At 36.1% G+C, this 72,089-nt stretch overlaps 4 protein-coding genes and 1 long non-coding RNA gene across 6 annotated transcripts; 4 read left to right on the top strand and 1 right to left on the bottom strand.

Moving 5' to 3' along the window:
- The first annotated feature begins 15,377 nt into the window (after positions 1-15,377).
- On the top strand, positions 15,378-17,346 carry jun (Jun proto-oncogene, AP-1 transcription factor subunit). Its single transcript, XM_058756868.1, has 2 exons — positions 15,378-15,583; positions 15,743-17,346. Exon 2 carries the CDS (start codon positions 15,743-15,745, stop codon positions 16,646-16,648), a length of 906 nt encoding a protein of 301 aa, XP_058612851.1. The 5' UTR covers positions 15,378-15,583; the 3' UTR covers positions 16,649-17,346.
- Positions 17,347-20,824: 3,478 nt separating this feature from the next.
- On the top strand, positions 20,825-24,198 carry caiap (CARD- and ANK-containing Inflammasome Adaptor Protein). The gene is made up of 2 exons (XM_058756586.1): positions 20,825-22,225; positions 23,285-24,198. The coding sequence occupies exons 1-2, from the start codon at positions 20,825-20,827 to the stop codon at positions 24,134-24,136; spliced, it is 2,253 nt and encodes a 750-aa protein (XP_058612569.1). The 3' UTR covers positions 24,137-24,198.
- A 678-nt stretch (positions 24,199-24,876) lies between these two features.
- On the top strand, positions 24,877-47,365 carry si:dkey-86e18.1 (uncharacterized protein LOC557342 homolog). 2 transcript variants are annotated; one of them, XM_058756520.1, is made up of 5 exons: positions 24,877-24,994; positions 25,159-25,199; positions 27,880-27,954; positions 42,742-42,928; positions 45,110-47,365. In XM_058756520.1, exons 1-5 carry the CDS (start codon positions 24,928-24,930, stop codon positions 45,541-45,543), a joined length of 804 nt encoding a protein of 267 aa, XP_058612503.1. In that variant the 5' UTR covers positions 24,877-24,927; the 3' UTR covers positions 45,544-47,365. The 2 variants fall into 2 exon arrangements, with proteins under 2 accessions (XP_058612503.1, XP_058612502.1); XM_058756519.1 differs by having other exon boundaries at positions 42,739-42,928; positions 45,110-47,364.
- Positions 32,483-38,598, bottom strand: LOC131527431 (uncharacterized). Its single transcript, XR_009267653.1, has 5 exons — positions 37,213-38,598; positions 36,663-36,712; positions 36,119-36,222; positions 35,685-35,811; positions 32,483-33,466 (listed from the first exon to the last, which is right to left on the bottom strand). It is a non-coding gene; the product is annotated as an uncharacterized LOC131527431 (long non-coding RNA).
- Positions 47,366-51,856: 4,491 nt separating the features above from the next.
- On the top strand, positions 51,857-54,079 carry faslg (Fas ligand (TNF superfamily, member 6)). The gene is made up of 4 exons (XM_058756413.1): positions 51,857-52,218; positions 53,038-53,086; positions 53,186-53,242; positions 53,329-54,079. Exons 1-4 carry the CDS (start codon positions 51,922-51,924, stop codon positions 53,733-53,735), a joined length of 810 nt encoding a protein of 269 aa, XP_058612396.1. The 5' UTR covers positions 51,857-51,921; the 3' UTR covers positions 53,736-54,079.
- The last annotated feature ends 18,010 nt before the right edge of the window (positions 54,080-72,089 follow it).

The raw sequence follows: 72,089 nt of genomic DNA, 5'->3' as shown, positions 1-72,089 counted from the left end.
TAAAAGTTGTGCTGCTTAATATTTGAGCAATCTGTTATACATCCCCCCCCCCAGAATGTTTTGATGAATTTAAAGTTCAGAAGAACAGCTTTTATTTGAATTGTGAAAGTCTTTACTGTCACTTTTGATATTTGCTGAATCTGTGGTTTTTCTTTTTCTTTTTCTTTTAAAGGTACCATGTTTATTTTAAACCTGTATGACTTTGTTTCACAAAAGATATTTTGAAAAATGTTTCAAAAGTCTTTGTCCATATAATGAAAGTAAGTGTGGTCTAAAACAATTGACAAAATATAATTTTTTACAACATTTTTGTGTTCCACAGAAGAAAGTCAGAATGTCATACAGGTTTGAAACATTAATTAAGTTGGTTTTAAATGTTCTCATCTTTCAGTAGTTTTGCTTCTTAAGTGAATACATTTTAGGGTATTTATTTAATTATTTTTTACATGAAAACTGAACAAAAACACTGATTAAGAAAACAATTTGTTGCAGAGTTTGACAGTGACGGCTCCATTACCCTGAAGTCTAATTGCCTCTCTACATTTCCTTGAGATCCTGATGTCATAAAACATTTCCCAGTATAAGTTACAGCTCAATGAATGCATCACTGAACCGAAACAATCAAAGAGAAACTGAATTCCACAGCGTAAACCTGAGCCTCGATTAATCAGGATGTTTTAATGACAATTAATTGACAGCACTAATAAACTCACTCTCGCTTACCTCCTCCACGCCTCCGGGGAGACTTCAGAGAATCACAGCCTGCTTTATAGCTTTATTAATTAAAAAAGCCTGCTGAGATAACTCTCAACATGTCATCAAACAGAGATGAACGGCAGCTCGCAGACGTTTTTTCTCGACCTGATGGAGAAGGGCGCATGCTGATGGATGAAAAGTCCCGCTGTCAGACAATACTGATAATGTCCGTGGCTATAAAGAGACATGAAGGTGACAAGCTGTAGCGCATCCATCCTGGCAATCCACACACACGCCAATGGCCAAATGATTTGACATAATATTTCAACCTTTTATGTTGCACAATGAATCAGAGATAAAAGGCTGAGCTGACGTTTAAATCTGCTTTTTACAATATCTCACTGACATTGAGAATTATAAGTAGAAGTCCCAAGAATCCATTTCGAGATCTAAAATATGATCGGGAACACATGTCCATGTTTAAAACACTTCATATGTCAGATCATATTTTAACTGGTGAAGAGAAGTCTGCGGGGTCTATAAACCATGAAAAGAAATGTACTCTCAGCTCACTTGATTTTCATTTTAGTGCTTCAGAAAAAAAGTCACAGTAAAATAACTCACAGAGCAATAAGGCGCAATCCACTGAGGTAATGCTGACCTTTAGATGTGGCGATTCTGTTCCAGATCTTTCTAAAATGGCACCACCATTAACGCGCTATAATTGGTCTGTTTTAAAAGGGTCGGGCGACTCGGAGCAGGACCGCTTGTAAGTTATGCTTCAAGGGTATCATCAAACACTGAAATAAAACAAACAACACATAGAGGGAAATAAAAAGTCATTTATTGCTAATTTGGTACTTTAGCAGAACGGTTGACAACTTGAGCGCAATCAGTGGCCAAATAAGAGTCCTATTGGTTCAAATGGGAATACTATTATACTAGTCGTTATGTTGTTTATGTTAATGAGACAGGTTTGGCATAACCGAGGTTTTTCCAGCATCGTGGGTCATTATAATCAGTTCAGGGTCATGGCTGTGGTCAACACAAAGGGTCGTTTCAACTGGGTGGAGGTGGCACACGTCACTTTGTGCGATGGGGAACATTTATCGCATGTAGCGTAAACAATGGAAGTGCTTTGACAAATCGAATGAGGGTGAGTTGAGGTGCTAATTTCAGCCACAGGGTATGCTTAATTCAGCTGTTTATTTGAGCCCCCTTTGCTCAAATGAGTCAATCAGTTTGTCACTCTCTGCTACTCAATTAACACGTATAGAGCTGTCTAGGTTTATGTTACTTGAGGTTGGTGGCACAGCTCTGACTGAAACACTGACACAGTAGATATCACAGAATATCTACTGCTGCTGAGACAGCAAAACTGATCATTTCATTGTACTAGAAACGTCTTGTGTTACTGTGCCAAAACTAAAGAAGGTGATGGACTTAGCTTCAAATGCCTGTGCTTTTATGGTACTATAAAAGAGACCATGCAGACAGATTAACTAATTTTTTCTCCAAACTGTCCACCTTGTTAAAAAGTGACACTTCAGTGTCATTTCTATTGAATCTTGTATGTCCTGGATTTAAAAAAATCTTTGTAATTATACATTTGTATTGATGAAGTAGCAATTTATTATATTTAAAATATCTAAACTTTAAATATAATATCAAATAACATAATAAAATTACAATTACTACAAAAATAAAATGAAGAACTGTACATGTGCTTTAGTATGTTAGTACTGTCTTTAAAGCATGACAAAGATTAGTATATCTATATGTAAAAAATACTTTAAAGTGAAACTTTTAATATGACATTTTTTTTACAATGTTAACTTTTTAAAAGTCCACTTAATAAGAAACATAGTCATGAACGTCTACACGTGGCCTAATACTTAAGTAATGTTATATTATCTAAAAATGCAGTAAAAAAAAAACAAACAAAAAAAAGTGTATCTATATGTATTTTTGATAGTCGAGTTGCATCTTCTGCAGATCATCTGTTTCACACATTCTACCCACCCTCGTGTCAACAAATATATATGCTGTGAAACGCGCCAGTGCTTGAATTGCACTTACGTAACTAACAGCATTTATATGTCGGGCCTAGCATTTACACAGGAAACATTCAGAATATTCAGTAAAATAATTTAGTATGTAGGCAAATGCAAGCTCGCACACTGGCAGGCCGGTGAACTTGACCACAGTTTGAGCATTAAGGAAGTTTAAACTTAAGCGTAGTGATGTTGGCCGCTCATGCCCTGTCACTTGTTGATAGAGACGTGCTGAGGAGAGCCGAGCACCGGATTGGCACGTCCTCTCACACTCAAAGGAGTGCTGTGTGACATGCTGAGAAACAGCTGTCCCGTCTCCTTCATAACAGTGTCTTTAATTATGTCTGACCTACAGAGAAAAGTAGAAACCCGCCAAGACCTCAACAGAGCACAGCGCAGTCACTTTCCCCAAAAACACCAACTGACAATTTTATAATTCAAAGGAACAAGCTGGAACAGCAAAATATGAATATTAAGATTGAAACTTGGTACGATGTTTTCACAACTGCTTTCCTGTTATTATTTTTTGAGTTGTTGATAAAAGCTATGAAAAAAAAACATACCGTCCACAAGGACGCAGCTGGTTGAGAAAACAACCCATAAAGGAACCTGCTTTTTTTTTTTCCTCCGTCAACAGCTGTAACAACAGCAGTTCTTGGAGGGAAAGCCTTTGTGTTATTGGTAATCATTTTGACACCCAGCCAAGCAAAAGAAACTGAGCCATGCGTCATATAGTCCCAACCTCCAACCTCTCAACCTACACACCAGCGGCCCTCTCCCTCGGCACAAGACCATGAGCCCACAAAGACTCGAGAGAATTCACTCGCTTTGACTAAAAAGAATCATTGTGCAGTCAAAGATGATGTTTCTTTATAAAACCAGACATTTCTCAAAGCAAAAATGCAAGGTAGCAAATGTACCCGATAGATATAACCATACTTCTGCAGTTGATTGATTATATTAAGAATTGGGAACATTTTTTTTTTTTTTATATATATTAAAAGTTTTCTGAATTGTTATGTTTAAATATGCAAATGACTCATTATCTATATGCACACATTTGCATATCATTCCAGAGCAGAAATCTCAACTAAAGTCAGGTTCAAACTTCTTTTATTTTGTTGAAAGTTTTTACAGAGGGGTCTTTGGATATTTCTTTTTGTCACTCCATAAATCAAAAAATACCGCAAACAGGCAGAAAATGAGTAAGCAAATAAATAAATAAATATCACAGTGCGTATACGAATACAATTTTGTATAAAATCAGCTAAATGACGTATGAACAAACTTCTCTGTAGAAACCTTCAGATATAATTAGGAATAAAACTGTAAATTGCGCTGTATGTTAATGCTACTGAAGTGGAGATTTCTGGCTCTTTTTTTTTTGTTGTTGTTGTTGAGAAAATCGCCTTTAAAGATATGCATTGTAATTGAAATTCACAGATGTAAATAGACAAATGCAACACAACAAATACTTAACAGTGTATTTTGGATGTTTCCTTTCCATCAGGCCTGAAAAACGTTATTAAAATCCAAAATTACCATGGGTCCATTTCTCAAGTGCAAATATGGTGTTTGGAAGGTTACTTTAGAAATGTAACAGGTTACAGATTACAAGTTACCTTATTCAAAATGTAATAAGTAGTGGATCTAGCAGTAAATACAGCTTTGTGGATCTATATGACAGATCACTGTATTGCCTCAAGTTCAAGCGACATGTGAACCGATTGTCTTTTCATATTTACTTAAAGCACGAAATGAACATGAATGAACATCACAACATAATTTTTCAAGTTTAAGTCCACCGAAGTTAATCTACTTTCCTGTCTGATTTGTTTTTCAGGCAAGATGATGGCTTCAGGGTTATGATTGGTCAGATCACCTGTCAATCAAGCTCTTTGCTCTTTTTTTCCCAGAATTGTGAGTTTTTTTCTCACAACTTTTTCTCTCTCTTTTTTTTCTTTCTTGGAATTCTCAGCAAGAAAAAAAGACAGAATTGTGAGATAAAAAGTCAAAATTTATGTTCCAAGCTTCCATAGCTCAAGTGATTACAACCACAGTGTTCACATATGAGTGGTCCTGGAGAACTAGGGCTTCCAAACAATGAGTTATAGACAAGTGTGTGTGTTATTGAGCAAAACAAAACAAAAAAAAGAGTTGGGGGTTGGTGGCGTGTCCTCGCTGTGTAACAGAAAATGCTCAGGAAGTTCACTCCTCTCACGTGGGCACTGGGTTTTTCTGGAAAGAACAAACCAACACAATGGAGTTCCACTGACTGTTTTCAAGGCAACGGATTTCCTGCCCTGTAGTTGTAGTAAGGATAGCCATACAGAGATTGTATATGAGCGTGAGTGTGTGCGCAAACAGATAATGAAATTGATACAAGGCTAGTGCCGAATGACTAAAAAGACAAACACAACATTCTGTCTTATCAGAGTTAGCCTGAGCATAAACAGGCTCTGTTGATAGGAACAAGAACACAGGATGGCGTAGGTGGCAAAAAGAAGAGGAGAGAGAGGAAGAGAGTCCATATTCTGCACAAACACAATGGCATGGGTCACACCCCCACTTGTGCCGGTTTAATTCAGCTGGGCTGCACAGAAGAATATGAACAAGAAGTGAAATACATTAGAATAACAGCACAGAATGTGTTTCTACAGTATGAAGGTCAATGACAAATAAGAGTGCCCATGATAAAGAAAAGGACAAATCTAGCATAAAATACATGATGTTCCAAGTTACTCTTTGTATTCATGTACATAAATTGAATACATAAATTGAAGAAAAATAAAATAAAAGTGTACATTTAATAAAAAATAAATACATTTAATGACTCAAACAGTTAAGTGGCAAAACCATAAAGTAAAAAGTATTAACATATTTTCCTTACACCTTATATTTAAGTGACCAAAAAAAGTATGAATACGTATTTAAAGCAATCAGTTATTTAATATAAATATTATGAATTCTTAATTTATAAATATTGCATTTTGAGGGTTTGCACATGACATTCTACAATCGGAAGGTGAAAAAAAAATACATAAATAAACAAATAAATAAATAAATTCAACTTATTTGATATCTGTAATTTTATTAGCCTTTATTTTATCATAATTTAACTTTTTTTTTAAAAATTATTTTATTGTTATGTTTTCTTTGTTTAGTTTAGTGTTTTTGTTTTGTTTTGTTTTGTTTTTTGCATGTTGGTAGCACATGACTTACTAAAATATTATTAATATGCTGTATGCTACACACATATCTGACCCTGGACCACAAAACCAGTCACAAGGGTCTTTTTTTTTTTGGAATAAATAAGCTTTCCAATGATGTATGGTTTGTTAGGATAGGACAAAATTTGGCTGAGATACAACTATTTGAACATCTGGAATCTGAGGGTGCAAAAAAAAAAAAAAAAAATTCTAAATATTGAGAAAATCGCCTTTAAAATTGTCCAAATGAAGTTCTTAGCAATGCATATTACTAATGAAAAAATAAGTTTTGATATATTCATGGTAGGAAATTTACTAAATGATCTTTACTTAATATCCTAATGATTTTTGGCATAAAAGAAAAATCTATCATTTTGACCAATACAATATTGTTGGCTATTGCTACAAGCATACCAGTGCTACTTATGACTGGTTTTGTGCTCCAGGGTCACATATATACATACACACACATTAATATATACGTATATTATTATTATTATTAAGATTATTCCTGACTATTTAGGTTTTTCTTCTACAGAATATATGAGGATAGACCATTTTTTACTTGAAGGAACTTTAGCAATATAAAAAGTCACTGTATATTTGAATTGCATTTTAATTTATCTATTGTGTACATTAACACATATATGTGAACCAACCAATTTTTCCGGTAAATTTTTGTAATTTTTTTTTTGAATGAAAGTTGGACTTGGCACAGTGTAAATACAGAGTTTAGGACTCAGACAACCTCAGTGAAACCACAAAAACCTGGACATCACAAAATAACAACCAAACCGCATCCCCCCTTCCTGCACATGGCAGAAGGAGATGTTATCATACACCACATTAGCTCAGCTAGTGTCTCATACCGCTGCCAACTATGTGGTGGGCACAACGACTGCTAGAGTTAAGCTGTGGGTCTGAGCGAGTGTTTTGTCAGTCCTTGGTGAAGAAGTACAATAAATAACCCAAACACATCAATCCCAAGATTTCCAACCACTGTCCACCATATGCCCGCCTGCAGAACAATAAATTTTATTTTTTGTAAAGACTGTGCTGCACTCCAACTCAAAATAAGCACTAAAAAATGTGAGAAATAATTAGAGGAGACATTATACATCATCAACTGGTAGTCAAGATGAAATACTTTTAGGAAGTGTTATATTTATTTTATTTGAACTTTTATAAATGTAGTTAAAAATCATTTCATTCGACTGCAGGAAAATTTAAACCAGTTAATAAAGGATAAAAGGTGATTAAAAGTTGTAAAAAAGAATTGTTTCACATTCACAGCAGCTAAAATAATAAAAAAATACATTGATCATTTATATTTAAATGTTGAATTTAACTTAAAATATTTGTATTGAAACATAAAGCTTATGGACATGTTATGGATAAATGACATTTTTATTTTCTATTTTACCACTGAGTGCTCCATCTTTCGTGCAAGGCTTTATTGTAATGCTTTAAGCATTAAGTAAAAACACTGAACATGGAGGCAGTGTTCGGCTTTATCTCCCTCTTCACCTGCTCCAGTTTGTTGTATTTTTTTTCCCCAAGGAAATGGTTATGAATGAAAAGCCACATGCCTTCACAATCAGCTTGCTTTATCAATCTTTCATTCACTGTAATTCAAAATTAGAGGAGTTTATGAATAGATGAATGAGAAGTTGTATGAATATTTCAGTTGGTTTAAAGTCACAGTCATGAACAAACATGCATCTCGAAACATCTCCGCCTTTGTCCCGATGGAATGTGTTATGAAACATGAAAAAAAAAAAAAACTGAATGAGATTGAGGTAAGATTTAGTCCAAAATTATCAAGGAGAGGCTCGACAAAGCAACCCAAGGTGAAAAATGGCTTTCTAAAACTGGTTTAGATGATCAGTCTCTTATCAGCAACTAACTTGGAAATATATAGTGCCCTACAAAAACAAAACTCACTATGCATTTTATGAAAATTGAGTTTTCAGGTCTCTTGTGATTTGTTCTGTGACAGACGGGTTTAGCTCAAATTTGCTCAGATTCAGAGAAATGGAGTGTGAAAATTGGTATCAAATCAATAACAAATTCAATTAAAAAACTTTTAAGCCATTTTCTCAGTTCCAGTGTTGACGTACTAACTGTGTTTTGCCTTTGTAGGCTAGTATATGTGCAATATTTGTAATAGAGATTAGGAAAATCATCAAGTCAAGAATTTTTCATTTTCTGAAAAAAAAAATAAATAAATAAATATTTTGAGTGGTTCCTAAGGTGTTGCAAGGCTATTTTAGCATTATTACTTTTATAGTTGTCATCAATATTTTGAATTAGATTTTGAGATTTATATATTTCTGTTATTTTAATTTTAATTTATTTCTGTATTTTTGTCATTTTCATTTTAGTTAAAATTTTAGTAATTTTGTTATGTTTTTGTCATTTTATTACATTTTATTCGATTTTTTTCATGTCTATATGGTTATTATTAAATTTTAGTTGATTTATTTTCAGTACTTCGATTTAAACTAAAGCAATATGAGAAATAGTTAATATAGTTAATGTTTATTTTATTACATTAGTATATATATATATATATATATATATATATATATATATATATATATAATACAGCTAAATAACACAATAAATATTTATAAATATATATTTAAAGTTCATGTTTATTGTTTATTTTATTACAAGTCATTTAAAGTAATATATATATATATATATATATATATATATATGTGTGTGTGTGTGTATGTATATATATATATATATATATATATATATATATATATATATATATATATATATATAATAATTTTAGCTGAAAATAATAGGGTTGAGGTTGGAAAACGTCAAAGAAGACCAAAATCACAGGTCCTTCCTAAAATGTCCCTTTTATCATCAAAAGTGAAAATCATAAGTCTTAAAAGTTATAGCAAATTTCTACTCAACAAGCTGCAAACTTTAATGCATCATTCATGTCTGTAGCTCAATCGATTTAGAACAAACCCCTGACCCTAATAATGAGGCAAGCATCCCTAAAAATTAGGTTATTACTGAGCCGTGATCCATAAAACAGCCTATTCTCTTCCACAAATAAACCCTACGACCCCCACAGGCTTACCTGTCCAGTGTGCTCTTTGAGTCTGTCCAGCTAGCGCCAGTACTCTGATTTAGTTTGACTCTGAGGCAGGAGACGCCGTTAAGATGGCTGTGGACTCCTGACAATGGCTTGGATATGACAGGATTACTCTGTGACCTTTGCCCAGCCCTCCATTAGGACCCTAGTGATTTCTGACCATGGGCTCGAGGGCAATGAACTACAGAACACTAATTACAGGCACATAGTGACAGGCCTGGGACCACAATGGGCTTTTATGAGGGATCGGACAGACTGGCATTAAAACAGAGCAGGGTGCAGCGGGGCAGAGGACATGACCAGGCAGCTGTTCCTCAAGCTCCGCTCGGCTCATATATAACATGATTCACAAACTTAAATGCACAGCAGTTCTGGTGCTAAAGAAAACGGTTCATTTATATATAATAACTATTATATTATTATATAATTTTACCTGAATATTCTCTGAAATCAACTGCTAAGAAGAAAATAGTCAGTTTTAATGTCATACAACAAGACAAACACTGCAACAAAAGTACAGGTCTAATGTTAATCATCTATAAAACATCAAAAACTGGGACACAAGATGGCAGTTTGTTTGTGTGAAATGAGACTCAGCAAGTCCGTCAAGAGATAAAAGCCACATAAAAATATAACCAGTGTCCTGAAAATATATGTTATCATGATGTCTGATATTCCTATACACAATCTCAATGCAATCAGTAACTATTTTTCATCTTGGCAAGTTGGTTAATTCATATAATAATAATAATAATAATAATAATAATAAGTTTAATTTGTGTAGCACCTTTCCCAAGCTCAAGGACACTTCACAATGACAAAAGCAATATAAACAATCAATACATATATAGATAGACAGTAGACATTTGTCAAGTCCAGGACATGCGGTTTCAGTTGCAAACCATAGTAATAATACATATAGTCAAATACAGCAAACAATCAGATAGAGCTTTAAACTAGTGCTGTCAATCGATTAAAAAATTTAATCGCGTTAATCAGTCATGGACTGTGATTAATCATGATTAATCACAAATTTAATATACTAGGATTTAATGTGTTGAAATAAAGAAATGCATGACAAACTAGTTTAAGGAAACAGAATATTTCACACTTCCGCCAGCTATGAGACATAATCCTTATAATTCTTTTATCGTTATTCTTTTGTTTTTATTCAGCCATTATCAGCCTTTAAACTGACAATAAAACGTTTATCAAGCCACATCGCTTCGATCCCAGTATACATTTACCCAACTTTTATCAAAAGTATTTCTAAATAAATACAACAAAACATTTCTTGCGACCTTACGTGAAGTATTATGACAAAATGCATTATGAAGAAGAATTGGACCTTTCCTGCAGGTGCATTAGAGCTAACATTAGCATCATGCTAAATAAGACAATTTATGAGATTAATAGTACACTTTTATTCAGAACTCACTTCAAACCACCATCAAGTGTTTGTAATAACTTCCTTTTGCGATCACATGTGGAATTTGGTCGTTTATTGTTGTTAAAATATGCTATTTATAGCCTTTAATCGCATGCGTTAACGCGTTTACGTTGACACCCCTACTTTAAACCATAACAGTTTAGGAAGAAACAGATAATGACCGATAATATTGGTTGAACAGATACGTTTTGAGTTTAGACTTAAATTCGTGCAGTTTGGTTATAGATCGGACACAGGGGCAATGAGTTCCAAAATTTAGGGGCCATAACAGAGAAAGATCTCCCTAAAGATCTCCCTCCCATAGAAGAAAGGCGAGATCTCAGAACACAAAAGAGATCCCCTCCAGATGATCGAAGTAGACGAGAAGGAGTATATGGAGAAAGTAGGTCAGAGAGATAGTAGGTGCAAGACCGTGAAGTGACTTAAAGGTAAGCAGAAGAATTTTATAAATGATACGAGAGGACACGGGTAGCCAGTGGAGGTTAAAAAGAATAGGAGTGATATGAGCAGACCGTTTGGTGTACGTTAACATACTTGCAGCAGCGTTTTGAATATATTGCAAACGGGAGATGGAGCATGCTGGTAATCCAGAAAAAAAGAGAGTTACAGTAGTCAAGGCGAGATGTGATAAATGCATGTACTAATGATTCAGCATCAAACATGAAGGAATGGAGTTTGGCAATACATCGTAGTTGAAAAAATGCAGCTTTGGAGAGTTTGCTAATATAAGCATCTAGATTTAGTGAAGAGTCAAGAATGATACCTAAGTTTTTGACGGTGGCAGTTGGAAAAATTGATTTTAGGGGGATTAGTTATGTTTTTTGTTACAGTTGGGGGACCGATAAGTAAAACTTTGTCAAGTAAAACTGTTTTTGTCAAATTCAAGCTGACAGAGTCGGAGTTAAGCCAGGTTTTTAACTCGTTGACACGTCAATAGAGTAGCAGTCTGGTGAATAGATTCAGGTCAGCAAGAAGTATATATCTGAATATCATCGGCATAGCAGTGATACTGAAAACCATGGCAGAGAATAATTTGTCCAAGGGGCATAATATAAATGAGAAATAATAATGGCCCTAAAACTGAGCCCTGTGGCACACCCTGTTTAAGAGGGACAGTGGAAGATTTGTAGTTATGTATAGTGATGTAGTATTGTCTGTCCGTCAAATAGGTGGAAAACCAGCCTAATGCAGCTCCCAAGATGCCAATCTCTGAGAGGCGCATAAGTACTAGATTATGAGAGACAGTGTCAAAAGCTTGAGTAATAAGAGTATGGAAAGGTTGCCCGAATCACCAGAAAGAAGGAGATCATTTATAACCCTTACTAAAGTAGTTTCAGTACTGTGTTGCGAACGAAAACCTGACTGAAATATATCAAAGTGTTTGTTGTGAGCTAGAAATGACTGAAACTGAGTGGCAACAACTTTTCCATGATTTTAGAAACAAATGCTAGGTTGGAGATCGGACGATAATTAGCGTAGTCAGCTGGGTCCAGATTTGGCTTTTTAAGAATAGGAGTGATTTTGAGTGAAACTGGAACAGTATGATTTTCTTAGGTTGGATACATGGACGATGAAATGTCAGTCCGCTGAATGGAGCGACTGAATAAATTATAATTGATTATTCCACTAATATTAATTTATATAATTAATAGTCTACAAATCCTGGCAACACTTTACAATAAGGTTTCATTTGTTAACAACATTAGTTAACATGAACTAACAATAAACAATACTTCTACAGCATTTATTAGACATAATTAATGTTAATTTAAATATTTACTAATGCATTTTTAAAATTAAAAGTTGTATTTGTTAACATTAGTTAATGCACTGTGAACTAACATGAACGAACAATGAACAAATGTATTATTAACTAACATTGACAAAAGACTATATATATATATATATATATATATATACATATCCATGTTGTTCAGTGACAAATGAGACATCACCAATATCTTTTGTAAAATAATATCATATTTCATATAAGTAAAAAGTAAATTTAAAAAATGAAGACAATGGATTAAAATACATATTTTAAAAAAGGAATTTCAGGTGTGCAAATAAAACATCATATCAAGAATGCACTAAGCATTTCATTACAATACATTTGGTTTTATTTCCGTATTAGGCGTGACCAAGAACAGAATGTAACTGGATGTTATATATGGACGAACAAGTTCTAGTAAAACAAAACGTTCCCATTCTACTAATGGTAATGGACAACATGGCTGATTTAGAAAGTGAAGCGAACACACCCTTTAACAAAACTAAACTCTTTTTAACCTGATTAACAACACAGCAAATTACAGCTGAGTGAACATGTATGTTTGTATGAATTCGGCGCTGTGTGTTCAGTTTTCACAAATTCAGCATGTGGCGGAGGGCAATTACTACAGCACCGTCTCAGAAGCGGGTGACAGGGCCATATTTACACAATACCCTCCTCGTAGACGGACGGACCACTGCTGAGACGACTGGGCGGCCAGAGGCTAAGTTACTGCAAATAACGACAGGACGCATGTCAAAGAAAACACACCATGCACAGTCCATGGATATCTGATATTAACCCAACAGCCATATTAAAGAGTATATACACTGATGTATAAATAATTGCTTTTTCCATGGGTGCAAGGGTACCCTGTCCATGTACCAGCCTCTATCTGGGTGGCTCAGACACTGAAAGATATAAGTAGTAATAACATAAACATTAAGATTCTTGTATAAACAGAAAAAAATTTATATAAAAATAAAGAAAGTTTATATTAGAGTCACTGTCATACACTATAGATGTAACTGCTCTACACTGCAGTTGTAGTACAGTTTATGTTCAGTAAAGCAGGTGATAGTGACGACCTGTCACTTTAAGATGAACAGTGGATGACACGGCACGCTTAAAAAGGAAATGTACACCTGGATTTTGTAACATACACTAACATGTAACAAAGTACACCAGTAAGAAAGTTGACAAGGAAAGCTAAAAAAGGAAAGAAGCAAGCAGAGAGGAGCTGGTTTCACAGGCAAGCTGCAGTTTTCTACGTTTGGTCTGGGTTGTGTTTCTGTGTAGTACAAAAACAAAGATGACTTTTTCGTAACTCTGGACATCCCCTGTTGCCTGCATTAGTGATGCAGACATGTGTGGTGATCAGAAAGAGGATGCAGGATGCTTCGATCTGGTCATGACCTTTAATTTACAATAAAACCCTCATCTGACCTTTGTGCACTTGAACTATGAATGATAAAAGATTTTTAAAAACCCAATAGAAATTCCAATAAATCTGACAGTAAATATTGCATAATCCATCCAAAAGCCACATCTAATTCCTTTGATTCATGAAAACTGAAGTACAAATTGAGATGAAATTTAAATTCAATTAAAAAAAAAAAATCTAAATAAGTATAAATTGGCTCTTTCTTCACTTTGAAATATTAGTTAGTTCATATATTTTGTAATTCTTATATTTATTTATTATAGTAGTAGTAGAGCAATCATCATGATCATCATCATAATGCATTGCATATTGTTATGTAGACTATGCTGATTGTACTAAGATTGTATCTTAGATCTGACTGTGGGTAAGTTCACTAAAATAAAGAATTATATTCTAATTATATTCTATAAAAAAAACGGATGGTTCCTAAATAGCTTTTATGTTGAATTTGAACAAAAATAATATCAGAGCAAATGAACACTGATGTAACATTGACTGGCATATATTTGGACAAAGTAAATATAGTGAGTGTTAAACTAAAGAGAACAAGAATAGTCTGTGTATTAAAGTCCATCATTTGTATTGAGTGACGCTTAAGGTCATGTTTACTTGCTCGACCACTTGATCTGTCGCAACAAAGTGAAACGTGCCAGAGACCATAGTCAAGTCCCGCTGGTCAGTAAAAACGATCTTATCCCTGTTTTATAGATGCACTATCGCTCAGATTGCTTTTGTATGGTTTTCCTAAAATTGTAGAATCCGAGATACTTTTATGTAACAGTTACAGTACATGGCTACAAACAAAATAGCAACGTCCATCTCATTACTAAATACAAATAAACATGTATTTACATAGGCTTAAAACTTAAAAATATCCCAAAGTCAAATGAATCATTCTTTAATGTCACTTAGCGATTGTCACGTTGAATTCGATTAGTTTGCGGTTGTGGTTTGAACAGTGACGTTTAAGACGGGAGTGTGTACTTTTGAGAGGATCTCTAGGGACTGTCACGGAGACGGCCGATGGACCTTGTGGCACGCTGTCACTCCACAATAAGACACGCCCCTTTTCAAAACCATTGGCTGACGGAGCAAATGCACTTTGCCATCGAACACCAGACCATTGCGCTGTTTCTTCGCGCCACATGAGCGTGTATCTTAACCTACCTAAACAACTCCCATTTATATCAAAGCTGACAGTTCACATGTTCTTACGGGACGGACGGCCGAGTCTTGTGAAACTCACGAGTGAAATTGCCCAACTCTCAAACGCACGCACTCACTTCTTCTCAAACGAGACCTCGTGACATCTATTAAAGTGAAAGTTTGCGTTATAAAAGTAGCACGCTATACAGAGCTCGGCTTCTTTGTATCCCGCCATTGCCACGGTCTAAAACAGCTAAGCGGGTAACCAGATATTCAAAAACAATACGTAATCCCACAATGCACCACTTACAGCATTACCTCATCCCATCAGCCACCGCGAAAAGAAGAATCTTCTGGGTGGTCGTCTAGGCAACGCGCCTTATCTGAAATTGTGGAACGCCCAGTAAATCGCCTCCAGCCAATAAGAGACGGCGCGCATGACATCATTGCTATTTTTAGTGGGGCAGCGGTAGCAGATAAGGTTTGCCTCCACGCTGGAGAAGCTCAGAGTATACAGATCTCGCCACAGTGAAACATCTAGGCAACACAACCTGAGCTAAAATAAACAAGAAAACTTTTCGGCTCAGCGCTGTTTGTCCACTGGCATCTTTGAGCCGCGCGGCGGTGGAAGAAGAGCGCTCTGTCCGCGAGAAGAAGAGTTCGGGACGCTGCGCGATAACTTTTACGCAGTAAGTTTCTCGCGGGACGGGGAGTTTACGAACTTTGCGATTCTTCTCGCTTTTGTCTCTGAGAGCGCGGCGCTCGTTTCTGAAAGCGGACACTGCTTGAGTTTGTGAAAGACTACTTTTGAACTAAAAAGTTTCGTTTTCTCTTCTATGTCTACCAAGATGGAAACTACTTTCTACGATGACTCTCTAAACAGCGCTTTCTCTCAGCATGACAGCGCTACTTTTGGATACAGCCACAAGGCTCTGAAACACAACATGACGCTGAATCTGACCGACCCAGCCGGCAACCTGAAGCCCCACCTGAGGGCCAAAGCCAACGACATCCTCACCTCCCCCGACGTGGGGCTGCTCAAACTGGCTTCGCCGGAGCTGGAGCGGCTCATCATCCAGTCCAGCAACGGCCTGATCACCACGACGCCGACTCCGACCCAGTTTCTGTGTCCCAAGAACGTGACGGACGAGCAGGAGGGCTTCGCGGAGGGCTTCGTGAGGGCACTGGCCGAGCTGCATCACCAGCACATGCCCAACGTCACCTCGGCTCCCCAAACGACCATCAACAACAGCATGGCACCCGTTTCGTCCATGGCAGGCGGCGCGGTGTTCAGTTCCTCCATGCGCTCCGACCCTCCAGTGTACGCGGACCTGAACACTTTCAACCCCGCCATCAGCACCGCCAACCCCGCGATGAACTACACCAGCGCCCCGCCGCAGCACACCGTCCAGCACCCGCGGCTTCAGGCGCTGAAGGAGGAGCCCCAAACGGTGCCCGAGATGCCCGGCGAGACGCCACCTCTCTCCCCCATAGACATGGAGAGCCAGGAGCGGATTAAAGCCGAGAGAAAGCGCATGAGGAACCGGATCGCCGCGTCCAAATGCCGGAAGAGGAAGCTGGAGAGGATCTCCCGGCTGGAGGATAAAGTCAAAAACCTAAAGTCCCAGAACTCCGAGCTGGCGTCCACCGCAAACATGCTGCGCGAGCAAGTGGCCCAGCTCAAGCAGAAAGTCATGAACCACGTCAACAGCGGCTGCCAGCTCATGTTGACACAACAGCTGCAGACGTTCTGAGAAGAACCGAAGGACATTTGAGTTCACTTTAATAGACGCAAGGGACAAAGTTCAGGGGCTAGATGTCTGCGAGCCGGCGCTGGCTGCTGGCATTAGCTCGCTGGGACCGCGACCGTCCGTCCGGCCGGCCGCGTGCCGTAAAAGGATGTTCTGACTGGACTTTTGGGGAGTGCAAACTTCACGAACTCAGTCCGACAGAGACAGCGACAGAGGGCATGAGACTCACTCTGTTACACGCTTTACTTTCTGACGAGAAAAGAGACTTATCCTTGTTCACTTCGACCAGGTTGTGCATGGACCCATACGCTTCAAAGGAGCACTCAGTATTATAGGAGTAAATCAGGGGACGTGACTGCCGTACAATAGGGATATAAATGTCTGGCTCACCAAGCAGGAAGTTGTGTCCGCTAAACTTTTGATAAAAGCTGCCTGACTTCTGAGTTACATGTTGTACTTTTTGTTCTTAAACTGAATGGAATTGACTTTTTCTTTGAGTTAGTCCAACTTCAGCAGTTCCTTTTTTTTCTGAAAAAGTTCATTAATGAGGTTTCACTCATTGTTATTTGTAAATAAGATCAACCAAGAGTACTTAAGTTTACCATTTGTAAAGTACAATATCATTTTTTATGTTTGTTTTCTGAGCACCTCAGAAACTAATCAATATTTATGAACTGTAATAAAGTATGTGAAACGAAAAACTGTCTCTGTTGACTTAATGGAGGTCGAGTGTGTGTGTGTGTGTGTGTGCACCAAGACAAACTTGTAGTAACATGTTTTGGGAGAGACTGCTTGTTGGGCAAAATCCACATACAGGTTTGAATATACTAGCAGAGGATGTAAAAAACAACAACAATTGAACCCATAATAATTATTCAATAGTAGCCTAATAATGACAGTATGTATTCTGAATATGAACTGGATGAAATGGCAAATTAAATTATATAAAAAATTATTAAAACGAGGAAATGATTAATTTTCAAATCGAGGGGTGAGGACCAGAAGAGCGTAAGTGACATTTTTGGTGAAATGGATATATATACAGTATATATGAAAGCTCTTAATGAGCTCTTTCTGCTGGCAAACGTACTGTCATCCATGAGTGTACACATTTTTATTATAAACAATTGAAATCCGTACACAAAGTCAGATCAAACTATGGTAAAAGTTTTGTTTTGGCTCTCCTGTAAAGTTGGTGAAATGTCACTTACGCCTTTCTGGTTCTCACCCCTCGAAATGTAATAACACCGCATCTAACAAACAATCATCATCAAACAATGTAGAAGTAAATTGTTGAAACAAAGTATTAATTTCGCTAATCGTTGGCACATTATTGTGTCGACTAAAAAAAAAAAAAGAAGTTCTCCATGGTTCGTGCATGTTTGCCTACAAAGGTGTTCATTAAACACAATTTCAGCAGCAATCCTCTTTGCACCAGCAGAGGGCGCCGTCGGCTTGCATTCGGTAAATCTGAAGCAGCCCCCTTTGTTTTGTTTTTTTGTTTTTTAATTAATGCCAAGGTACGAAAGATAATAGTACATAAAATATCAACATTACTTATAAAGAGGTGACATTACATGCAAAGCACCATTTAAACATGTATATAACAATAAATAAATAATACAAAACGAAAGATTTTACAAAATAAATGAAAAAGATGAAATAAATTCATTGTTTTAACAGCTTTAAGATTCTTGGAAGATATACTGTTGAACCTCTTTTTTTAAAAACAACAAATAAAGGATTTTGATGAGTGAATTTACTGCGGTGAATATGACATTTTGCAAGAAGTAATAATAGGTTAATAATAAAATGTTAATTCATTTGATCTTTTTGTATATTAAAGATTCCAAACCTTAAAAAGCAAAGAAAAACCCTGGGTTTCTCTGAAGCAGCCCCTTGAATAGACGACGAGTTTCTTTTGTGATTTCAGTTTCTTGGATTCTGCTCAGAGCAGTGATGGGGAATTTCAGAGACTTAACTTCTGCTTGACTAAACGCCCAAAGAAACCAGTCTTCTTTGAATAGAATTCATTACAGGGGGTGACATATATCAGCATTTATATTCACCTAAAATATCTCAAATAAAGTAGCCTATATTAAATATACATGCATAAAATCGATCTCTGCGTTAGTCAAATACATAGACCCTATGAAATGTTTTGAATTCGCACTTCTGATCGCAAGCCTGTATTGCCTCGTTTTCCTTTTCTTTATTTTTGACGTGTGTAACACACAAAGGAGGCAAGTAAAACTCTAATTTCATATTCAGGTCACCAACACAGATTAATATTTAGCATCTTTTAGATCCTCTTATTTCACTGGCCAAACTTGGCAAGCGATGACATCATACCGGAAAACCGGCACCTACCTATCCATATTAGGAGAGCGCGCGGTCGGAAGACCTACGTCATCTGAAGCAGTGGGTGTGTGTTACGGGAAAAGGAACTCCTCGGCTCGGACTAATCTCCATAGACTGACTGACACAGACCTGTAGTGCACTTTTAGTTTTGGGAACGAGGGGATTGATCATTTATCCGACGCATTATCAAAATACAATAACGCAAAGTGAAGCAAGGACTTTCCTAGAATGCGTATATATGAGCAAAGGCACTGAAAAGCGACCTGCTTTATAGCTACCTAAAGTACAGTTAGGTTACACAGTGTTATGTAGTCATGCACATATATTGATTTAACTTATCACAGAAAAAAGAAGAAAAAAAAAAAAAATATATATATATATATATATATATATATATATATATATATATATATATATATATATATATATACACTGCCGCTCAAAAGTTTGGGATCTGTGAGATTTTTACTGTTTTTAAAGAAGTTTGTTCTGCTCATCAAGGCTGTATATTTGATAAAAATACAGAAAACAATTTTATTTTGTGAAATATTATTGCAATTTAAAATAATAGTTTTCTATTTTAATATACTTTAAAATAGAATTTATTCCTGTGATCAAAGCTGAATTTTCAGCATCATTACTTCAGTTTTCAGTGTCACGTGATCCTTCAGAAATCATTCTAATATGCAGATTTATAATCAATGTTGGAAACCGTTGTGCCGCTTTATATTTTTTTGGGGACCTGTGATATATATATATATATATATATATATCACTGTGATATATATATATCACAGTTCCAAAAAACAATATGAGGCAGCACAACAGTTTCAACACTCATAATAAATCATGATTTCTGAAGGATCGTGTGAAACTGAAGATTGGAGTAATGATGCTGAAAATTCGGCACTGCATCACAGAAATAAGATTTCACAATATTACTGGGTTTTTTTTCCTCTGTTTTTTTTTTATCGAATAAATACAGCCTTGATGAGCAGAAGAGACTCCCTTAAAAAAACATAAACAATCTTATGATCCCAAATTTATATATATATAGTTTCTATTAAATGCAATTAGCTGAACACTTAAGTAGGTCTAAGTAAATGTATTTGTAGTTGCACATAATGATGAAGTTGCAATTTAGTACATTTAAAACATATTAACTTTAAATTTGATAGCACACTCAAATTTAAATTATAATCAAGTATTTTACTAGTATTTAAAGTGCTTTTGTATCTTTGACAACACATCAAAATAAATGCAAAAGTCACAAAAGATGATTTAAAAAATTAAAAGTGCACTTTAAGTACACTTAGGTGGCCTCTTATATTTGATTAATTTGAAGTATTATTACAAGTGCAAATTAAATACAATTGAGCTCACTTCTTTTTCACAAGGGTGGTAATATCTGAAAAAAACTGCACTGTTGTTCTAACACTATAAACTCAAATACAAAAGACAATCCATGTCATGGTTACAGTATCCATGTAGCAGGTCTCTTGTAATATTAGATAAGGCAGGAAATCTAAACAGAGAATCTGTTTTTTAGAGAATCTAAACTGTGCATTTTATCAAAAAAATGTTTTAAATGTAATTACCGAGATAGATCACCAATGTGCTTTTTATTGCTTCATGGTTTTAAACATTAATCATTTGTATCAGGATGTTACAAATCGTAATGCTGATTTTTACTTTTGTTTACTTTATATCTTGTTGCCAAGATACAATTTGTTCTTAGTGATAAAGACGTAGAGAATGAAGTTCTATCAGGAACAGCTCTGCTTGTCCAAAGCTCACTGCTTTCCTTCAGAGGCTGACATGGGTTCAACCAGCTTTACCAATCCTTATGCGATCGAAGTCATTCGGACGAAGAAGAACGAGCTGGTGAGTGGCATTTCCAATACAGAAGATTTGCTGGATCTCCTCATTTCAAATGGCGTTCTTCAACCTGACAGCCGAGCGCTGATGTCCAGCATCTCTGTGCGAGAGGAAAAGAACTCCAGGATGTTAAACATCTTGATCTCGAGAGGAGAGCGCGCCTGCCGCATCTTCTTCTACCCTTGTCTGAAACGAGTGGAACCTGACCTTTACCAGTACATGAGAACTTATGTAGGTGGGGTTAATGAGGGCATTAGAGATGCACGGAGACAGCTGATAGGATATCTGCTGGAGAAGGACAAGCAAGGTCTTGTCAAATACTCAAAATCCAACAAGGAACCTGCTCCTGAAAGCATCCAACCGAAGTCTCTGGCGAATAAGGCTACATCTTCAACAGAACAAATCAAACAAATCCCCAAATCTGAAAGTGAGCATGATTCCATCCTCAAAGCCGTATCCTCAGGTGATCTATATCTCCTCCAGGAGCTTCTCAGAGGATTGGATGTCAATACTGCTTTCTCATCCACTGATACTCTGCTGCACCTCGCTGCTGAACATGGTAAGGAGGCCATTGTGTACTTTCTGCTCAGACAAGGGGCGAAACTGAACCTGAAGGACAGGGAGGGTCATACTGCCCTGCACAGAGCTTCAGAACGAGGCCATACTGCTGTTGCCCTGGCCCTTGTGAAGGCTGGTGCAGACATCCATGCTCTTGACCTAATGTCAAAGACTCCTTTGCATCTGGCTGCTCAAAATGGACACGAAAGTACAGTCAAAGCTCTAGTGCATGAGGAGAAGAAAAGCCTCAAAAACCAGACAACAGTTCTGCACATGGCGGCCATTGAGGATGACGCAACACTGGCAGAGGTTCTTCTGCGAAACGGCGCTTTAGTAGATACTAGAGATGGCCGAAGGAAGACTGCTCTCTATCATGCTGTTCGGCACGGAAATGAGAAAACTGCCGCCGTGCTGTTGAAGGCCGGAGCACAGGTGGACTCTGTGATCGTGGACGCTGCTTTTGAGCTGAACAGGAAGTCTCTGTTGTCTCTGTTTTTGCGGTATGTCCAGAAGTCCATGTCTCAGAATGAGATCACCGCTGCTCTTTTTAAAGCGGTACGGAGGAACTTGGATGGGGTTGTGGCTGCGCTAATTGATCATGGTGCAGATGTTAATAGTTGTAATGAGCTTGGATACACACCTATGCTTCTAGCCGCAGAGCTGGGGAATGCTGAGGCCTTCAAAGTGCTGGTCACAAAAAAGGTCAGACTGGATGAGAGACTGCCAAACCAGATCTCTGGACTTCACCTGGCTATCCAAAGCGGCAGTATGCAAATAGCACAGGTAAATGACTTAATGATTTAAAAATTAAATAAATTAATTAACAAATGAATAAATTAATTAATAAGGAAGAAAGGAGTAAACAAGGGTGTTGGGGTTCATGGAAGATTTTAGAGGAAAAACACAATAAGCAGGAAAACAGACAATACGATTTAAAACATGTATTTTTAGGGCTGCCAGAGTTAAATTTATATTAATTAAATAATTGAATGTTTATTATTTATTTTTATTTTTACTTTATTTTTATTTTTATTTATTACTTATATATTTATTTATTTAAGTTTAGTGAATTTGATATTAATACTGATGTTTTTTATTTTATATTTACTGTTTCATTCTGCTTTCTGATCAGATATCAAGAGACTAATTATGATTATTTATAGCCCTAGACTTTAATTCATATATATATATATATATATATATATATATATATATATATATATATATATATATATAATAAATTACTACTTAGTAGAGGGAAAATATGATGCAACTTACAAGATAATAATTTTCAGGATAATATTTTAATATCTTCTAAGATAATAATTTATATATTGTAAATATTCAATAATTAATTGTATCTTGTATTATTTTGTCATTATTATCTTGTAATTATATATATATATATATATATATATATATATATATAAAACTATAATTATTATATTATAATAAACCACTATAAATAAATGTAATATTATATTTATTTATAATGGCAAACAAACAAACAAACATAAAATAAAGATTTAATTTCATTTAGAAAAAAAACATTTTATATTTATAATTTCACATATAAATATTTTTCTCACAGAATTTTATTTAAGAAAGTATACAGCTGCCTTTACATTTGAGGTCCTTTGCAAGGGTGAATGTAAACATGAATGTAAGCATATGGCAAAAATAAATACAATTTTATGGTGAAAGCATGATATCATCATATTTTAGGGGCATGATCCTGGGCAACAAAATTTTTTAAAACACCTGAAATAAACTGCCCTTTGGGACACTAAACACTTGTTAAACTATGTCTATTTTAATCTGAACTCTTCTGTTTTACCCCAGATATTGCTGGATAAGGGCTTAGACCCAAACATCAGTGGCCCTAAAGATCAGACCCCTCTCCATCTAAGTGCGTTACATAACCAGCCAGCGTTGATGGCACTGTTGTTGCGTGTGGGGGCTCAGATTAACTCCATCACACAGGATGGGTTCACTGCCCTGCACCTCGCCAGCCAGAGCGGCCACACTGAAGCAGTCGCCCAACTGCTGGAGGGCAAGGCCGACATCCACGTCAAAGACAGACAGGGAAGAACAGCCCTGCACTGGGCGGCAGCGAAAGGTGAAGTGGGCGTCATACAGCTGCTACTCACTTCTGGGAGCGACGCCAATGCTACTGAAAAAAAGAAGAAGACCCCACTGCACCTGGCTGCGATGGAGGGACACACTAAGGCAGTTTCAGCACTGATGGCCGGTAAAGCTAAAGTCGGAGCTAAGGACATGGATGGCTGCTCTCCTCTGCATTATGCTGCTCGAAACGGGAAAGAAAGAGTAGCTGGCGTTCTTCTCACATCTGGTAAGAGCAAGATTGTGGATGATAAGAACGTGTGGAGGAGGAATCCTCTGCATTTAGCTGCAGAACATGGTCATGAGCTACTGGTGGGCCTTTTACTGGAAAACGGTGCCAAGATCAACTGCCTGGATAACAATAAAGATACACCACTGCACTGCGCTTGCCGTGTTGGGCATGTTGGAACAGTACAGAGACTAATAAACTGGACAAATGGAGAACGAGCGAACCTACAGGCAACTAATAATGTGAATAAAACAGCACTTCAGGTGGCAGAGGCAGAGGACACACAAGCTCACCAAAACATAAGCACCCTGCTAAAGAAGAAGATGTTCCTTGTGAAATAAATCTAATCAAACAACAGGATCATCTTAAACATGTTTGTCAGAAAGTCATGAGTAGAAGTCACCTCAACCAGTTAGCAGCTTTCACTTTTTCCATCATCAGACTGATTTTAGAAACATTACGTTTAAAGTGAAACTGTAATTAGCATAATGTAGCCTATACTAATATTATCTAAATGATTTAGGTTTCGTTTACTTATCATTGATTTTCCTAATAAAGCAATTCATAGTTTCGTCAACAGGTGTCACTCAAACACTGCATTTAGGAACTTCGAAATATACATTAACTTAAATATATTGGAAAATGAATGCAATTTCTGAGGTTAGATAAACCATAGGAGATAAACGCACAAAACACTAGAAAAGCTGATGTAAATATGGTCACACTTTTTACTCTAATACATAGATAGCCTATTTCTTTAGAAGTCAATTCCTGTAAACACATAGCTTAACTTAAAGTCTTGCTTACAAAAGCTACTTAACATTAATCCATTCATGCCTAGAAATGTCAGATTTGGGGACAGAATTCACAAAACTATTCTACTTTAAGATGGTTTTGTTGAATCCATAAAACGCCACTTTTAGAGAAAACACACGTTTGAGTAATCGGACGTTTGGCTCAAAACCTTAATTACTCGAACGGTTCTTGTGACAACTAAATACTATAAAACTGATATAAACGTAATATTTTATACATATGGGGTTAAAAGATTGACGTAGGTTGAAATATCGTGTCATGTGACCGTCTGTCCATCCTTGTCACGTGACTCCGTGTTGACGGAAATGCTTCAGGAATGGCGAGAAACGAAGAGAAACAGTTTGGAAAATTGAATCGACTGTGGCTCCAGAAAGAGAGAGAGGGTATGAGACGCATTCATGGTTTATTTACACCAAGTTAACTGTCTCTAATGTGAAACAACAGAAAATGCAAATGTCACGTAAGCCAGCGTGTTGCATGGTCATGAGTTTGCGGAATTCGTGATTTTATTATAATGCGTTATAATACTTCTGTATTTCGTTTCCAGAGGGTCGCATTAAAGATGTTAACGTGTCAAGGCCAAAGCTTGTAAGAAATCTCTTTCGTTTCCATGCATCTCTTGTCTACGGAGCCCGGGAAGTCACCTGTAGGAGAAAAAAAAACAATCCGTGCCGACGGTTTTGCAATCCGTTCCCTCAGTTTATAAACCGTACTCACGAATTCTTAAACTGTTCCCTCGGTTTAACAAATCGTGCCCATGGATTAATAAACCGTACCCACGAATTTCCAATCCGTGCGCTCAGATTTTGTAAACCGTACCCTCGGTTTTTGAATCCGTACCCACAGATTCATAATCCGCGCGCATGCTTTCGCAATCTGTCCCCACGGGTTTGTAAACTGTACTCACGGATTCATGCAGCAAGCTCCTAGGTAGCCTACGTATTAACAAATCATATTGTATATTGTTTTTTTGCATATTATTATGTGGAATAGGCCTACAGCACATTGTAACGGATACGAGTTGGAATACAACGATTTAATAAGAAAGATGTGCGTCAAAATCTTGTTTAATTTGTGATCATCTTAGCACTTGATTATTATTGTATAATAAACCTGGCATTGTGACTGACTTTGTTACTCTTTTGTAAGTCGTTTTGAATAAAAGCTTCTTCTAAATGCATGTAACCTAAATATATAACAACAACAACAACAATAATAATAATAATAAAATAATAGTTATTATTATTATTTTAATTTATAGGCTAAATAAATGAGTGCACTTAAGACAGTAAAATGTTTGTCATAAAATAATTCATGAATGCTTTATTTTTAATAACATTTTACAGTTTTGGAAATGTGTTTGTGTACTATTCATTCTTAACATGAAGACTTATTTTGGTGATTTTATTACACATTTTATATAATCAGTTCGGAGTATCACAGTGCTCATTCAACAAATGCACAGCTAAACAGATTAGTTTTGAGTCTAGATTTAAATGTGGCTAATGTTTTAGCACATCTGATCTCTTCTGGAAGCTGGTTCCAACTGCGGGAGGCATAATAGCTAAAAGCAGACTCCCCTTATTTTGTGTGAATCCTTGCATAAATTAGGCCCAAAACGAGCCATCAAGGAGAGGTGCTGCGGGGCACAAGGCCAAAAGTCCCACCCCCGGCCGCCACTCACATGCCACGCTTACCCTACATATGTATATGTATTGTTGAGTGTATGATGCATTGAAAAAGCGTGACGTGCAGCGTGGAACCAGCCCAGTGCAAAGTCCAAAGTCCAACCCTTGGTGTTTCTAACTCGATCCTAATGATCTGAGTGGTCTGTTAGGTTTATATTCAGTGAGCATATCTGCAATGCATTTAGGTCCTAGGCCATTGAGTGCTTTATAATCGAGTAAAAGTACATCAAAATCAATCCTAAATGTAACTGGAAGCCAGTGTAAGGACCTGAGGACTGGTGTGATATGCTCAGATTTTCTGGTTCTAGTCAGAATCCTGGCAGCAGTGTTCTGGATGAGCTGCAGCTGTCTAATGGTCTTCTTGGGAAGGCCGGTGAGGAGACCGTTACAATAATCCACCCTGCTGGTGATAAAGGCATGAATAAGTTTCTCCAAGTCTTGACTGGACACAAAACATCTAATTCTTGCAATGTTTTTGAGATGATAGTATGCTGATTTAGTTACTGCTTTGATATGACTACTAAAACTAAGGTCTGTCTCCAGAATCACCCCAAGATTGTTTACTTGGTTTTTAGTTGTTTGACCCAGACTCAAGGTATGCATTCACCTTGAGAACTTCATCTTTGTTTCCAAATGCGATGCCTTCAGTTTTCTCCTTGTTTAACTGAAGAAAGTTCTGGCACATCCACATTAACAGTATCTAACTCTGGGGGGAAAAGCTTAGTATAATAAAATCACCAAAATAAGTCTTCATGTTAAGAATGAATAGTACACAAACACATTTCCAAAACTGTAAAATGTTATTAAAAATAAAGCATTCATGAATTATTGTATGACAAACATTTTACTGTCTTAAGTGCACTCATTTATTTAGCCTATAAATTAAAATAATAATAATAACTATTATTTTATTATTATTGTTGTTGTTATTATATATTTAGGTTACATGCATTAGAAGAAGCTTTTATTCAAAACGACTTACAAAAGAGTAACAAATGACTCCAAAGTCAGTCACAATGCCAGGTTTATTATACAATAATAATCAAGTGCTAAGATGATCACAAATTAAACAAGATTTTGACGCACATCTTTCTTATTAAATCGTTGTATTCCAACTCGTATCCGTTACAATGTGCTGTAGGCCTATTCCACATAATAATATGCAAAAACAATATACAATATGATTTGTTAATACGTAGGCTACCTAGGAGCTTGCTGCATGAACTGCGAGTACAGTTTACAAACCCGTGGGAACGGATTGCGAAGCATGCGCGCGGATTATGAATCTGTGGGTACGGATTCAAAAACCGAGGGTACGGTTTACAAAATCTGAGCGCACGGATTGGAAATTCGTGGGTACGGTTTATTAATCCATGGGCACAATTTGTTAAACCGAGGGAACAGTTTAAGAATTCGTGAGTACGGTTTATAAACTGAGGGAACGGATTGCAAAACCGTCGGCACGGATTATTATTTTTTTTCTCCTACAGGTGACTTCCCGGGCTCCGTGCTTATCATATCAGTGAGCCCGCTTGCCATAATGACAACATTGTCTTATTAATGGACCTTTTGACACGCAGGCAACTTTAAACTCAGTGGCAGCAGTGAAGAAGTGGATGCCGAGCATCAAGAAGGAGATTGAATACTATCTGCAGGTACCAGAAAAAAGTAAAAAAATAAAATAAAATAAAAATAAAAAAGTAGACAAATAGCGAATACACTAGAACGGACTCGGCACAAAATAAAAATAATAAATAAATAAAATACTACCATACATTACATACATGAAACGTCTAAATTATTTTAATTAAATAAATGTGTAACTTTCAACCACTGTAACACTGCAACATACAGAATGTGCTTTACATTAAATAATAATTAATGTCCAGTTAATATACATTAATATTTACTGATTAAATTCATACTTAATACAGAGTAATTTTTAATAAAGTAAGTTTTTAATACAAATTAACTATGAGAATCATAAATATTTGAAAACTTATGGTTCCAATTCCTTACTGGTTACTTAACAATATTTTTACTGATTATTTTAGTACTTATTTGGAATAAATCTTTGGGGATAAATGCTGTTCTTGTAGTATTTACTGCCCTCAGCAGTCTGTTGGCAAATATGATTGTTTGAGATTTTAACAGAACAGATTGTTTCAAAATGAGAAATATATTCAATACTTGTAAAAGGTACCATTTTTTTAAGGAATCATAAATGTAATTAATACATTGTATGCTTGTAAATGATAAATGTAAACTCAGATGAAACCCCTGCAGATCTTACTTGCTTAAACCAGCCGAGATCTTACAATGCTTTTGGGAAACACCTAGATTGCTGGTCACCCATCCTGGTCAAGTGGGTGTGTTGGTTGGGACCCGTTTCAGCGGTCAGGCTGAGAGACCAAGCTAAGATTGTGCTTATTTTCATCAGATTCAGATCTATGATATGATCAGTGTTGGGGAAAGTTACAAATGCATTACAATATTGCATTACTCCCTAAAAAAGTAACTAATTACGTTACTTAGTTAGCCACTTTTTATGAAAAGTAATGTGTTACTTTACTTCTGAGTTACTTTTTAAATCTGCGCAGGGCTTGCTTGTTTGTTTTTAATATAAAAAAGTTATTCTTTACAAATGTAAAAGCCCTTTCACACCAAAAGTGAAATGAATATGCCTCAGGCTGAAGGAAATGTAAATTCATGTCTATACAGTAGAGGGTGCAACTCGTGCAACAAATTGCATGAAGTATATTATGCAGGAGAAGAAAGTTCAACACTATTCAGCAACAGTGTTAATTTTGGCAGGCATTTGTGATTTAGTCTTTATCTTGAGATGAAAATGCTTAATAGTCTTAGTCACATTTTAGTCATTTGAGTCTTTCATAGTTTTAGTCTAGTTTTAGTCGACGAAAATTCATTGTACTTTTAGTCATTACTTTTAGTCAAAGTGCCGTTAACAACATTTATTTTGGTAGCTATTTTATATGTAGTATTCAAACAAAAATAGGCATCAATTATTCTCTCTTTAGACCAAATCAATTAAGCTTATGAGAAATTTGAATCAAGGATTGAATTTGAAAAAACTGGAATAAATTATTTTTTTCAGATACAGTAGCTTTACTTAATTATACATTTATTTAACATCTTTTGTTGGTTAACATTTATGACATGGATAGGAATGCTGTCCCTTTAAGACGGAAGGCATGCATGTAATACTGACACACATTCAGTTTTCACCCACCTGTTTACACTCACTTAAGCCATAACTGACTGTATTTACGAGAGATACTCTACACGATAGACATTTGAACTGCTGTGTGTGTATTTGAGCACCGAGAACTGATCGCACGCTGTATGAGAACTGATGAAGTGGAGCGCGCGCGCGCGAGAGAGAGCACTTCTATCAGCGCGATTCCGCCGTCACTAACGCCCGTTTCACACCGCAAGCGTGAGCTTGGCGGCAGCATCACGTCAGCGTAACTACAGCGTCACTGCAGCTGCAGACTCGGCAGAGTATTCACACTGGAAGCGTTTGTTCAGCGTCACAGCAGCGGCTCCAAAGCGACATATTTCTTTACAAAGACAACTATAAATTTGTTTTTAGAAGTTGGTCAGTTATAAACTGTCTTTATAAAAGTCTTGGGGATTCGCTTGTAAATGGTAAACAACAAAAACAGCTTCTATTGTGTTGTTTCAGTCATACTCAAATATAGAAAGTGCTGTAGCCTATATACTGTTTTTTAATTTTTTTTTTTTTTTTTTTTTTTAATAATATATACTTTTACCCATAATCTCCATTTTTTTTATAGAAGCTGTCAATAATGAATGAATAATGAATTTATTATGTAGGCCTACTGTATATACTCCATTGTAACTTAAGATCCTGAGCAAGATGAATTGTTCGTTGTGAGTTTGATAAAATTATTTAAGTTATTATTTTCTTATGGTGATTAAAAATGAAAAACAAGTTAAAATGGGTAAATCTTCTATACATATTTTTGATTGTTCATTTTCTTTCCTGACATACTCCAATTCGTCTTAAAACACACTAGACATGCTTATTCTGTGCATTTTTAGCACGTTTTGTGTGAAATATTTATTTTGTCCATCAAAAGTGTGCTGTCACTTTAATTGAGCGTGAGCGGCGCAGCAAAAATAGACTCGGCGCCGAAACCATCGCTGCAGCGCCGCTCACGCGACGCTCCTGCTTGACGCTCACGCGCTGCTCCTGCTCCCGGTGTGAATACACTCATTTGTTAACATGGGCGCCGAAAAAAATACGCGCTGCTCACGCGCCGCTCACGCTTGCGGTGTGAAACCGGCGTAACTTTAAGTTAATCGACAACGAACTGTGACTCCCGGGAAAAACGGGACGTCTGGTCACCCTATCCCTAACCCTTCGGGTGCTGAGGCTATTGTTTCAGATCGCTAGTTCGCGTTTTGATAGCCTATCTGTCCGCTGCGGCTGCCATACTGAGACTAGATATACAAACGCCCCTCATCTGATTGCAATCCAATGACAGAGACTCACATTTTGAAAGACAATACAGTTAACTTAGCCTATAGGATGTATTTTGAATGTCCAGTAGTCCTCAAATAACATTTTAGTCCCGTCTCGTCTTGTTAATGAAGACGCAGCATAAATTTCGTCATAGTTTTTATCATCAGATATTAATTTTAGCTCGTCAACGTCTTGTCTTAGTCACAGAAAAAAGGTTCGTTGACGAATATTTTTCGTCTTTGTCGACGAAATTGACACTGTTCAGCAATAACAAAAATGAAACACAAATGTGTCATTTTTGCCTATTAATATGGTTGAATTGGATCATCAAAGGTCAGTAGCAAAGACATTTGTTAATAAAACGGGATTAAATACATAAATTAAATTTCTTATTTAACATTTAATAATTGCCAGTTTGTATAATATTCATAGTTTGCATTTGACTGTTTTTATTCATTTTGAGGAATACTGAATCTATTTTTGTGCAGGCGAGATGAGTAAATGCATGTTCACATTTAGTATAGAACTACAGCAAGCATCGTGTTCACACTGCGCACACAACGCCTCTGCACTTATTCCTGTTTTCTCTCAACATGGCAACACGAGGACCCTTTTCACAAGACTGTTATAACGCTTTTCAACGGTCATCAGCATCGTAAATCCTCGAAAAACTTATATATATATTTAAATGTATGTACATTTATAACATTATACTTTGTATTATATCACATTTGTATGAAATTACAAAAACAAAAAAAAAACAAAAAACTAGTTAACGCTAATGCGAGTATGTTTCTAATGGGTCTGTGGGAGGGATGGTAAATTTGACATCGTTCTCTCTTCTGACTGCCATTATTTTTTTCCTTTGATTGAAAGTTGTGAAAACACTATCGTGGAGTTTTTCTTTTGCTATTTGACCGAATGGGAATGCAAAAAATATATTAATGTTACTCTTCCAATCACTGCTCTCAAAGTTAACCCAACTATGACGACTTCCGCTGCTGAGAAACCCAGAAATGTGAAAAAGGTCTATACATGGAAAAACAAAGTAACTGGCATTACTTATTTGAAAAAGTAACTCAGATATTTTCTTCTAAATTAAAAAGTAATGCAGTTAGAGTAGTATTCTAGTTACTTGAAAAAAGTAATCTGAATACGTAACTTGCGTTACTTGTAATGCATTACCCCCAACACTGGATATGATGACCTGTGATGGCCAGACAAAAGGCCAGTTTCAAGTCCTGATATGGTAATAAACTTGTAGACTTACCGTTCAATAAGCACAGTATTTCCCATATATTTATATTATTGCGGGACGCCACAGTTAAATCAAAACTGACCAAACACAAATAGATGTTCCAAAAGGCATTGAATTTGTTGAATAAACATGAGCACTGCATGTTTCAAAATGAAAACACGGCGTGGGTGTTTTTATATCACTGTATCTCTGAAGGAAACTAACTGTCTTCAGAAAATGTTTGATGTCATTTTCATTTCATTTTGCATGTAATGCCTGATAAAGCAACGTTTGTGAACAGAGCGCTGCTTTGTGTACAGCCGTTACCGGGGAAACCTCTATTTCTGCTGCTCCAAAAGCACCTCCTGCTGGCAGAGAATGAATTTGCATATCTCCCACAGGGAAGTGCTGTCACACATAGAGTGTAAGTCTGTGGGAAACACTGAAGCAGGATGATTTTAAATTACATCAGCTGGGTCAAGCTAGTGTGCATATACTATGTCTTGGTATATGTGTGTACACTCTAAAAAGGCTGGGTTAAAAAATAACCCAACCTTAACCCAGCCGCTGGGTAACTATGGGACAGAACACGTGCTGGGTTGAGCCATTTGACCCAGAATGCTGGGTTGTTTATTTAACCCAACCAGTGGGTCAGGTTAACTGTGTTGCTGGGTTAAACATTACCCAAACATTGGGTTATTTGTTGTCTCATTGCCTTGCTACATTTATATTTACCAATATTACTAATAATAATAATAAATAACAATCACAAAGGAATGTAAAATTATTATTTTTCTGTAATACAATTACACAACACAAAAAAATGCAACTGTAAATATCAATTTAATGAGTTTTCACATTTCTTTTTAAAAATTTTTTTGAATGGGTGCTATACTGTTACACATTACACCCAATCCCTACAGACACAAATACGTTTTTTGTAGATCAGTTTCTTTAAAAAATAAGACTTTGTGAACTACTGTAGGTACTGTAGATTCCTATTCTTTGTCAACATTGCAGCATCATAACACTATAAAATTGATTATTGCCACATGAGAATCAGTCCAAACATTGTGCCATTAAACCTAAGCCAAACAAAGAGACCTACAACAGACAATACATGTGACAAAAAATTAAAACGTTACAAGTGGCCAGAAAAAACTGTTGCCCTCAAATACTTCACACATGAAGACTCATGTCCATCAATATGATATACTGCATGCTGGAGAAATTTCCTGGAAGGAAGATGTTAGTGTAGCTAACATCAAGCACAAAAAAAGGACTTGAAAAAGATAAACAGCCTCAAGCAACAAGTCCGTTTCAATGGCATGGCCCGAAACAATGGCGAAGGTGTGGGATGTCGCTGTCTCGTCACCAAGGCACAAAATGTGCAGGAATGCATCACCGTGTTGGTCCCCACCTGTTAATTACACAACACTTAGTCTTGCAACATAACTTACATTTTTACAAGTTGTAACATTTAAGTTGACTTAAATAAATAATGTTTAAGTGTATTTTATGGAAATCAGCCAAACCATCTGAGTTTTCCTGTGAACTGGGTCTGGTAAAGGTTGCTCAAACAAAATATTAAGGTTTCTTTCTGCTTACTGGCACTTCTTGGTTGTCTACCTAAATTTCATCCAACCAACAATGGCATAAATGATGGGGTATTTAAAGCCCCCAGTATATATATATATATATATATATATATATATATATATATATAGTACTGTGCAAAAGTTTTAGGCCACTAGTATTTTAGCCAGCTAAATAAAAAAAATGGTTTTAAGTCAGTTATTTCTATCTTTTGCTGTAATGTGTCTGTAGGAAATATCAGTTTACATTTCCAAACATTCATTTTGCAATTAATTGTAACAATCTAGTGACATTTTTGTTTGATCTGATCTGGTCATCATCCAGTCTGTCTGGAATGACATGAAGAAACAGAATAAACTGAGACAGACTAAATCCAGAACAACTGTGGCAACATCTCCAAAATGCTTCAAGAAACCTCCTGCAAAGCTCCTGAGAAACTGCTCAAGTGCACCGAGGGCAAAAGCTGCTTTAAATTTAAAGGATGGTCACACCAAATGTTGATTTAATTTAGTTAATAGAAGTTAAATGATAAAGAAAATCTATTTATGACATTATTTTTGACAGCATCCTCATTTTACAGCATTTTTTCACAAGTGTCTAAAACTTTTAACAGTACTGTAGGTTTGCAGGTAGGTTTCTTGAAGCGTCTTGGAGATGTTGCCACAGTTTTTTTGGATTTAGTTTGTCTCAGTTTCTTCATGTCATTCCAGACAGACTCGATAATGATCAGATCCGATCTGTGTGGAGCGCTGGCTGTTGTCAGACATTCACTGGATTATTACAATTAATGACAAAATGAATGTTTGGAAATGTAAACTGATATTTCCTACTGACACACTACAGCAAAAGATAGAAATAACTGACTTAAAACCATTTTTAACTGTTGAAAATACTAGTGGCCTAAAACTTTTGCACAGTAGGGTACAACGGTGCTAAAGGCGCCCCGGGTAAAAGGCACCTTTGATATAATTTTCATCTAAACCACTAGATGGCACAAAAATGTGGCGTAGCACTTTGCAAAACATTCGCTTTTCAACATGCACGATTTTATTTGTCTGATCTTTGACGCGATCATGCACAGCAGTGCAAAGTTGATTCTGTGCTTACTTGATCTTATATTTTATGTTTTTTAAATGTTGTAGATTTAAGTAGCAAATGAGAATCGCTAAAAATAATGCATATATTTTGAGACAAAGGCCTTCTTTATGATTTTCAGTTTTGCTTAAGATAATTAAAGCAACAGTTTTTAAATAAAGAAAGAATATGTAAAAGTATGTATTTGGGGTAAAAAGCGCCCGTGCTGTTGGGGCTAAAGGCGCAGTAATTAACATGATAATTAAAAGATGGCTGACTTTTCCATTTGTTTACATGACATGGTTAGATTTAGATGGTAAATATAATTTATTATGTTGTTATAAATATCATATATATTATGCATGTGTCCATATTAGAGATAATCACAATGTTCAGAATTAAACCATCATATTTAAAAACATGATATTTATCATATAATAAAATATCATTTGTTGTTAGCCTACTACTCTAAATATATTTTCAATTATTATTGGATCTCCTTCAATACTTTCAGAATCTTTACTTATTAAAATGACTTTATTTCTGTATTTTAAAATATATATTTTTATATTAACATATTTTAATGACAGGCCTATATTTATTGAACACCTTTTTTTTAATTTAAATTAAGCAGAAAACAGTACAAACTTTGCTAAAGTGATTGTTTTTAACAAGTATTAACTTAGACATTATATAAAAAAAACCCATTATTTTAGCTGAAGTATTTGTATCAATGCCTTTGTCACCTCATACATTTATAAGATTTTTAAACAAAATAAACAACTTGAATGATTTATTTTCACACAAAATCTGTTGCTCCATTAATGTTCAATACAACATACATATTTTTTCGGCAATTATACATTTTAATTGCGCAGCGCAGTGAATACCACATTTTTTCTTAAGGTGGGCCTTTAGCCCCGTTGTACCCTACTGTGTATAGAGTAGAAAAAGTAAAAGAAACTTACAGGTTGTACGTCAAATGAATGACTTCCAGGATTCTGGTTGTGGGTCTGAAGACCTTTCCTCCGTTCTTGAATATTGATTAGGGAAGCAGAGTGGGCAGGACTTTGAAAGCACTCTCCCTTTTAGCATCTAAACCATAAGAATAATACAGTGCAAGCTGTGAAACTGATCTCACAATCAAAGATGTTAGTGATGTTAGTGGTGTTCTGGCAGAGGTGCTGCTGTGTACACTCACAGAAAACAATGTGCTCAAATGTTAAAGATGTGGGGCAGCTCCTGTAATATTACCTTGACTATCGACAAAGACATCAGCTCTCAGCGATATCTCTGTCTATCGTCAATACACTATACTATTGTCTATCTGCACAACCCCACTAACAATTTAACCATTTCAAATTTCTGTAAACGAAACCATAAAATCTAAATTATTTCTTACCATGCCAAGTTTTTCTAGAAGCCTGGGGAACTTTCTAGGATGCTTGTAGACCCATTACTGTGAATCCACCATTTCTCAAATTTATTTGGGAGGCAAAACAAATTCTGTAAAATAAGGATGAAAAACTGGGTTAAAAGCTAGCAAAACCATACAGTATGCCAGCCTGGAAATCCAGTGATCTGCCTATAATTCATCAATCTCAAATACAAATTGTTATTTCTAACAGTAACATATAAAGAACACATTACATGCCCTGCGTCCCAATGTGCATACTATCCACCCTATCTGCCCTAAATAGTATTGAAAATTACTACTATCACATAGAATTTAGGATGGATAGTATGCACATTGGGACGCACCCATAGCCTCTCTAACTTACTTCTAACCTGGATAAACTTGTGTTCTGATTAAAACAACAAAAGCATTCACTAAAACAGAGGAAGAAGGACCTCAAACACCATGAGAGATTAAGTCCAACTTTAGACAACATTTTAAGTAAAATATTTAAGAATATTACATACCATTTAAGAATAATATTACATACCTGCAATATTGTGCTTTAACGTTAAGGGTAGCTAATGCAGCTAACGTTACCTGAGGAAAAAAGAGCGCGAAAATAAGTTATTGTTGGATTCGGCACGTCGCAGACATTTACTTAAAAAAAAAAAGACCTTAAAAGATAGATTTTAGTACGAAAAGATCTAATTATGACAAAACATTACAAAGCCACACAGAAACTTTACACAGACAGTAAGTTAACTGTTAGTTATTTCTGACCTAACGATAGTTCATACCTTTTCCATGAGGCGTTAAAATATAAAACTTTGCACGCACACACACACACACACACACACACACACATATATATATAACTAATATATAGCCTATATATATAACTTTTATATAACGATAAAGAGATTGCTGAGGCCTTTTTTGTCAACAAAAAAATGTAGGCGGCTAACATTACTTAATTCACAGAATAACGCTAACGTTAACCCCCGCACAGCAACAGATCAAATATCACATTAACCGTGAAATCAGTGTGTTCTCACCACAGCTTATAAAAATAGAGGTAAATAATCATATTAATTTACCTTATAATCCTGCTTGCTGCGAGCTGCTTGACCGTCTGACGACGAGACGAGTGAAGAACCCAGAAAATTCGATGAAGAGGAAAAATAAACAAACCGGTTGGGTCAAAATAACCCAACCCAGGTGTTCAAGTCAAGTCAAGTCACCTTTATTTATATAGCGCTTTTACAATACAGATTGTGTCAAAGCACTTAACAGTATCAAATTGGAGGATAGAGTGTCAGTAATGTATAATGATAAGATTAAACACTCAATTTTCAGTTAAAGGCATTTCATTATTGAATTCAGAGATGTCATTGTCTAGCTCAGTTTAGTTTAAATAGTATCTGTGCAATCAAATCGGCGATAATCGCTAGAAATTAAGCGTCCCCAACTGAGCAAGCCAGAGGCGACAGCGGCAAGGAACCAAAACTCCCTCTGTGACAGAATGGAACAAAAAAAAACCTTGGTAGAAACCAGGCTCAGTCGGGGGGCCAGTTCTCCTCTGACCAGACGAAACCCGCAGTTCAAAAGTTTATATTTCTATTTTAATTTTGTTGCAATTTCTAACAATAGTAGTATTATGTAGTTAGGTATTTTATTATATTTTAGTTATTTTGTTATTTTTGGTTGATATATCTGGGGATCTGTCTCTGGGGGTCATCTGGGTGTCCTGGTCTCCGCTGACGATCAGGGCTGTAGACATCATCTCTTGGTGCTGATCCACCATCTGATCGGATACGGACTGAGAAACAGACTAGGAAAGAAACAGACAAATATTAGCGTAGATGCCATTCTACTTACGATGTAACGAGTACATCGTGTGTTATGGGGAGTGTTCCCGGTTCCGGTTGATCTAATTAATGCAGCCTAACAATCCTTTAACGGATTTGAATAATAGAAGCGTATTAATGTGTTATGTGTAAGCCAGGCTAAAGAGACGTGTCTTTAATCTAGATTTGAACTGACAGAGTGTGTCTGCCTCCCGAACAGTGTTAGGTAGATTGTTCCAGAGTTTGGGTGCTAAATAGGAATAGGATCTGCCGCCCGCAGTCGATTTTGATATTCTAGGTATTATCAAACGGCCGGAGTTTTGAGAACGCAGCGGACGTGGAGGACTATAATGCGATAAGAGCTCGCTCAAGTACTGAGGAGCTAAACAATTCAGGGCTTTATAAGTAATTAACAAGATTTTAAAATCTATCCGATGCTTGATAGGGAGCCAGTGCAGTGTTGACAGAACCGGGCTAATATGGTCATATTTCCTGGTTCTAGTAAGGACTCTAGCTGCTGCATTTTGGACTAACTGTAGTTTGTTGATCAAGCGTGCAGAACAACCACCCAATAAAGCATTACAATAGTCTAACCTTGAGGTCATAAACGCATGAATTAACATTTCTGCATTTGACGTTGAGAGCATTGGTTCGCAATTTAGATATGCTTTTGAGATGAAAAATGCAGTTTTACAGATGCTAGAAACATGGCTTTCAAATGACAGATTGCTATCGAACAGCACACCTAGGTTCCTGACTGATGAAGAAGAATTGACAGAGCAGCCGTCAAGTGTTAGATAATGTTCTAGGTTATTACATGTGGGGTTTTAGGTCCGATAATTAACACCTCTGTTTTTCAGAATTTAGCAGTAAAAATTACTCGTCATCCAGTTTTTATATCGACTATGCATTCCGTTAGTTTCTCAATTTGGTGTGTTTCACCGGGCGCGAAGAAATATAGAGCTGAGTATCATCAGCATAACAGTGAAAGCTAACACCATGTCTCCTGATAATATCTCCCAAGGATAAAATATAGAGCGTGAAAAGTAACGGCCCTAGTACTGAGCCTTGAGGTACTCCAAACTGCACTTGTGATCGATATGATACCTCTTCATTCACTGCTACGAACTGATGGCGGTCAGATAAGTACGATTTGAACCATGCTAAGGCACTTCCACTAATGCCAACAAAGTTTTGTAGACTATTCAAAAGAATGTTGTGGTCGATAGTGTCGAACGCAGCGCTAAGATCCAGTAGAACTAATAAAGAGATACAACCACGATCAGATGATAGAAGCAGGTCATTTGTAACTCTAATGAGAGCAGTCTCAGTACTATGATACGATCTAAATCCTGACTGGAATTCCTCACAGATATCATTTTTCTCTAGGAAGGAATATAATTGTGAGTATACTACCTTTTCTAGTATCTTTGACAGAAAAGGGAGATTTGAGATCGGTCTGTAATTAACTAGATCTTTGGGGTCAAGTTGTGGTTTTTTAATGAGAGGCTTAATAACAGCCAATTTGAAGGTTTTGGGGACATATCCTAATGACAATGATGAATTAATAATAGCCAAAAGAGGATCTATGACTTCTGGAAGCAGCTCTTTTAGTAGTTTAGATGGAATCGGGTCTAACATACATGTTGTTGGTTTAGATGATTTAACAAGTTTATACAATTCTTCCTCTCCCACAGTAGAGAATGAGTGGAATTGTTCCTCAGGGGGTCTATAGTGCGCTATCTGATGCAATACTGTAGCTGACGGCTGCAGGGATACAATTTTATCTCTGATAGTATCGATCTTGGAAGTGAAGTAGTTCATAAAGTCATTACTGCTATGCTCTTGGGAAATGCCAACACCTGTTGATGCTTTATTTTTCGTTAATTTAGTTACTGTATTGAATAAATACCGAGGGTTATGTTTGTTTTCTTCTAGAAGAGACGAAAAGTAATCAGATCTAGCAGTTTTTAATGCTTTTCTGTAGGATAGGGTACTTTCCTGCCAAGCTAAACGAAATACCTCTAATTTAGTTTTCCTCCAGCTGCGCTCCATTTTCCGGCTGCTCTCTTTAGGGCGCGAGTGTGCTCATTATACCACGGTGTTGGACTCTTATCCTTAATCTTCCTTAAGCGTAAAGGAGCAACCGCATCTAAAGTGCTAGAAAAGAGAGAGTCCATAGTTCCTGTTACATCATCAAGTTGTTCTGAGCTATTGGATATGCTGAGGAACTGAGATAAGTCAGGAAGATTATTTATAAAGCAGTCTTTTGTGGTAGAGGTAATGGTTCTACCATATTTGTAACAAGAAGTTGGCTTTACAGCTTTAGCTATATGGAATATACAGGAGACTAGATAATGATCTGAGATATCATCGCTCTGCTGCAAAATTTCAATGCCACTGACATCAATTCCATGTGACAGTATTAAATCTAGAGTATGATTTCGACAATGAGTAGGTCCTGACACATGTTGTTTAACACCAATAGAGTTTAGAATGTCTATAAATGCTGATCCCAACGAATCTCTTTCATTATCAACATGGATATTAAAATCACCAACGATTAGGACTTTATCTGCAGTCAGCACTAACTCCGATAGAAGATCAGAAAATTCTTTAATAAAGTCTGTATGGTGCCCTGGTGGCCTGTATACAGTAGCCAGTACAAACATCACAGGGGATTTATCATTAACACTTGTTTCTTTGGATAACGTTATATGAAGCACCATTACTTCGAACGAATTATACTTGAAACCCAACCTCTGAGAGATACTGAAAATATTTCTATAAATTGTAGAAACACCTCCCCCTTTACCTTTTGGACGCGGTTCATGTTTTTAACAGTAATCTTGGGGTGTAGACTCGTTTAAAGTAATGTAATCATCTTGTTTTAGCCAGGTTTCTGTCAGACAAAGCACATCTAGTTTATGGTCAGTGAACATATCATTTACAAAAAGTGCTTTTGAAGAAAGGGATCTAATATTTAATAAGCCAAGCTTTATCATGTGTTTATCTGTATTATATCGTTTTTTTATTTGTTGAACATCAATTAAATTGTTACTATTACTTTGGTTTGGATGTTTTCTGTATTTTCTAGTTCGGGGAACAGACACAGTCTCTATAGAGTGATATCTAGGTGAAAAAGTTTCTATGTGCTGAGAGTTAACTGACTTTGGTGACGTGAGGCGGCTAGCAGACGATCGGTTTAGCCAGTCTGTCTGCTTCCTGACCTGGGCTCCAGTTAGTCAAGTACAAACTCTAAGACTATGTGCCATATTTCTAGAGAGAAGAGTGGCACCACCCCAGGAGGGATGAACACCATCTCTTTTCAATAGGTCAGGTCTGCCCCAAAAATTCTTCCAATTGTCCAATCTCATCACCACGGTAAGCAGGGAGCGGACCAGAGCATATTACAGTGTCTGACATCGTACTTGCAAGTTCACACACCTCTTTAACATTATTTTTGGTGATCTCCGACTGGCGAAGTCGAACATCATTAGCGCCGACATGGATAACAATCTTACTGAATTTACGTTTAGCATTAGTCAGCACTTTTAAATTTGCCAAGATGTCAGGCGCTCTGGCTCCTGGTAAACAATGGACTATGGTGGCTGGTGTCTCTATTTTCACGTTCCGTACAATAGAATCGCCAATAACTAGAGCACTTTCATCAGGTTTCTCAGTGGGTGCTTCACTGAGTGGGGAGAACCTGTTTGATGTTTTGATCGGAACGGAAGAGTGGTGTTTTGACCCGCTACTATGCCGCCTCACTGTCACCCAGTTGCCCTGCTGCACGGGCTCAACCGAAACCGAACAATGTACAGGACTCCCTGAGCTAGTCGCATCCAAAGCAGTATCTACAGCCCTCACATTCTTACTGTCCTCAATTAAAGTTTGGATGCGTGTCTCTAGTTCTAAAACCTTCTCTGTCAGCCTAACTATTTCCTTGCATTTATCACATGTGAATCCCTCGCTGCTGACAGAGACAGATAAACTATACATGTGGCAAACAGTGCAAATAACAATAGTAGGAGAAGAAGCCATTACTCACCGTGATTGATGAATGATACCAACTTAACTTACCACTTACCACTGTTGTTTGATGAGCTCGTGAAAAACGGAGCAAATAAAATAATAATAGGCGCGAATAGAAATGCAAATGGAACCGCGAGTGACAAGCTAACGGGCTAACAAGCTGCACTCGCGGTTTTTAAAGGCGAACGATCAAATTAGTTAGATTAGTTTGAAAGATAACACCAGAAATATGGTGGGAATTAAGTTATATATTATCACTTTAGACAAAAGGGATTGAAAGTAAGGTAGAGATTCAATAAAAAGCGAAGGTACACGGAGCTACAAACACAAACCTCTCAGCAGCACAACAGACTGAAGCAATCGAACGAAGTTCAGTGGTGAAAGAACCCCTTGCAGTCATTTGACCCAGCACTAACAACCCAACTATGTGTTTACAGTACCTCAAACAACCCAGAATTATGACCCAGCACAATTAACCCAACAATGTGTTTACAGAAATAACCCAGCACTTTTAAGAGTGTACTATATCAGTTATATTAGATTAACCTTGTGGGTGTACCAGTACAGCCTCAGTGTTTGATGCTAATCTTGCACATTCACTGCATGTCATGCACAACCCTAAAACGGAATGTGTGGTTTATTTGATCATGAGTCTCATGCATTTGGGTAGGAGATGACTTTTATCTGTTGATAGCTGATAATAGTTGTGAATATTTACAGCTTTGCATCTGTATTTTGAAGCAGTCGCAGTTATCTCACTACCCAGAGAGGAAGATAGATGAGTTCCGTCTGCATATTGAGGAACTGGAGACCGAATACAAACGCTTCCTAAAGAAACTACGCTCTCTGGACCCTACCTGCAAACACAAGCCTTGGGAACCTCGAGCATATGCCAAGAGGAGGCAGGATCCAGTCAGCAATCAAAACACCTGTCAGTTTATGCTGTTATAGTACCAGTCTTTGTTTGACAATGCCAACATTATCTGTTTAAAGGAATAGTTCACCCAAAAATGAACATTTTTTGAAAATGTACTCACCCTCAGGCCATCCAAAATGTAGATGAGTTTGTTTCTTCAACAGATTTGGACAAATTTAGCATTACATCACTTGCTTACCAATGGATGCTCTGCAGTGAATGGGTGCCGTCAGAATGAGAGTCCAAACAGCTGATAAAAACAATAAACCACTGTAATCCAGTCCGTTGATTTACAACTTGTGAAGTGAAAAGCTGCGTGTTTGTAAGAAACAAATCCATCACTAAGGCGTTTTAACTTTAAATGGGACCTCGGGTGCCAAATTCACTTTTACATGTTGTTTGAACTGAAATGTGTGTTGGCAGTGTGTGTACACAACCACTCTATAATGATAAAAATCCACCCAGTGCTTTTTTTTTTAAAGGGGTCATATGATGCTTTTTTAAAGATCATTATTTGGTGTAACAGAATATGTTGACATGCTTTAATGTTCAAAAAACACATTATTTTTAAAATACTGTACATTATTGTACTGTAGGTCCTCTATGCCCCGCCTCTCTCAAACACGTTGTTTTCTACAACGTCCCTCCTTCCCACAAGCGCAGTCTGCTCTGATTGGCCAGCTGACACAGTGCATTGTGATTGGCCGAACACCATAAGCACTCGTCGGAAATGTAACGCCCCTTACCATAATCGTGAGCTTCAGCTTTCAAAATAAATGTTAATAATGTCCTTAGTTTTACCATCAATTCAAGCCCAAAAGGGGAACAGAGTCACGTGACAGACAAAGTGATGATGCTCGTATGTACTGTATTTGCACACAAGCCGCGATTAAAAAAGATGACTCCACTGTGATGTGTGACCCTCTCTTTCGCGCTCTCTCTCTCATACAATCAATAGCAAGTACTTAGACTAATAACAAAACATACTTACAGACGCTGATTCAGAAGCGCCAGATTGTCATAGCAAAGTCAGAATTACCTCCTCTCCTAGGTTCACGAAACTGTCGTCCATAAAATGCGTTGCTGTTCTGTTGTAAATAATCTTAATGATTTCTAATTGCACTACTTTCGGAAGGCCAAATAAAGTGCTTTTGCTTTCGCCTCCCTGTCATGCCTGCATCAACACTACTGCGGTTACTGAAACCACGCCTTCTTTCTTTGTGTGAACATTTGGGCAGCATTACGCAAATATTACCACATCGTGACGTAGACATGTTGGGGCGTGTTTGAATGAGCCGTTTTAGGGGGGCGTGGCAGAGTCTTAACTTTGATAAAGAATCTCGCTTTGGTTTGGAGACTTTGGTCTTTGCAACTTCAGGGATCTTATCTATGCACGAACAGCTTGTAACACTCCAAAGAGAAAGGAAAACTTGAAATCGCATCATATGACCCCTTTAAGGTTGCCTTTGTAGAGGGTTTATAAAGGTGTTTGTTAATTACTAATAAGTCATTTACAAATTTATTTAAAATAATTTTTGAGCCGTTATAACTGCATGAATAAGAATGGTGACTTTAAAGGAAGAGAGGGCTAGGGTGAACAGTAGCTCATTATCATTTAAAGGGACATGCACCAAAATGGGTCGCTGTGAGCAGAGCTGTTCCTCTAGTGAAAATCCCCTTTTGTCCTCTCACACCAAAATCCTCCATCATATTTCTTAATTAGAACAAGTTTGGAGTGTTTTTGCTTATATAACAGTGCTTGATCTGTATATATTTCTCTTCTGATTCAGACAAGACAACCTTTTTTATCCTGGATAAAGCAATATTATGGATAGGGGACTCGTCTGAAATTAAAAAAGCCCTAATGATGTATTTGTTTATTACAAACACACTTTTCACTTCACAAGCCATCACTTCACAACTCATCTACGTCTTGAATGACCTGAGGGTGAGTAAATCATCAAGTTTTTATTTTTGGGTGGACTATTCCTTTAAAAGAAACGTCATGACTTACATTTGTCATGGTGTCATTACATATGCCGATTATATGTGTCCAGGGATATTCAAGAATCTGTGGATAATGTAAAACATGTCAACATCAGAATTAATGTGGACCTTAATACAGTATAAACCTAAATAGGAAAATGATTTGCATATACATGTAGTCATCATTTTGTTTTGTTTTGTTTTTCTTAGCTAAAAAACTGTGCCTCTACAGCCCAAGCGGCCCTTGCAGAGAGGAAGAGGATGTTAATGAGGACAACAACCCAGAGGAAGCAGGAAACCACATATCTCGCAGTAATATACAAGAACTACGCACCCCATCAGCTCCTGCTACCACCCAAGCCTCTGACCCCCCAGACCAGGACCTCCCGCTGTGCTTCGATCAGTCCCGACTCGCTGTGGCAGTGGCCAGTTCACGTGTGGCTCTCGCCGCACAGCAGCAGGACACCGGTACACTGACACGAGTGCTGCTCACCGGTCTGCCCAACCTCCACTGCCTCCCGCTAGCACAGACAGCAGCAAAAGAAGCAACATGTCAGCCCCCCAGTGCTGAAACAGCCCAGAGTAAAACTGAACATTTACTAGGACTCGGCTGCTACTCGTCGTCCTCCGATGAGGAGATCTAGTTTAGTGAAATGAAACTTCAGTTTGTGAAATTATTAAATATCATTATGCTCATTAGCTGATGAAACATAGTTATTTTATTATTATTATTATTATTATTATTATTATGTTTTCAGTTGAATACATGGTGCTGCACATTTAAAGGGATAGTTTACTCATAAATGAAAAGTGTCATCATTTACTCACCATCATGTTGTTCCAAACTCATAAGACTTTGGAAGATCTTCGGAAACACAAATGAGGATATTTTTAATGAAATCTGAAAGGTTTATGTCCCTCCATTGAAAGTCCAGGTAACCAAAAACGGAATCGACCAGCTTAAATATGTTTTTTTATGGATGAACAGATTTAATTTGCACACACAAGAACCAGTGAGGGATTTGCTGTATGTTTGTGTGTTTTATATGTAAATAAAAGCCTATATTTACTCTGTTCATCAAATAAAGAGGCTTGGATTAAACCACTCAATTAATATGGATTTGTTTTATGGATCTTTTTAAGCTTTGGTTACCTGGTCTTTCAATGGAGAGACAGAAACATTAAAAATATCTTAATCTGTGTTCCGAAGATGAACTTATGAGTTTGAGAGTGAGTAATTGATGACAGAATTTTAATTTTTGGGTGGACTATCCCTTTAACATTTGATATTCAAAATATATCTGATGCATGAAAGTGAAACTTGAAAGCAAACATTTTCGAGTGAAACCTGAAAGCTGTAAATCACCTGTGTTCATGTGTTTATACTGTTTGTCTTAACCTTGTTTATTCCGGCTATGAATGTGTTAAGAAGAGAACGAAAATGGTTGATGTGTGGTTAGAGTAGAATACCGAATGGGATGTAAGTGATAACTTGTCAGAAACAAAATATGAACTGTTTACTGTTAAGTACATCTTCGGGATCTATAAAGTTTCAATTTCAACCACAAAGGTTTTTGCAGGTTGTTGCCACATTTTAAGTGACATAACAAACATTCTGTTCGCATTAAATTCACTTGTACTTGACAAAATAAGTCATGTACTGGTGCTTTAAAAAATACAGAAAACAAAACACTGATCTGAAGACCCGTTAATGTAACAGTTCAAGAACGGCCTTTTTAAAAAATCATTAAAGCACCATGAAGTCAATTCAAGAATCCAATTCGCTGAAAAATGCTCTTTGATGAGCTTAAAAGTGTACAGAACCATTTATGTGAGAGTATTGCTATACTAACCCCAAAGTTTCAGATTGACATGAGTTTTGATAATGCGTGCACCACAACAGCCCTGATTAGAATGACTGTGAGACTTTTAAAAGTTCAGTATGTGCAAAGATGCTGAGTCAGAGAGAGACAGAAAGATGTCTATGTTCACCAAAAAATACATAATTTTTCCTACAGTTTGGTAAGAGAACTAGGGCTTTGCGCTGCTGCCCACGGTCCGACCCCAAAACCCCTCATACATCAGCAGCAAGAACTGCTTAGCAAGCAACACTTCTGGGAAACTGAGCAAGAGATGAGCGTTGTTACCAAGCAGCAGTGGTGATGTCTTACTCATTCAGAATGCATTTGTGTGACTTCTAGCACCATTGGCTACATTTGCTCACACGGCAGACAGGGTTTCCCATACCTGTGAGGTGAAGTAAGAAAACTGATGCAACTACTGCACACGTCAGTTGTCAAATAAGCCAATGTTTCCTCTGCGGAATTTACAACAAAAGATTTTTGGCTTTTTTTTGTCATCCATGACATTGAAATGCCTTGGAAAAGGCGTTGCTTGCAGTATATGTTTTGAATTTCCCACAATGGTACAATGACTGGTCATGATGTGTGTATTTGAACACATATTTCAATATAATTGAAACATGGTTATTATATAAGGCTCATTGAGTTCAGTATAGATTAATTATAGTTGCTCTTAAAACTGAAAATTTGGTCACACTTTTTTTTTACAGTCCTGTTCCACATGTATGCACTTATTAAAATTATTACAAAAACTGGGTTATAACTAGGTACTAACCTTGAACCACCCAAACCTTAACCCATTTAGTTACCTTATATTACCCAGTAATTTCTTAAAAATGTAATAATGTAAAAATGTATGAAATCTTACAAACACACACACACATAAATATATACTGTGTATATATATATATATATATATATATATATATATATATATTTTTTTTTTTTTTGCTTTGTGTAATTTGTTTGTTGGATTTCTGCCCATATTTTATTTTATTTTTTTGCTTCAGTTTTAATTTTAGTTATTTTAGTACACCTAGTTAAACAGAAAATGGGGGATGTTGCCTTAGCAGATTTTTTTTATTTATTTTTTTATAGCAACAGCCTTTTTATATTTTATTATTTTTCAGTTAAAGTTGATTTTATTTAAAGCCTTTTTAGGCTAGATATTTAATTAAATATTTGTATATAATAATTGTATTACAATATAACAGTTTTTAGTATAAAATGTTTCACAAAATTCAATAACCAAGTGCATCGTTTGAAGCTAACATCAACATTTATGGTAAGTTCTTTAATTACTGGCTTTTGCAGCGTCATGTCTGCGAAATGATCACAATATTCCATTTGACGATTTTTGTGGCATCTCCGCTCAAATGACTGATTAAATCATAACTTGATCCACTTTTGCTTTTGCTCATGGCAGTAATGCAAATTTCTGCCGTTGGGGAGTTTACGCTGCAGCAGCTGAAACTCCTCAAATGCAAACAGGCAATGACAAGGGACATAGTAGGAGGAGGGAGCACTTTTGGGGAAAAGGAGCACAGAAAGGTACATATTGAGCTATTTATTACAATACTAATGCTTTAACATTCTTCACGATGAATAGGATGAGAAGTGGGTATATGAGAGCAACGCCTAGCTACTGACAAAAACGGCTGATTTTTCCAGGAAGGCCTAGCAGCGATGACTTGCAAAAGGGTATGCAGCAGGTTGAGGGCTTTAAGGTGATGCCTTTTCCTGCCTCGCTTGGTTTCAACCACATTATTCACCTCACTGTCATAACCTTTCCTATTCTCATGCAGACCCCTGAGATTGCACGCTGCAAGATCGAAAGCGCACGAACACTCTCATATGCGCAGACAGACCGTTTCATGTGGCAGCTCCTGTTCTTTAGTGGTATGTGAAATTGGGTTTACTGAAACTCATTTTCCGCTGCATCACTGTTTACAAACACTCGAGCAAAACTCTTTTAATGGTTAGATAGCACATGAGATGGAATATTATTCATTTAATAGTTCTAGAGGCATGTTATTATTGAAAGTAAATGGTTCAGGGTTTGGCACATTTTCAGTTCTGTTTTATTACTACAGAACCTCTAATTAGGTGTTTACACAACGCTGTTTTCGACTAAAAAAAAAAAAAAAAACACACTTTTATGCATTTTGGTTGTTCATTTACACCACAATGCGATTTTGGGAGCTTGAAAACACAAACTTTTGAAAATGGGTTTCAAAGTTAAGGTAACATTTTAGCGTCTCCGTGTAAATTAATTTGGGAATACGGTAACATCATGCACATTTGTATTATTATGTGTTGAGTCTATAGGTTTTTGCACAGGCAAGTGATTCTTTACCAAGTGACATTACCAACTACTGCTCTGGCATGCATAATACAGCGCTTTTAGTATGGAAGCAGAATAATGACAATAGTTTTTGAAACATAAAGCATGCTGAATTCCACAAATCGAAAAAAAAGATGCATTGCAATTAACAGTGCTTGCATTTTAATGCCTTGTATTTCCAGGGCTTGCATTTTTAGGTCCTGAAATTTAACATGGTTGTTTATTTAAGCTGTGAATATTTCAATTCAAAATATTTCACACACATTTTCATAATTAAAAATTCAATAATTCATATTCACCTTCCAGAATTCACTTCCAAAATATTCAATCTGTTTAAAAATACGATGTATAATATTCGACAGGCAAATTTCAGTCATTTTATTTCACTTTCCAAATTCGCTGCCACAAATTTAGTGGTTAAAATTCGGCAGAAAATTCAGCGTTGCACATCCGGGAACCGCAGGAATAGCGGTTGTTTTATAATAGAAGTTTTGATTATCGGGGCCAGTATAAACGTGGAAACGCTGATTGTGTGTTTTTTTTCCTCTTATTCTATTATTTTACCATCACCATCTCTATAAAAGGATGTAGACGTTTTCGAACAAACACAAAATAGAGCACAAAACTATTTGTTGGAGAATGCAAAGTTAATCGGGCTAATTTTATAATATTTCCATCACCAGTTCTTGCAAACGCAAAATTTGTGCACAAGAACATAAGTTTTGCAAGTGAATGCAAAGAATGAAAGTTTCTTGTGAAAACACAAATATATTGAAATATGTGACCCTGGACCACAAAACCAGTCATAAGGGTCAATTTTGTGAAAAATTTAATAAATAAGCTTTTCATTGGTGTATGGTTTGTTATGATAGGATAATAATTGGCCGAGATACAACTATTTGAAAATCTGGAATCTGAGGGTGCAAAAAAATAAATAAATAAAATTCTAAATATTGAGAAAATTGCCTTTATTACTAATAATTGCATATTACTAATCAAAAATTAAGTTTTGATATAAAATATCTTTATGGGACATGGTCTTTACTTAATATTGTAATGATTTTTTGCATAAAACAATAATTTTGACCCATACAATGTATTGTTGGCTATTCACTCTCATAAATAAAGGTATAAAAGCTGTCGCTGGGGCGGTGCCTTTTCAAAAGGTAAAAACCTTTTAAGTTCAAATATGTACACTTTAAGTACTAATATGTACCTTTAAGGTACAAAAATGGACCCTTTAGGTACAAACATGTACCTTTTGAAAAGGTACCGCCCGAGTGACAGCTTTTGTACCTTTATTTCTGAGAGTATTGCTACATATGACTGGTTTTGTGGTCCAGGGTCACATATAATTATTTACTCCCATCTCAATTTTTTTAATCCATTGGAGAACATAAAAAAAAACAGTGTAGAAAAATGCCATTAGTCACCATTTCTATTAGGTTTAAGCATGTTTAATATCTAATAAAAACAATTAAATAATCCTTAATGAAAGAATTCTTAAATGGACATATGTTAAACATTAAATGGATATAGTTATGCATAACAATAGTGCTGTGTAAAACAACTGTTAAATGCAGTATGTCACACCATCAGGCCGTGATTGAGTGGTGGGTTTGACACAGCAGGCCATGTCACAAAGTAACCCATCTGACAACTTGCTCTAACGTTTCTATTCTCAGTCAGCCTTTGTACATTATGTGATGGCTGACAGGATGCTGGTGGTCTTTAAAAAGGCCCTTCTGAAGAACTCTTTCTAGGTCACAGGCATTCCTTCGCCTCATATGCAGATGACATGCTACACTGACCTATGGATAAGCCTGAAACTTACAGTAAAGCAAGTTTTGATTTGTTTTAGTTCATTAATGGATGTGTGATTGAATGCATGAAAAAATTCACTAAAGCTTTTAATGAAATGCTCAAACCAAACTTTTGCCAAGGAAAGGCACAGTTCACTCCAAAATTACAACTATTCATTATTTCCTTTCTTCTGTGGAACAAAATATTAGTTTTAAAGAATCTTCACACAGGCCTTTTTAGTACAATATCACAGTTTGTTAGGGCTGATTCAGCTACAAATATTAAAAAGCACCATAAATGTAGTCCATATTACTCCAATTTGTGATTGAATAATTCAGTCCAGTTTATTGAAAAGATCCCATGCATTTACTGATCCTATTATTAATGATTTTTTTATTAATCAGTTTGTAAAAAAGACAAAAATTATTATTTTTTTTTAATTTTATTGTTACACAGAAAAAAAAAAACTTTGAATTTGAAACATGAGGGTGAATGTAAATGACTAAATTGTCATTTTGGGCTAAAGGGTTTCTTTAAGAACTAAATCATGAATCTTAAATTGTAAATATTTTATTTGTATGCACTTACACTTACTAATTACTGCGAGAGCAGTTATTGCCTGCAAGTGCACAGAAAACTCAAGATGAATGGCTTCCTGTCCATGATGTCACTATTATACCCATTTCAGATACGACTTTATGCACATTGGTTTGCCACAAATGCATGCGAATGCTGATACACTGACCAAAAATAAAATTCATCATAATCCATCCTATGCATCAGTGTGCATGAGAGAAAGGAAGAAAGGATTAGAGACAGATAATGAGTGAGATAGACAGACTTCTTGTGTGTGTGTGTGTGTGTGTGTGTGTGTGTGTGTGCGCGCAAGTGTGGGTGGCAAGTTTTAACCACACTGCAGGACCTTTTTAAACCTGATGTTCAGCAACAGCCTTCTCAAGACATACATTCTCTCGTCACTCAGACCTTCACACACACCTCTGAGCTCTGCAGACATGAGCAGTAACTTTAGCCACCCGTCCCAGCCGGTGTTCATGGTGGATTCTGGCGGAGATCACCCTAAACAACATCGGTATTACCATCAGCAGATGCCCAGACACGCAGAGCCACAACTGGTGCCCTGCTGGACGTTCCCCCCTGCCCGAGCTGAGATGAAGAAAAGGGACTGGGGGAGAATGAATGCTGGGATGGCTTGGGTACTGATACTGATACTCCTGCTGATTTTTGCAGCCCTGGGACTGGGAGCCTATCAGATCCAGAAGTTACAGACAGAAGTGCAACGGCTGTCTCAGGTAAGCGCTACTTAACAGTGTATTATATTGTGATTTCAATATATATATATAGAGAGAGAGAGAGAGAATCAAAATTTTATTTAATGACAAAATATTAACTAAAGTGCATTTTTTATACATCTATATCTACATATCTGTAATACATCTGATAAAGTGACATTTAATTTCAATAAAGATAGCAAAAGTGAAACATTTCACAAAAAGAACAAAAACAATAATATTGTATTAAGTATTTTGACACTTTTTGGTTAACAAATGTCACTGGATCACGTTCATAGTTAATGTGATGAACTACACCTGTGTCCAGGACACCTGTGTGAAATAAAAGTCTTTGGGAAATGAATTCTGAGAATTATGCTCTTTTAATTCAGTGGAATCAAAATCCATTTTAATATGCATAAACATGTTATATATAATGACTCACATATATGTTGACAAATCACAATTTTTTAAAGATTTGAAGCCTTGATAGTTACTCATACACCACCTGGAAAGCAGCCAAGAGCTTTATTATTTGTTTATGTAATCTGAATCTCTTTGATGTTCATGAGAGTATAATTTTTCAGTTTCCATTCCATCGTGTGCACGCGACTGTGTAGGACACAATTACAAGTGAGAAAAAAACTTGTGGTCACTGGTCACAAGGCTACAGGAAATGCTACTTTGAATGTAGAGAAGTCTAACACCAGTCTCTCTTTCTCATAATTAATAGTGAATTCACTTTAGCTCATACAAGACCTGTTTGTATCAGCTGAAGAATATTTTTGAATGCACAATATGTATGAACAATTTTTGACCCTTTTTTCTTCCCTCCAATAGCAGGAAATGCCCGCACAGATGCAGAGCATCGCTCCACAGAGACAAGTTGGTGAGTTGTGTGACCAAATGATCAATTATCAGCTTCATCCTGTGCTAAATCTTCACTGGTTAACATGATGACCTGATTGCTTACTTTATCATTTGACAGGCCCGGATCCTTCTGAGCTGAACAGGAACAAACAAAAATCTGCAGCACACTTGATAGGTAAGATTTGGTCCAGAAGGCATTCTAAAGAAGCTGCTTACATTTTTTTGCTACAAAACAGTATCTTATCAGGATAATTTTTTCAGGTCGTGCAGACCAGAGCACATCATCTGGAATTCTGAAGTGGGAAGCAAAACTCGGCGAGGCCTTTACAGAAGGCGTCAAGTACAACAACGGCGGCCTTCAGGTCAACAAGACCGGGTTGTACTTCGTTTACTCCCGTGTGGAGTTTTTTTCGCTCAAGTGCAACCCCAAAGACTTTTACGTTCACAAAATGCGTCTGCAGAGAAACAGCCACAACCGGACAATCATGGAAGATCACCGAGAAGGCTTCTGTTCAGCAGGGAGCAATATGCCGTGGATGACCGGGAGTAACATAGGCTCGCTTCAGCATCTCAAGGAATCCGATAGGCTGTTTGTCAATGTCTCACACCCCCATCTGCTCAGCAAAAATTATCACAGCAACTATTTTGGCCTCTTCAAGATCCACTGATCAGTTAGGGGATGCTTAGGGCATGATTGTGAGTTCAGATGAAGAGCTCAGCAATCTCCGGACTACCCTAAGATCCTCAGAGCTTCATTGCAATGCAATCTGTCTGCTTGGCATTGTCAAATCACATTTGATTTTGAATGTATCGGTTGCCTGTGGCCGTTAAGTTCTTTTGGAAAGTTTTGCAGAAGAGTTTCAGATTGAATGAACACTAATATGCTTCTGTATCAGGAGAAAGTAGATTAAATCCAAATATTTATTTTCTTTAAAGTCTGATTGTATATTAATACGATCAATGGTCATATTGACTGAGTAATATATCAATAATGGTTAATAAATGTGATCAATAAAAGTTTTAATTGCAAAAAATTGTTGTTGATTTCAACTTTGAATCGAGGGTGGATGTCTCACACTCTTGAGTGTGTGGAGGTGTTTCCATGGCCACTAATATTTGCATGTGATAGTGGGTTGGTTGTCACTGGAAATTATGCTGATTTTTGGTTGAACGTTTCCAGAGCTATTTATTCTTAAAAATCTCAATCTAATTGTCATATTCTAAATTAGGGACAGAGAAGAGCTCGGAGATGACTGTGACTCAAACGAGTTTCTAGTCAGCTGTTTTTGAATATCCTTTATGGACCACAAAGGCATCTTTTTGCAAGGTTGCGTCATTTCTGCAAAGACCCTCAGGTTCGCTTCACTGCAGTGTTTGCTGAACCACATATGAAGATTTAGGGGTTTTGTGCAAGTCTTTGTGCACACTTTGTACTTCTATTCTCGCACTTCCTTCCTGTGTTTAGTTATGGCGTTAACAGGGGTCAAAAAGCTTTGATGAGAAATGAAAATGAAATATGCTTCTATCACTCAATCATTCAATTACTCACGAGATAAAGTGTTAAAGTTCTCAGTGTTGGTCTTAGTCGCCAATATATTATTTCTAGCCACTCAATTTGAGTAGAAAGATCTCGTCTCAGAGTTGTGCTTGAGTATTTTGTAGGGTTGGAGCTCCAATAAAACTGCGTGTTATGCAGTACTGTGTGTTTTTGTCTTATGAATCCATTACACCTCAATATTCCACTTACTATGAAGGTGAGTGGAAACAAGGCCTACTCTTTCAGCACCTCCAACTCTTTTGGATAGAGGCAAGCATGCACACACACACACGCACACATACACACACACAACGCATATACCCCACAGGAAGTGACCACTGGAGAATAGTCACCCACAATTCATCCACTTTCTCAAACTCTGCTTCAAACTGATAAAAACCAAGGGCCATTAATAGCACATGAACTGATTTCACAATTTAGAATTACGGTCAATGAGATCAGATGTTGATTTCAGTTTCTCACATCAGGTCAGTTCCAACCTACAAAAAAGTTTTAGCTGTATGTAGAGCTAAGCATTGCATAGATCTATAGCCTACTGGATAATAATGTGGACAATAATTTATTGTCCACACTCATTGTATACATTTTTATATATTATAATATAAATGAAAATATAATCAAAATGATCTTGAATTCTCAAGTCTCTTATGATCACCAAGGCTACATTTGTTTTTCTGAAATATTATTGCAATTTAAAATGACGTTTTTTTTATTTATTTTAACATTAGTATCATTAGGAATATTTTATATTGATAAAATCATTGATTCTACAAGAGCAACTAAAGGTGGTACATAAATTAGCTTAAGTTTCATAATGAATCACTACTGCTCAACGCCCAGCATCACATGATCAGAAATGGCAAAAAAAAAAAAGTCTTTAGACTACACCAATGGCCTTGTGGGCTTGAGTTTCTCAGTTTAAGTTGGAACAACCCTTCCACTTTCCACGGTGCCCAACAAAGGTGCAAAAGAGGTGTAAGTCTAAATGCTATGAAGCCATTGATTTACCACATTATACTTCAAACATGTGCTTTTTCTAGGACGTTTAGTTTCATAAGATGGTATCAATACTGACCCCAAAGAAAGTGCTGATTTGGCCCAGTAATATAGCCACAGATGTCAGGCCTTTTACATGCCTCTGCTCATGCTATTGCCATTTTATCAAAGATTTTGCAGAAAAAGGAGCCATTTTACATAGACACAAATGAAGGCTAAATTCTCTTGGACCAAACAATACAAAGAGACTGTGTTGGTTAAAACAAGGTTAAGTATCAACATTTTCTTGTTAATGTGTAAAGGAGATCCAGAGCCAGGTGAAACGTGAAGTTCATTATAGACAAAAAAATCAAATAAAACCAAAAATAGTTTTTGTCAATTAATGTGAGATTGCTATATACATTACATATTGTGAAAATATGTACATTTATTTACATGTATATATTTATATTATATATAAATATATTTAATATATAAACATAACTTATTTTTCTGAAATATATAAATGCATGTGTGTGTATTTATATATAAATAATAAATATGTACAGGACACACACATACAGGTGCTGGTCATATAATTAGAATATCATCAAAAAGTAGATTTATTTCACTAATTCCATTCAAAAAGTGAAACTTGTATATTATATTCACTCATTATACACAGACTGATATATTTCAAAAGTTTATTTCTTTTAATTTTGATTATTATAACTGACAACTAAGGAAAATCCCAAATTCAGTATCTCATAAAATTAGAATATTGTGAAAAGGTTCAATATTGAAGACACCTAGTGCCACACTCTAATCAGCTAATTAACTCAAAATACATGCAAAGGCCTTTAAATGGTCTCTCAGTCTAGTTCTGTAGGCTACACAATCTATGGGGTATTGTGAAGAGGAAGTTGTGATATGCCAGACCCAACAATGCAGAAGAGCTGAAGGCCACTATCAGAGCAACCTGGGCTCTCATAACACCTGAGCAGTGCCACAGACTGATCGACTCCATGCCACGCCGCATTGCTGCAGTAATTCAGGCAAAAGGAGCCCCAACTAAGTATTGAGTGATGTACATGCTCATACTTTTAATTTTCATACTTTTCAGTTGGCCAAGATTTCTAAAAATCCTTTCTTTGTATTGGTCTTAAGTAATATTCTAATTTTCTGAGATACTCAATTTGGGATTTTCCTTAGTTGTCAGTTATAATCATCAAAATTAAAACAAATAAACATTTGAAATATATCAGTCTGTGTGTAATGAATGAATATAATATACAAGTTTCACTTTTTGAATGGAATTAGTGAAATAAATCAACTTTTTGATGATATTCTAATTATATGACCAGCACCTGTATATTATGTAAACAAAAACTTTTATTTTAAATGTGATTAATCACAATTAATCATTTGACAGCACTAATATATACAGTATATATATATATATATATATATATATACAGTGAGGAAAATAAGTATTTGAACACCCTGCTATTTTGCAAGTTCGAAATCATGGAGGGGTCTGAAATTGTCATCGTAGGTGCATGTCCACTGTGAGACACATAATCTAAAAAAAAAAATCCAGAAATCACAATGTATGATTTTTTAATTATTTATTTGTATGATACAGCTGCAAATAAGTATTTGAACACCTGTCTATCAGCTAAAATTCTGACCCTCAAAGACCTGTTAGTCTGCCTTTAAAATGTCCACCTCCACTCCATTTATTATCCTAAATTAGATGCACCTGTTTGAGGTCGTTAGCTGCATAAAGACACCTGTCCACCCCATACAATCAGTAAGAATCCAACTACTAACATGGCCAAGACCAAAGAGCTGTCCAAAGACACTAGAGACAAAATTGTACACCTCCACAAGGCTGGAAAGGGCTACGGGAAATTGCCAAGCAGCTTGGTGAAAAAGGTCCACTGTTGGAGCAATCATTAGAAAATGGAAGAAGCTAAACATGACTGTCAATCTCCCTCGGACTGGGGCTCCATGCAAGATCTCACCTCGTGGGGTCTCAATGATCCTAAGAAAGGTGAGAAATCAGCCCAGAACTACAGGAGGAGCTGGTCAATGACCTGAAAAGAGCTGGGACCACCGTTTCCAAGGTTACTGTTGGTAATACACTAAGGCGTCATGGTTTGAAATCATGCATGGCACGGAAGGTTCCCCTGCTTAAACCAGCACATGTCCAGGCCGACTTAAGTTTGCCAATGACCATTTGGATGATCCAGAGGAGTCATGGGAGAAAGTCATGTGGTCAGATGAGACCAAAATAGAACTTTTGGTCATAATTCCACTAAACGTGTTTGGAGGAAGAAGAATGATGAGTACCATCCCAAGAACACCATCCCTACTGTGAAGCATGGGGTGGTAGCATCATGCTTTGGGGTGTTTTTCTGCACATGGGACAGGGCGACTGCACTGTATTAAGGAGAGGATGACCGGGGCCATGTATTGCGAGATTTTGGAGAACAATCTCCTTCCCTCAGTTAGAGCATTGAAGATGGGTCGAGGCTGGGTCTTCCAACATGACAATGACCGAAGCACACAGCCAGGATAACCAAGGAGTGGCTCTGTAAGAAGCATATCAAGGTTCTGGCGTGGCCTAGCCAGTCTCCAGACCTAAACCCAATAGAGAATCTTTGGAGGAGCTCAAACTCCGTGTTTCTCAGCGACAGGCCAGAAACCTGACTGATCTAGAGAAGATCTGTGTGGAGGAGTGGGCCAAAATCCCTCCTGCAGTGTGTGCAAACCTGGTGAAAAACTACAGGAAACATTTGACCTCTGTAATTGCAAACAAAGGCTACTGTACCAAATATTAACATTGATTTTCTCAGGTGTTCAAATACTTATTTGCAGCTGTATCATACAAATAAATAGTTAAAAAATCATACATTGTGATTTCTGGATTTTTTTTTAGATTATGTCTCTCACAGTGGACATGCACCTACGATGACAATTATATATATATATGGCCAACAAATGTGGAATTTAAAAGTGCTCTAGAAATAAATTGAATTGAATATATATATATATATATATATATATATATATATTGTGTGTGTGTACAATTAATTTATTAAAATTGTTTTTGAGAAATTATAAAATGCGTGTCTTAGAAGATATGTAATCAAGTCACTGTAAATTTTAATTGATTTTTTTTAATTTTTTAATACATTTTTTAATCTAGATGACCACCAAACTATTACCTATACCCATATGGTTTATTTTTATGCCCACTAATGTCCATATGGTTTATTCAGCCCTGATTATTGTCATGAATCTGGTCCATGCACTTCCGCTTCCTCACCACCAGAGGTCATCCGCTCATCACATGGACTCTTGCACTTCACCATCTAACTACATTTCCCATCATCCATCGCACAGATATCACAGCTGTCACCAATCACTCCTTGCACTAATCACACGCACACCTGATCCTATGCACACACAATCACACACTCTATTTAAGCCTTGGACTTTCTCTGCCTCACTGCCGAGTATTGTATGTGTTTACCGCTCCCGTAGCCGTAGCCACGCTACAGAGCCCTAGTCAGTATCCTAGTCTTGCATTACCTGTTCACCTGTGTTTATTTCTACCCGTGTTTCTTGGATTAACCCTTTCTGTGCCATTCCGTGTTTCTTTTCAGTTCCTTTATTGTTCTCGTTTTCACTCCCTAGTGTTAGCTGCGACACGGAACTTTTGTTGTTTTCTAGTCTGTGTTCCTAGTGTTTACCCCTGTCTCCCTGTTCGGACTCTGATTATTTCCCTTGCCTGGATTATAGCTCATGTACCTGGATTATCTCTCTGCCTAGCCCCTTTGGATACTGTTCGCTGTCGACCGACCTTTGCTTGCCCTAGGATTACTCTTTGTCTTGTCCCTGCCATACCTGTTTGCCATTGCTCGACCCTGCCTGTATTTATGACCATGCCTGTAAATAAAAGCTTGCATTTGGATCCGCATGTCTCACGTCTCGTCAGCCCCGTTACAATTATGATCTACATATGCTTGTTTATGGACTTCCTAAAAAGGAAGAGAGAACTTCATTGAAGGCCTCAATCACACCATGTCTCTCTACTAATATGATACTTGCACATCCTGTGTCTGTCTCTGAAAGCAGTAGCTATACTATGGCTTTCATGTATGTTCAACCTCACAACCTCATGGGAACACCTATTATTCACCACACCAACACCACATAGAGGAAACATCATAGTTTCATTTAACTAGTAAAAGCTCTGTGGACAGATTAACAGGAATTTGTTCTTAAAATAAGGAATTAATTAAAGACTTTCTAAAACGTGTAAACTTTGATGCATGCAAATCAGGTACCTATGCTTTAATTTAAGATAAAATTAGATGGTATTATGGGCTAAGGGGTTTATTGATGGAAATTTCATTTTTAAGAACATTAAGGTGTAGTGCCATTGCTACACTTGGATAAATTGGCTTTGGTGTTTTTTTGGTGATTTCATGCCATTCCAAATATGACTTTGTTTGAAAATTTAAGATAATTTAAATACTGTTGGTTACCAAACAGCTGGTTTATTTAGACACAGTCGCCCCCTACAGAAAGCATGCAACAATTTCTAGCAACTTTGCCCTGTTAGCAGCAAGTTCAGATGGATGGCCTTATAAGTCTAAGTCTAAGTTCATAATGGTAACATGATAAAATTCATTGGAGATCATAATGTTTCGACCTCCATGCCGACATGCCCCCCGCCCATCCTTTTTGACATGCGTCACAGAAAATATGTCTCAACAATGATTCTCAAGAATCTCTTATTGATAAGAATACACAATTATAATTTTGACAACAATGTCGGAAAAACAGCACAGTCATAATTTCCCAAATATGATGCTTATCACACATCAGTTTTTAGCAATTAATGAGTCGAATTGGTTTCGGTGGTCTTTGCAAACATGTGTCCTCTCTCAAGGAGTCTTATACCACAATAACGGCATCGGAAATCTTTGCACAGACTTGCAAATGGTGACCCCATTAAATATTTAAAACGTGGTGCAGTTTGTCCACAGTTAAAGGCCAATTCAGAGAACATGAGTGAACAGTCAGAAGAATTAACTTTTTCTTCTTGATCTGAACATAATTATTAATAATAATAATAATAATAATAATAATAATCCCACTTTATATTAACACCTTATTGTGTTCATATTTTATTTCAAAACACATTTACTGCTATTGTGGTGGGATACGGGTAAGGTTAGAGACAGGTTTGGTGATATGGGTATTGGTTTAAGGGTGGGTTAAGGTGTGTAATTATAAATGCAATTACATGCAGGTATTTTTTAAAATATAAGTACAATGTAAAAACATGTATGTGTATGTACACAATAAGTGCATTGTATCAAATGATTAATTTAAATGTAAGTACATAGTAGTTAAGGCCGTCAAATATAAAGGGTTATTTTGGTTTGTAAACACATATTTAGTCCACTGTGTAATACAATCTAATTTCACTTTACTGAAATGTTTGAAATGCTATTGAAATGTCAATGTATACTTATGCATAAAATGAATGCTAGTCAACTCAAAATACATATAATTTCAATCTATAAATAAGGGGGCACAGAACTCCCCTGGGCACCCACCTTGTCTGTCCCATTCAATTAATGTCCCCTTCAAAATAATCTGGAATTATGAATAATAATTTTTCTTCCTGCTTCATAGACAAAAAAAAAAAAAAGGCAACCAAGCCTATGTATGTATGTATGTGTATATATTAGTGCTGTCAAACGATTAATCGCATCCAAAATTAAAGTTTTTTATTTACATAATATATGTGTGTGTACTGTGTATATTTATTATGTATATATAAATACACACAAATGCATGTATATATTTAAGAAAAATATGTTATGTTTATATTTTAAATGTATTTAAATATAAATTTATAAATACTATAAATTATATGAATATAAATATAAACGTAAATATATGTAAATATTTTCAAAATATATGCTGTATGTCAGTGTATTTACATATACATCATAAATATACACAGTACACACACATATATTATGTAAACAAAAACTTTTATTTTGACACGATTAATCGTTTGACGGCACTAATATATATATATATATATATATGTGTGTGTGTGTGTGTGTGTGTGTGTGTGTGTGTGTGTGTATACTGTATATATACAGTCATGTGAAAAAGTTAGGACACTCTATTGAATTTCATGCTTTTCTGTATCAGGACATAATAAAAAATCATCTGGTCCTTGGCAGGCCTTAAAATTTGGAAAATAAAACTTCAGATGAACAACAAAACATGACATATCACACCGTGCCATAATTCATTTAACAAAAATAAAGCCAAGATGGAAAATCCATATGTGACAAAGTTAGGACACCCTATGATTTAATTGTCTGTAGATCCACTTTTAGCAGAAATTACTTGTCTCTCACATCGTTCTGGAGGAATTTTGGCCCACTCTTCTTTACAACATTGCCCCAGTTTATTGATGTTTGAGGGCATTTGTTTACACACAGCTCTCACCACAGCATTTCAGTCAGGATGAGCTCTGGACTTTGACACTGCAACACCTTGATTCTTTTCTTTTTAGCCATTCTGTTGTAGATTTGCTGGTGTGCTTGGGATCATTGTCCTGTTGTATCACCCAATTTTGGCCCAACTTCAGCTGTCGGATGGATGTCCTCACATTTGACTCTAGAGTACTTATAGAGTATACAGAGTTCATGGTTGACTCAATGACTGTGAGGTGCCCAGGTCCTGTGGCTACAAAACAAGCCCACAATCATCAGCCCTCCACCAGCATGTGTGACTTTTGGTATGAGGTGTTTGTGCTGATATGCTATTTAGGTTTTCACCAAACGAGACGCTGTGCATTATGGCCAAACATCTCCACTTTGGTCTCGTCTGTTCAAAGGACATTGTTCTAGAAGTTTTAGGGTTTGTTCAGATGCAACTTGGCGAACCTAAACCATGCTGCCATGTTTTTTTTTTTAGAGAGAAGAGGCTTTCGTCTAGCAAACCTTCCAAACAAGCCATACTTGTCCCATATTTATCTAACTGTACTGTCATGAATTTTATAATTTAACATGTTAACTGAGGCCTGCGGACCCTGCAGTGAAGTTCTTGGGTTGTCTGCCATTTCTCTGAGCGTTACATGGCCTGATCATGAGGTGAATTTGCTGGGTCGTCCACTCTTGGGCGGATTGGTGTCTGTTTTGAATGTCTTCCACTTGTGAATAACCTCCCTCACTGTATGGTCGAATGGCCACAAATGGCCGTATTACTCTTCCCAGACTGATGGCAGCAACAATTACTTCTCTAAGATCATTGCTGATGTCTTTTCTCTTTGGCATTGTGTTGATACACACCTGAAGGCTCCAGACCAACAAACCGCCAAAACTTCTGCTTTTGAGGTGCTCACACTTGCTGATGATCAGTTAATCAAATGCATTTGATTAGCAGTGACTGACTGCTACTTACCTCTTAATTCCTTTGTTAACAGTAAGGGTGTCCTAACTTTGTCGCACATGGCTTTTCCATTGGAATTCAATAGGGTGTCCTAACTTTTTCACAAGACTGTATATACACACACACACACACACACACACACACACACATATATACATACATGTATGTGTGTGTGTGTGTGTGTGTGTGTGTGTGTGTGTGTAAAATGCAGTAGAATCTGTGAATCTGTAATTGCTCAATTTAATTTATCTTTAACCTTTATTTAATTGACAAAAGTTAATAGTAAATTAATAGTAAATGACTAAATTAATAGTATTTTGAAAATATAAACACATTTTGATGTTGATTGCAACACTCTCTAAAAAAAAGTTGAGACAGAGGCATTTTTAACACTATGTCACATCATCTTTTAATTACAATATTTAATCATTTGAGAATTGAGGACACTAATTGTTAAAGTTTTGCGAGCAAAATTTGGCCTTATCTCACTTGATACGAAACTTCAGCTGCTCAGCAGTCCATGGTCATTATTGTCTGATTCTCCTTTTTATGATCGGCCATACATTTTCAATAGGAGACAGATCTGCAGGCCAGTCAGCCACATCCATGTGTCCACAAAACCACGCTGTAGCACATGCAGAATGAGACTTGTCATCATCTTGACCTAATAATCTTGATGGCATTATATGTTTCTGTACAATCCCAATATATATGCCTCCATGTCAACGGTACCTTCATACATATTCCAGTCACCCATGCATGCGGTTTGCACTGATGTACCCATATACCATGACAAACATTTGCTCTTGCATCTGTCCCTGATTGAAGTCTGGATGGTCTCTTTGGTCTTTGGGACTGAGAACTCGACGTCCATTTTTCCCAGAAACAAGTTGAAATGTGGACTCGTCTGACCACATTGTCATTGACAATCTGAGATGAGCTCTGGCCCAGAGAATCCCACTGAATCACTACATAGAATTGATGTATAGCTTTTTGTGTAACAGAGAATCAATTTGCATTTCTTGATGCAGTAGAAGACTGTGTTAAGTAACAGCAGTTTTCCGGAATACTCCTGAGCCCATGTGGCACAAAGTGATGAGCCATGATCCAGGTTTGCTTGCAAAGACTGAGATGCTCCATCATACGCAAACATGATCCCTCATCTATTCACCTGCTTATTGTGGACCATTTTGAAACAGTTTAATTGGGATATTCTGTAAACTTCTCACTTTTATTTGGCCTCTGTCCTAACTTTTTTAGAGTGTGTTGCAACCATTAAAATGTGTTTATATTTCCAAAATACATTTAAAGATTGAAAACATTGGACATCTTTTCTTTGTACTTTTGTCAATTAAATAAAAGCTTTTTGTATTTTGGAATTTTAGATGAATAATTAAATAACCAATTGTAAACAAAGCAGAAGCTCAGTAAAAGAGATTCGTGATCATTTATGTTTTGCTCATATTTTTAATTGAAGATATAACATAATAGAAACACTATATGCAAATTACATTTTCACTCAGATAGCCTATAGGTTTTAAATAAAAGGAATAGATATCTGAAATGTACATTATGAACAATTTATGGATATACTGAATAATAACAGCATAGTGCCCTTTTTTGGTTTTGACAGGAATGAAAACATTCGATGGATTGTACTGTTGTTTCAGAAACATACTGGTTGTTCAACTAATAATCTTCCAGAAAAAACTCAGTAGAAAGTAAATAAGTCAAAAGAGCAAACTCACATGCATAATAATAATAATAATAATAATAATAATTATTATTATTATTATTATTATTATTATTATTATTATTATTATTATTATAATAATAATAATTATTATTATTATTAATGGAAAATAATTGCCCTTAAAGGAAAAGGTTACTTCACATCTGCAATGCAACGAGCCTGCAAACAATGGAAATGAATAATCAACCGACATTAAAATCATCAACGGCATTTCAAAAGTGTCAAAATAAGAAAAAAAATCCTTTATCAGATCAGGCCTCTGATAAATAGAGTTGGCTTATCACTTTGGGGGGCAGCAACGGTAGCGGTAAAACCGTGGAAAATGTTGATTTATATCTCAAATAAATGCAAAACTCCAAAGCTTGCATGCAAAGTAAATCTGATGTGTTTTAGCAAGTTGACCACAAACGAAAAAACATACAAGTCAATGAGTGAGACGCATGAAAAAGGTGTTAAAACAGAGGTGATGAGGTAAAACTGACTTAAAGTGACAGATAACCCAAACCTTTTACACAAATGCAAGGTAACCTTGAAACCATTTTAAAATAAATTTTACTCTTTGATAATTTAAACAGTAATTCATGCTGAAATAAAGCAAAGGTCTTTGCTTCTTCAGCTGTAAGTAAAGTTCAGCATTAACCACATCATTTGACTAAAGTGTGGTTTATAGATGTCACAGATGCTTGAGAAACCAGAAATGTTTGATGTTCGAGAAAACATGCCAGTGCTTGTGCAGAGACCATTACCTGAAACAGGAAATGTGTCTGACTGAGCTGATATGAGAATTATCACAAGCCAACTGAAGCAGTAAAAGGTCATTACAAAACCACACTTAGGACCACACTAAGGAAACTTTTAATACAAATTGCTCACCAAAAGTAGTTTGTAGTAAAGCTGTCAAAGATGGTAATGAAGTGGCAACAGTTACTTGTCGTCGATTTTAATTGGCTAGGTGCAATTCCAAGAGTGCTCATGAGTTAAAATTGCATAGCATACTACCATATTTCTATCATATCTGAGCATTGTACATGCTATTTCGAGTTCAGCGATACAGTTCACTCACACAAGAATGCATCACTGTTTATATCACTCAATTGTCTGTGTTTAAGCTGTACATCAGGTGGCATTTTTTCAGTGAGCCTTCTGCAGATTACACTGTTACACCAGTAACATGTGACTGTCTTTTTGATAGAGTCATTGAATCATTCACTCAACCAATCTGTTCAAACACACTGATTCAGAGAGCAACCAAACTCTGGAGATGCGCATTTGATTTGATCTTAACAGAAAATGATAAAGTAACTACACTGTAAATAAAAAAAAAAAAGTTAAGCCAACTTAAAATTTTAAGGCAACCAGCTTCAGCAGTTTTTTGAGTTTGCTCAATTTATTTTTGTGGGAGATTCTCAAATTTTTGTTGTATAAACTTAAAATGACAAGTTGAGGAAACTCAAACATCTGCTGAAACTGATTGCCTTAAAATTTTAAGTTGGCTCAACTTTTGTTTTTGTTTTTTTTACAGTGCAGCAAAATTGTATATTCAGTATTGATTTCTTGTTTATTAAACTTTTGCAGACCAAAATACATGATTGTAAGAATCATATGTGCAGATATTTGGAACAGCACTCTCGTTCTTGTAATATCGCTAAATTATTAAGAATGTTCAATCATTACATTTAATTACATTTAACATTATAATTATCATTCAGTTAATACATCCAGAGGTGTAGTTGCTGAGATTATTCTAGTTTAGTTTCAGTATCCATTAGCAAGGGTCCAAGTTATGATTACTGCTTTTAGTAGCAAGCACATTAGATATGTGAAATCAACTGTAAATTCTGAGATAGACGAAGGTTGTTGCAATCACAGATAATCAAAAACAGAGTGGAAAATCCACAGAAAGATTCTTTGGTGCTGATGAAAATGTAATTTCTGCTTCTACATTAAGATAGATGGTGAACAAGTAATTCAGTGTTATGCCTACTAAAAATTAAAGATCATGATTAATATCACATTACTGATGTACTGTAGTTCCTACAGGGATTGCACTGTCAGAGCATAAGGGTGTTCACAAATAATATACACAATAAATAAATAATATGAGAATATTAACAGACTAACATTCTAGAAGAGAACCAAAATGCCACAGTGGTTTTGCTGTTGAAACCTGTAGGCATATAGATGAATATTCTTTACTACTAAAACAGCGGTTGCAAATGTGTAAAACAGTCATATGGAAAATCAGTTACTAATTATACTGACACAATACATGTTTAATTTCATAAAGGAAATCACTGAAAATAATCAAATGTTTCAGTTGAGTGAGTAAGATTTAGTAACCGCACACGAGGACAAATCAGTTGAGATGGTGAGGTGGTGCTTGCCTTTATTTTGCGGTATAGTCTTTATCACATTAATACAGATTGTTCTCTTACAACCTTTTAGGCCAGAGAAGCCCAAACCAGGGCCTTTGATGTTGGCCTGTGATGACCTTTGATTTGGCCCACCAGAGGGAAAAAGTCATTGAAGTTAATCGAAACATATCTTCATTTCTTAATTATATTTTTGTTTTAAGGTTTTTTAAACATTAGGTTTCATTTCAAAAACAATATAAAGTGAATTTAATTAGAAATCAATTTAAACATTTAAGAAATTTTGTCATTTACTTTTTTTATTTAAAAATGTTAATATTTTAATACATTTTAATATTATAAAGTTGGATATAATGCAACATGTACTTTTGGGCAATGGTTCTTTATCATATCAAAATCAACCGAGTATGTGAAATGGCACAACTTTCAGACCTAAGGGTTCAGTGGAAAAAATAAATACAAAAATTTCTAAACAAAATATGAAGGTGTGTAGCAACTCATAATATAATAACTATAATAACTGGTGTTCGTTATGTGCAGCTTTATCAATATCATAAAAATGCTAGCAAGAGTTTTAATCAATTAGGATATCTTGGTATCAGTTTGTCCTCAAACAAAATGTATTAAGATCGCCACCTTGTGGTAGTTTATGGGATAAAATTAGTTTTAAGACTCATCTAGACAACCAACAGCCCTGTCTTATGTCTCCCTCTGTCGCAATCTTGTTGCTACAACATAGGCCTATTTGTGAATTTAATTGAGGTTGTTGGACAGAATAATGTGAACACTGGCTAGTAAATATTTCTTTATGAAGGTGTTTTATCACCGTTTGCCTATAATACAGTTTGGAATAGATTCATAGAAATTCTGAACAGTCTCCCGTTAAATATTATTAGAACATCTCCCGTAAAAGTTTGAGTAAAACCTGATGATTATGTTATCCAGCTTTCAGTATGATTTGATAATTATCCTAACAGCATCTTTTTTTTTTTCTTCTTTTTTTTTTTACAAGGGATTCATGATTTCTTTGACAGTAACCTAATAATAGCACACTATATTAAATATCTGTTGTCCATTTTACATCATAATTCTTTCTGAGAATTTCAAAAACAAACTTTTTTTTTTTTCCAGACTCTGATTTTTTATGTGTTTCAGAACTTTTACACACACATATACACACTGGGATATACTATTTCATATACATCACATTCATCTGAGTGATAGTTATTTTCGCAGTGGGACAGGTAGAATTGTAAAAACACAGGACAAGAAAGACAAAAAGCAGCATAAAGTATGATTACCAGGTGGACAATGATGTGCAGAGTTTTCAAACAACCATTCATAAGTTTAACAGTTGCGTTATGCATCCATGTGTGTCGATTGACTTCATTATGAAAATAAAGGCTTACATTTTCTTCCATATAAAAATTTAAAATCATATGTTAAACACAAACCAATCCACAAGAGTATTACCAAAAATATATAAAGCTCTTTGATCAGTAGAGGGTGCTGCTGGACTGCAACTAAAAATGCCATGCAAACGTACTATTACAGGTTGGACCACTGATTGCTCTTTTGCAAGAGATAATATACAGTCTCAAAGTAATTATCACAAATAAATCCTGACATTCACTGAAACTTGAATATGAAAATCACCTTGAAGGGGTTTATTGATAAAATTAACAGAATAGGCTACTTAATCCCACACATGCATCTACTTTATACAGTATAGTATAGGCCTATATACATAAACCAAATTCCTTTAATCATCCATCACAATGAGTAAAAGATGGGTTTGGTGAACACAGGGATAAAAAGCACCCCATGTGTACAATGAAATATACTGCTGTATCTTTAATGTTTTGGGCCTATTTCTGCTGGAGGTCCTGGACATCTTGTTCAGATGCATGGCATCATGGAATCTATCAAATAACAACAGAGAAAAAATCAAAACCTGAATAACTCCGCTAGAAATCTTATAATGGGCCATGTTTGGATCTTCCGACAGGACAATGATCCAAAAACAAATCTCAAAACCAGCACAAAAATGGGTCACTGGGCACAAAACCAAGCTTCTGCTATGGCTATTCCAGTCCTCTGACCTGAACCCTGTAGAAAATGAGTAGGATGAACTGAAGAGAAGAAGCACCAACATGGAGCTGGGAATCTAAAGGGCGTGATTCTGGACGAAGGGATGGTCTCTGATCTCTTGTCAGGTGTTCTCTAACCTCATCAGACACTCATCAGAAAATTCAGAGCTGTTATTTTGGCAAATGTAGGTTTCAAAAAGTATTGAATAGGGTGTCAATAATTATGTCCAACTTGTATTTGAGAAAATTAAAATAAAATTATATATTGTATAAATTTTAGTTATGTTTATTTTTTATTTATCATTTATTTTACCAGGATAGTCCCATTGAGATGCAAAATCTCTTCTTATAGGGAGTCCTGGCCAAAATGGCAGTACAAAAAGTTTCACAATAAAACAATTACAAACACATAAAACAAACAAGTATTTTTCCCTACATTCACAACAATAATTTACTCATAGCAAATACATGTTTCCTTTAGAGTAAACCATAAAAGGTTTTATGAGTGTTTCCAGCATAATAACCCTCTGCAACTCGTTCCATAACGAGGGGGCAAAAAACGAGAAGGCAGTTTTGCTGAGCTCTTAAAATACTCTTGGAACATTTAAAAGAAGTTTAGCAGAAGATCTAGTGCTGTAATTACAAGTGTAAAAGGATAAAAGACTACAGATATACATTGGTAATTTACCTAACAATGCCTTAGCGATAAACAACAGCATATGCACTTTCCTTCTTTGAAACAAAGAGGACCATCCCACCAATTCATACAATATACAATGATGAGTGCGTGAAGGAGCACTCGTCAAAAAAACGTAAGGCAGCATGGTATACATAGTCCAACTTTATAAGTGAAGATAAACCTCCATGCATATAAATCACATCACCATAATCTAACACTGAGAGGAAACAACTTTGTATAATTCTCTTTCTTGCTTCAAAAGGAAAACACTCAATTTTAGTTTAAGCTTTTTTAAAAGTTTTTCAATATGTACATAAAATCCCAGTTTGTCATCCAACCATATACCCAAGTATTTGTAACAATTTACAATAGATTCTCCTTGTAAAGTTAAAATAGAATGAGTTTAAAACCAATTTTAATTTGGACAATGACAGTTGCAGTAACTGAAAAGATTCTTGCAAGAGCTCTATAGCTTGATTCAGCGAATGTGCTACTGTGTAAATAATTGTGCCATCAGCATATAAATGAACTCTAGCTGAGGCTATCCCACAACCAATATCATTAATATAAATAGAAAATAAAACTGGTGCTAAAATAGAACCCTGTGGAACACCTTTTATCGTTTTTAGTTCAGTTGAAATAAAATTTTAAACTGAAACACACTGAGCTCTTTCTGACAAATAATTATTGAACCAATTTAGAGCCATTTCATTAAAACCTATACAACTTAGCCTCTGCAATAAAAGTTTATGATTTACAGAGTCAAATGCTTTAGAGAGATCTACAAATAATGCTGCACAATATTGTTTACTATCCAAGCATTTAACAATATCATTTGTAACCAGCATAGCTGCTGTAATAGTACTATGACCTGATCTAAAGCTTGATTGAAATTCATTTAAAACTTTATTTTCAGTTAAGAACTATTTCACTTGATCATTAATAAAAGATTCAAGTACTTTTGCCAACACCGACAACCTACAAATTGGCCGATAATTATCCAAAATTGATGGATCGCCACCTTTTAACAAAGGAAGAACCAGTGCTGATTTCCATGCACGAGGAATAACACCTGAAGTTAAACTCAAGTTAAAAATAGAAGTGATGGGCTCTGTTATAAGATCTGCCGAAATTTAAAAAAAAATAAGGTTCTATTTTATCAGACCCTTCTGATTTTTTTATATCCAAATTTGATAGAACTTTATGAACTTGTGTAGCTAAAATGGGAGTAAAACTGAACAACTGAATAGTATAACATGAAGTAACTTCCACATTTTCTTGTTCCCTTAAATTACTATATAGTTGTGGGTTACTCCCGCCGAAATAAAATGGCTGTTAAAAGCATTATTTAATCTTTAATTATACTCTCATTTAAATTCAAATAATCAGGTAGCTTAGTAGAGTTTTTTTGACCAGAAACTGATTTGGTCAATTTCCAAAAATTAGACGGATCTTTAATATTCTCATTTATCATATTTAAATAATAATCACATTTAGAGCTTTTTACTAATTTTGTACAATTGTTTCTTATTGTTCTGTTATTAATTCAGTCCATGTGATTATTAGTTTTCTTTGCTTTAGCCCATGCAGCATCTCTTCTTTTTTTTTTTATAAGTGAAGATATGGACTCATTAAACCAGGGATTATCTCTATTTCGCACTCTAAATATTTTAAAAGGTGCATGTTTATCACATATAGTCAAGAAAGTGGTTTTAAATTACCACATTTTAAGAGTAGATTTGAGATAGAATTATAATGGAAATGTAAAGACCAACTCAGACTTTAGAACAGTCTTAAAAACAGACTTTGATCTCCTTTACACAAAAAAAAATAATAAACAAACAGAGCTCAACAACACAGGCTTTCACACACGTTACACACGAGCCGCCATCTTGGGTGAAATGAAAAGAGATAATGAGACTTCCCCCCTTTTTCAATTATTTTAGGTTAGGTTCTTGTTTATGTCAGAGTAGATTTTAAGGTTATATGTATATTATATATACATACACACACACACACACACACACACACACATACATATACACATACATACAATATATATATAATATATATGTATTTACAGTGCCCTCCAAAAGTA

The sequence above is a fragment of the Onychostoma macrolepis genome, chromosome 20, assembly GCF_012432095.1.
Source record: "Onychostoma macrolepis isolate SWU-2019 chromosome 20, ASM1243209v1, whole genome shotgun sequence".
Lineage (NCBI taxonomy): Eukaryota > Metazoa > Chordata > Actinopteri > Cypriniformes > Cyprinidae > Onychostoma > Onychostoma macrolepis.
The sequence above is the reverse complement of the archived record's forward strand: the minus strand, read 5'-3'. Positions and strand labels throughout refer to the sequence as shown.

Bases quoted from the DNA above. Each gene is read 5' to 3' on its own strand.
- jun (XM_058756868.1), top strand. From the start codon at position 15,743: ATGGAAACTACTTTCTACGATGACTCTCTAAACAGCGCTTTCTCTCAG.
- caiap (XM_058756586.1), top strand. From the start codon at position 20,825: ATGGGTTCAACCAGCTTTACCAATCCTTATGCGATCGAAGTCATTCGG. The intron at 22,226-23,284 runs GTAAATGACTTA...GTTTTACCCCAG, and splicing joins GCAGTATGCAAATAGCACAG to ATATTGCTGGATAAGGGCTT.
- si:dkey-86e18.1 (XM_058756519.1), top strand. From the start codon at position 24,928: ATGGCGAGAAACGAAGAGAAACAGTTTGGAAAATTGAATCGACTGTGG. The intron at 24,995-25,158 runs GTATGAGACGCA...TTTCGTTTCCAG, and splicing joins GCTCCAGAAAGAGAGAGAGG to AGGGTCGCATTAAAGATGTT. The intron at 25,200-27,879 runs GTAAGAAATCTC...TTTGACACGCAG, and splicing joins ACGTGTCAAGGCCAAAGCTT to GCAACTTTAAACTCAGTGGC.
- faslg (XM_058756413.1), top strand. From the start codon at position 51,922: ATGAGCAGTAACTTTAGCCACCCGTCCCAGCCGGTGTTCATGGTGGAT. The intron at 52,219-53,037 runs GTAAGCGCTACT...TCCCTCCAATAG, and splicing joins AAGTGCAACGGCTGTCTCAG to CAGGAAATGCCCGCACAGAT. The intron at 53,087-53,185 runs GTGAGTTGTGTG...ATCATTTGACAG, and splicing joins CGCTCCACAGAGACAAGTTG to GCCCGGATCCTTCTGAGCTG.